The following is a 72,089-nucleotide window of genomic DNA, read 5'->3' as shown; positions in this document are numbered from 1 at the left end:
TTGTTAAAAGCAGTTTGTGTACTAATAAATTCTTTAAGCATGGCTTCAAGACCAGGGGGTACACTCCTATTATTGTTGTAAGAATTACCATAAGAATTACCATAACCATTACCATTATTAGAAGGATATGGCCTATAGTTGTTACCAAAATTATTCCTATAAGCATTGTTGTTGAAATTATTATTTTTAATGAAGTTCACATCAACATGCTCTTCTTGAGCAACCAATGAAGCTAAAGGAACATTATTAGGATCAACATTAGATCTACCATTCACAAGCATAGACATAATAACATCGATCATATCACTCAAGGAGGAGGTTTCTTCAACAGAATTTACCTTCTTACCTTGTGGAGCCCTTTCAGTGTGCCATTCAGAGTAATTGATCATCATATCATCAAGAAGCTTTGTTTCCGCACCTAAGGTGATGGACATAAAAGTACCTCCAGCAGCTGAATCCAATAGGTTCCGCGAAGAAAAATTCAATCCTACATAAAAGGTTTGGATGATCATCCAAATGGTCAGTCCATGGGTAGGGCAATTCTTTACCAAAGATTTCATTCTTTCCCATGCTTGAGCAACATGTTCATTATCCAATTGCTTAAAATTCATTATGCTACTTCTCAAAGATATAATTTTAGCAGGAGGATAATATCTACCAATGAAAGCATCTTTACATTTAGTCCATGAATCAATACTATTCTTAGGCAAAGATAGCAACCAATCTTTAGCTCTTCCTCTTAAGGAGAAAGGAAACAATTTCAGTTTTATAATGTCCCCATCTACATCCTTATACTTTTGCATTTCACAAAGTTCAACAAAATTATTAAGATGGGCAACAGCATCATCAGAACTAACACCAGAAAATTGCTCTCTCATAACAAGATTTAGTAAAGCAGGTTTAATTTCATAAAATTCTGCTGTAGTAGCAGGTGGAGCAATAGGTGTGCATAGGAAATCATTATTATTTGTGCTAGTGAAGTCACACAACTTAGTGTTCTCAGGAGTATTCATTTTAGCAGTAGTAAATAAAGCAAACTAAATAAAGTAAATGCAAGTAACTAATTTTTTTGTGTTTTTAATATAGAGAACGCAAACAAGACAACAAATAAAGTAAAGCTAGTAACTAATTTTTTTGTGTTTTTGATATAAAGAAAGCAAACAAAGCAGTAAATAAAATAAAGTAAAGCAAGACAAAAACAAAGTAAAGAGATTGGGTGTGGGAGACTCCCCTTGCAGCGTGTCTTGATCTCCCCGGCATCGGCGCTAGAAAATATGCTTGATGGCGCGTGAAGCACACGTCCGTTGGGAACCCCAAGAGGAAGGTGTGATGCGTACAGCAGCAAGTTTTCCCTCAGTAAGAAACCAAGGTTATCGAACCAGTAGGAGTCAAGGGCTACGTGAAGGTTGTTGGTGACGGAGTGTAGTGCGGCGCAACACCAGGGATTCCGGCGCCAACGTGGAACCTGCACAACACAATCAAAATACTTTGCCCCAATGTAACAGTGAGGTTGTTTATCTCACCGGCTTGCTGTAAACAAAGGATTAAACGTATGGTGTGGAAAATGATGTTTGTTTGCGAAGAACAACAGAGAACAGAGTTTGCAGTAGATTGTATTTCAGATGTAAAAGAATGGACCGGGGTCCACAGTTCACTAGTGGTGTCTCTCCAATAAGAAATAGCATGTTGGGTGAACAAATTACAGTTGGGCAATTGATAAATAGAGAGGGCATAACAATGCACATACATATCATGATGACTACTATGAGATTTAATCAGGGCATTACGACAAAGTACATAGACCGCTATCCAGCATGCATCTATGCCTAAAAAGTCCACCTTCGGGTTAGCATCCGCACCCCTTCCAGTATTAAGTCGCAAGCAACAGACAATTGCATTAAGTATGGTGCGTAATGTAATCAACACAAATATCCTTAGACAAAGCATTGATGTTTTATCCCTAGTGGCAACAACACATCCACAACCTTAGAACTTTCTGTCACTGTCCTGCATTCAATGGAGGCATGAACCCACTATCGAGCATAAATACTCCCTCTTGGAGTTACAAGTATCAACTTGGCCAGAGCCTGTACTAGCAACGGAGAGCATGCAAGAACATAAACAACACATATATGATAGATTGATAACCAACTTGACATAGTATTCCATATTCATCGGATCCCAACAAACACAACATGTAACATTACAAATAGATGATCTTGATCATGATAGGCAGCTCACAAGATCTAAACATGATAGCACAAGAGGAGAAGACAACCATCTAGCTACTGCTATGGACCCATAGTCCAAGGATGAACTACTCACACATCAGTCCGGAGGCGATCATGGTGATGTAGAGTCCTCGGGGAGATGATTCCCCTCTCCGGCAGGGTGCCGGAGGCGATCTCCGAATCCCCGAGATGGGATTGGCGGCGGCGGCGTCTCTGGAACTTTTTCCGTATCGTGGCTCTCGGTAATAGGGTTTTCGCGACGGAGAGTATAAGTAGGCGGAAGGGCAGAGTTGGAGAGCTGACGAGGGGCCCACACCATAGGGCGGCGCGGGCCCCTCCTTGGCCGCGCCGCCTTGTGGTCTGGCCACCTCGTGGCCCCACTTCGTATGCTCTTCGGTCTTCTGGAAGCTCTGTGGAAAAATAAGACCCTGGGCGTTGATTTCGTCCAATTCCGAGAATATTTCCTTTGTAGGATTTCTGAAACCAAAAAACAGCAGAAAACAGGAACTGGCGCTTTGGCATCTTGTCAATAGGTTAGTGCCGGAAAATGCATAATAATGATGTAAAGTGTGTATAAAACATGTGAGTATTGTCATAAAAGTAGCATGGAACATAAGAAATTATAGATACGTTTGAGACGTATCATCATCGCCGGAGGCGGCCGGTGATGGAGATGGACGAGGGAGGATCCTGGCATGGCGGCGCCGTCAGCATGATGTGGGGCTCCCGACAGCGAGGTAGCAGGCGGAGAGGAAGCAGGGACACACAACGTCTGTCGCGAGGAGGTTCTGATCGAGCATGACCTGGACGAAGGAGGGCACCGGGGAACAGGGATCAAACCTACGCGACGCGCCTAGATGCGGGAGTCGGCGTGCTCGAAGAGAAAGACCAAGGGGAGTCAGGAGCGAGCGGTTTTGGAGGTCAACATGGGGAAGCAGACCAAAGTGGAAGGAGGAGAAGGGAAAGGGACACAGAGATGGGCCATATCACCTGGAGCGCGAGGATGGGCTCGGAGAGGCTGGGGAAGGCGTGTGGCGACGGGGGAAGGCGACAGCGTGCCCGGGGATGGAGCGAGGAATTGACCGTGGCGGCAGATTGGGGAAGCCCCCAGCTTGATTTCTTGCACGTGGAGAACCGCGGCGTCGAGGCGGAGCTTCTGGTGTCCTTGGATGTGGGCGAGGGGCAGCCGAGAACGATGGGCCATGGCGGGGAAGGTGCGGTGGCACTCAGTGGTTTTCGATGGGGTTTTGCCCCTCTCCCGCTTGGCTTGCAGAAGAAGATGAGAGGAGGCGAGAAAGGCGTGAGGAAGGAGGATGGTTGGTTGCAGTGGTCTAGGGAAAAAGGTGGAGAGATGCGGAGGATCACATGGGGGAGGACGGGGTGTTGTTGTCGTGGATGGAGGAGTAGCAGAGCACGCCCCTCTCGTGCTCGTGCAAAGGAAAGGAGTAGACGAAACTTGTCTTCGGTCGAAGAGGTACGGGCCGGGGGAGAGGAAAAATAAATGGGCCAGAGAGAGGAGGAAGAGGGAGAGCCCAGGGTTAGCTCTTAGGGTTTTGTTAAATGAAAAGACGTAGAGGAGGTTTATTTTATAAACCATATAAGAGGGGGGAACCAAAAAATAGTTTTTATTCAAAATAATGCTATTTGATAAAATATGGTGGATGATATGATGCATAAAAGAAAACAAACAAACAATATCTAATAGGGGTATTACCCGGGGTCGTTACACGCGGCCAAGGCCTGGCCCGCGCCAAGGGTAGGTGTGGGCCCCTCGTGCCCCCATCCGTCTCGTGTTCTGGCTCTGGGAGTCTTCAGGTGAAATATGAGTTTTTCTATATTTTTCGGGAATTTTCCTAAAAGTTGGATTTCTGCACAAAAATGAGACACCAGAGCAATTATGGTGAAAACAGCGTTAGTCCGCATTAGGTATATTCAAAACACACAAAATAGAGGGCAAACAACAGCAAAAGTGTTCGGGAAAGTAGATATGTTTTGGATGTATCAATGATCTTTTTCTTTAAAGAAGGGAGTTGATGGTATTATTAGACGTTGTGTGCCTAGTTTGAACCGCAGAGCATTAGAAAAGACTGCCATGATAGTCCTTATGGAGGTCACCCCGCAGACCGCACATCAGCAAAGGTATTGCAATCTAGTTTTTATTGGCCTACTTTATTTAAAGATTGTGCTACTTATGTTAAAGCTTGTGATAAATTGGTAAGAGAAATGAAATGCCTATGAATTATACATTAGCTCTTGAACCATTTGATGTGTGGGGATTTGACTTTATGGGGCCATTTCCTGCATCCAAAATGTAGCATACTCAAATTTTGGTTGCAGTGGATTATGTTACTAAGTGGGTGGAAACAATTCCGACAAAGAGTGCTGACCATGCTACTACAATGAAGATGTTGAAGGACATTATTCTTCCCAGGTTTGGAGTACCTAAATTTTTTAACTACTGATGGTGGTTCTCATTTTATTCATCTGGTTTTTAGAAAAACCTTGGCTAAATATGGTGTTAATTATAGAGTAGCATCTCCATATCACCCACAAACTAGTGGTCAAGTTGAATTGAGCAATAGGGAATTAAAGCTTATATTGGAAAAGATAGTTAATAAGTCTCGGTCTGATTGGCCAACTAAAATTAATGAAGCGTTATGGGCTAATAGAACAACTTTTAAAAATCCTATGGGAATGTCTCCTTATAGAATGGTCTATGGAAACGCTTGTCATTTACTTGTAGAATTACACACTAAGCTAGGTGGGCCATTAAGGAACTTAACTTTGATTTTAAAACAGCGGGAGAAAAGAGAATCCTAGACATAAATTTATTAGATGAATGGAGAAATGAAGCTTATGAAAGTGCGAGGTTGTTTAAAGAAAAGTTCAAATTTGGCATGATAGAAGAATAAAGAGAAAGGAATTCAAATTAGGAGACCAATTGTTATTGTTCAACTCTTGTTTCAAGTTCTTTGCAGGTAAAGCAGGAGATGTATCGCTCCGGAGCCATACGTCTCCATGGAGATTACAAGGGTAAGCCTCATGTTATTAATGGAAAACATCTTAAACATTATATTCCAGGAGAACATTTCATTGGAAACATGGAGGAGTTACATCTCCGGGCTTCGGAAGATATCATCGCCGAAAATTTCCTTCTGCTAGACACCGGAAACAAACAAAAGTCAAAATCTGGTACGTAGTGGCCTGAAAATCATGTTTTAGGATAGTTACTTTTTTGCAAAATAAGGAAGATTCGCGGAAGATTTGGGCGTAATGGAGTCACGAGGAGCGAAAGAGGCTAGGTGGCGCGAACCTTCTGGCCGCGCCACCCGTGCTCGTTCGCACCTCGGACTTCCTTCGTTTTCGACTCAGAGTCTTCATTTTTACCTAAAACTCGTCAATATATACCCCCTTTGCCGATTTAATCTCGCATCGAGTCTTTTTCGAGCGAACATTGTTTTCTACCCTGTCTTTCAGATTTGTCTCCCCCAAAAACCTTAACTATTTCTTCGGAAGACTCCTCCGAGCACTCCTCCATGGGAAGGAGAAGGAGGAGGGAACCCGTTGAAGATGAAGATGAGGAGGAAAATGAGGAGCAGAAGGAAGAAGAAGATGATGATGATGATGAAGAAGGAGAAGAGGACCACAAGTACATCAGCAACGCTGAGTTTAAGCGGAAGCTTCGCCCCCGCCTATACCTCTTGATGTAGTGAGGGTGGTGTCGCCTCCTAAGAACTTGAGGCGCTCTGCTCGCATGAGTACTGGTGGGAAATCTCCTAGGAACTCCATAGCCTACAGAAATCTTGCTGCTAATTTCCATCGCAGGTACAAAGCAAGGGAAGAAGTATCAACCGCAGATTGGAAGCCAAGCAAAGAGAGAGTAGAAGAGAAGAATTGAGAGGACCTTGGCAAGAGTACTCGGGAGTTCAAGGAATCCTACAACCACATGATGACTTTGCTTCACGATCTTAAAGAACATCGTGATCCGAAGCATCCGGAGAAGAAGGAGAAGAAATAAGAGCTACGTCAACAATCAAGCTTGGGGAGTTATATCAAGTCTTTTATGCTTTTTTTAGTTTATCATATCGTTTTAGTTCATCATCTTAGTTTGATATTTGCTTTCATCTAGTAGTATCAAGTCTCTTATAGTTTGGAGAGCTCTTAGACCATTATGATCTATCTTTCGTCAAGTGGTTTTTAATGAAATGGGAAGTATGGCCATCCATGATTCTTTTCTATGGATATTTATGGGTAACACTCATGCATATGTGTTCCTCATATTTAGAAATTTTAGTCACATCTTATCTTGAACTTAATTAACTTGAACATGTTGGACAAGCATTGAATTTTGTAAGTATGGCTTGCAACAAAGGAAATATCCATGCAAGCAATACTAAGTATTATAAGAAAAATAAAAAATACCTTGAAGTTGTGTTGGAAATGTGGTCTTGGAGAATAAATAGTTAGGAAGAGGAGATTACAAGGAAGTATGAGATATTCTTGTGCTACTTGGTAATCAACGGGTAAATTGATGTCATGGATATTTCAATAAATATGCTCCAACAACTTGTGAATGAAAAGGTCGGCACCCGAGGATTCGGTTAGCCATGGAAAGTAAAAGACAAAGGTGGATGTAAAACAAATGACATGATTGAAAGATCCATGAATAAGGTTTATGCTGGTTACTAAGGGGAAAAACTATTAAATGATCATAAAAATGAAAAAAAAACAAAGTGTTTGATGAACATCAAACTTCATGCTCTTCTTGTCATTTAGCAATTCCTCTTCTTGTAACTAGTTGATCTATGAGAGTTTATCTTCGGTGCAAAGGCAGAGTAAAGAAGAGCAAGCTGGTAAAAGGCCAAGCAAAGAAGTGATCTATATTTATAGACACACGTGAATTATTGTTCAATTGTCCAACATGCAATGGTTGATCTTGTTCAAACGATAAGAGGTAATTGCTAGAGTTTCTATTTATGAAGTTCCTATTTATATGATTGTTGGTCCAGAAATTTTCTTTACAACTGAATATGCATAAGTTGATGACACAATGCTCGTATTTATTTTATCAACCATAAGCTCATTGATGCATGATATGATCTACTAGCTTATTTGCTCGAGGAGGAGCAAAGGTTTAAGCTTTGGGGAGTTGATACTTGCATTTTGCGTCATCATTATTGCTACCTATAGGGTTTCATTGTTATTTGCCTTCATACATTGTTATTTATGCATTTTTAGATCATTTCCAGGACTTTCCTACAAATTCCCCTTCAAGGAAAAAAAATACCTGATCAGTTTTTCACCTGAAGAAAGGTCGTGAGCGAAAGAATCACGTGAGAGGGGCCACGAGGTGCGAACGGCACTAGGTGGCGCGGCCAGACTGGGAGGCCGCTCCACCCGTGCGTGTTCTCTCCTCGAGCATCGCCTCGGGGCTCCTTTTATTCCAGAAGCTCCGTTTCGCCCAAAAACCAAAGCCATATTTTCCCCGAGATTTATTGAGGCGGCGGCGGAGGCGAAAGTCCTCTCCTACTCCGTGAGAGGGCAGATCCTGCTGCACCGGTGCCTCCGGTGAAGGGGAAATCGACCCCATCGACATCCCCACTCCTCCTAGGCTAGGGAGGAGGCATCTCCATCAACATCACCACCAGCACCATCATCACCACCATCACCATCTATGAGATCGACATCATCCCCTCATAGTTTGTGTTGAATCGAACCCCGAATATTGTTTTTAGTGTTACTGCATGTTCGTGATTGGTACTTTGTCATTATTTGGTGGGGAGATTAGATATTCAGATTGTGTTGGAACCATTATGCCTCTGGACTATATCATGTTTGACACTTGTGAGTAGTTCCCCACGTTCATGAGGACATAGGATGATCTGGCTATGATTCTATATGATGTCCAATGAGTATTTGATCAAGTTTCCTATCTTTTATGTTGTTCTATGATGGTTATGTGAACTTCGACTGCATATTACTTCACCTATATGGGCTCATAGGGTTGCACTTTGATGCAATGCATTAGTGTTGGAGGGGTCGGAATGATAGAAACCGTCTTCCAACACTATGGGTTGCATTAGAGGGGTTTATGCCAGTGACCCTAAATCTTATGGCTATGATGGGATATTTATGTCGAAATGATTCCTATACTTGCACATGAAAATGGCTCTAGGACCCATCATAAGGGGTGTATTTGCACATGCTTATGGCTGCACCTAACTAAGGCTCCGCCCCTAATTGAATAAAACTTGACAAGATATTTACCATGTTGTTTAAAACTCAGATGCTAGTGAATTCATGCCGCCCTCGGAAACTTTAGTCTCATATACGCACACACACCTGAGCTTGTCCTCTTGCTGCATAGAGAATTGGGATTTTCAATCATCGAGATCATTTACTTATTTGCTATTTAGTTTCTGCACCTTTTTATCGCAAACTATATACCCAAAACACCAAAACTATTACTTTATTATTACCGCTTTCTTGTTATTTCTGCTAACCAATACCTTCAGCTCCTCGTGGGTTCGACAAACTTTCTATTTGAAAAGTACTACAATTGATATCCTGCACTTGGGAGCCATCAAGTGATTGGAAAAGTAGATACATTTGAGATGTATCAGTGCTACACCTCCTGTACAACTAATGGACCTTGCCATTTTGATGCTAACATTCCTACATAAAATTTGAAATGACAGTTGAACAATAATACTTGATCTCCTACTTTAATTCATTTCTCTTCATTATTCTATATGGCAAATCTTTACTTTCTCTTTAAATAGCCTAGCACTTTTATAAGCTTCATTCCTCCATTCATCTAACAAGTTTCAGTCTAGGATTCTTTTCTCTCCAGCTATTTTGAAATCAAAGACGACTTGTTTAACAACCCATCTAGCTTTATATTCTAATTCTACTGGGAGGTGACATGCTTTACCATAAACCATTTTATAAGGACACATACCCATGGGATTTTTAAAAGTAGTTCTATAAGCCCACAAAGCTTCATTAATTTGGCCTGATGATGATTCCTAGAGCCATTATCATGAGCAAGTATAGAAATCATTAAGACATAAAAGTCCCACCATGGCAATTAGTGTATTGATCCCGACATAAACCCCTCTAATGCAACTCAAAGTATTAGGAAACGGTTTCCGTCTGTCTGTCCCTTCTAGCAACCCTCATCATTACATTAAAGCGCAACCCTATGAGCCTATATAGGTGAAGTAATATGCAGTCGACATTCACATAAACCATCATATAACAACATAAAAGATAAAAAATTGACGAAATACTCATTGCATATCATATGAAAATCATAGCCAATTCATCTTATGCCCTCAGAAACGTGGGGAACTACTCATAAGTACCAAACATGGTGTAGTTCAGAGGCATATGGATTACAACACAGTCTAAAAATATAATCTCTGCACCAAATAAAGACAAGTTGCCAATCACAATCATGTAAATACCACTTTAAACAATATCCAGGGTTCAATCAATCACAAACTATGAGGGGGATGAAGTTGATCTCGGAGACGGTGATGGCGGTGATGACGGTGCTCATGGAGATGTTGATAGAGAAACCTGCCCCCTACGCCAAGGAGGAGTAGTGATGACGATGGCATCGATTTCACTGGAGGCTCTACTGCGGCAGTATCTGCCCTCTCCCGGAGTAGGAGAGGACTTTCGCTTCCGCCGCCGCTTCTGTAAAAAGGGGGAACCGAGGCGATGCTCGAGGCCCAAACTAGCATGGGTGGTGCGCCCAGAAGAGGAGGGCGCGCCAGCTTGGAAAATTTGGCCCTCGTGGCTCCCTCTCGTACTTCATTGGCCCACGGTCCTTCTCCCGATGAAAAACTGATCATGTATTTTTTTTCTTCGATTTTTAGGTGTCTAGAAGGTTCCTGAAATGGAAAAATATGAAAAGGGAGGTTTTCTGCCTCCTAAAAATTAAGGGGCGCGCTGAGCGTCCCCCGGGAGATCAAATCCCCGATCCCCCGGGTCGCGAGCCGTCCGATAGACAAATCTAATCCATCCGTGCAGCGTTAACGCTTACGCAACAACTAAAAAAAGGGAAGAAAACAAAACCCACGATCTGCCTGGTCGCGTCATGCAGCTCCCGCACATCGCTTTGCCGTACAGCCTGTCTCTTCCCCATCCCCGCTCCTGCCGTCAGTAACTGTCGTCGCTGGAGCACTTGCCACAGGTGTCGCCGGAGAACCCCGTCGCGGGCGGCGCTGCAAAACCCATCAAGGGCTCGACTGAGAAGCAGCAACTTCTCCCCGCGCCGCGCATCTTCTCCGTCGGACACACGGTCGTGGAGAAAATCGACACCACATCGTCGGTGAAGTAGCTTCGCCGGCCAACGAAACAGCAACAGCGTTAGCTAGCCCCTGTAGAACCACCGCCTCCCTCCTATTGAAGCAACGCCGCCACGCCAAGGTAGCATCGCGGGTCGCCCCTTGCAGCAAGGTTGGTCGACCCTTGTAGCAAGGTCATCCGCCATTTGTAGCAGCGCCGCCACGCCATAGTAGCATCGGAGACTGCCTTTTGTAGCGACGCCCAGTTGCCAATGGTAGCAAGGCCGGCCGTCGATTGTAGCATTGGCCGGCGGCCGGCCACCGCTACCCACAGCCTTCACCGCTGCTGCGAACGGCCGCCGCCACTACTACCCACGGCCACCGCAGCTGCTACGAACGGCCGCCGCCGTTGCTACCCACGACCACCGCCGCTGCTGCGAACGGCCGCCTCGGCTGGTACTCATGGCCGCCGCCGCTGCTGCGAACAGCCGCCGCCGCTGCTACCCACGGCCGCCGCTGTTGCTGCGAACGGCAGCCTCCGCTGCTACCTACTGCTGCTACCCACCGCGCCGCCACAACCACAAGAGTAGCAGCCCGCCTAGTGCCCTCGACGGAATCCGCCGCGGCCGATGGGGAGGCGGAGTCGGCGTCGAGGCCTTCGCGTGTACGACGGCCAGAAGCTCGACGGGTGGTGGCTGGAGGGGAGGAGGTCAGGGGAGCAAGGCGGCCACGCACAGGGGAGCAGGAGCTCGGCGTCGTGGCGGACGTGGGGGCGGACGAAAGTGCGGCGGCTATGAGAAGCATGAAGTCAGGGGAGGCGGCAGCCCTGCGCATGAGAGACGAGCGAGAGCTTGGAGGCCACTACATCAGCCATGAAGATGGAGCTGTCTGTGAAGGGGAACGACGATTGACGGAGCTAGACGATAGATAAGGTGGAGAATTTTCTACTGCAAGTTTAATGGGTCCCAGTCCCACCCATGTGCGTGCGCGGAGGACCCACGTTGCATCTCGCGTGGCAGGAGCCGGGCGTGGAACGCGTTGGTTCCACCCATGTGCCGCTCGTTTCTTTCTTCCCGCGGGACGCGTGGCGTGCGCAGGAGGCGGGGGATCGCGAGGACGCGATCGTCCGGGGGTTCGCTAGCGTTTTCCAAAAATTAAATATCAATGAAAGAGACTTTGTAGAAAAGTTCCTTAAATCAACCAAAAATACATAAATAATGATGGATCATGGCAAATATCATGCAAAACTAATCATATGATTCACTATACTAATCATGTAAAATGCACGTACCAGCCATCGATCAGCCAGTGCCGTTAGCACAGCTACCACCGGAAGCGGTGCCTGATCTACAAGTGCTTTTACCAGAAGAAGCACTGGAGGTCCATGAGAGAAGGGTCAAAGATTTCATCATCGTCTTCCTGATAGTGAGAATCTTGTGCTTCTGAATAGTGTGTGATCGGATGTAATATGATATGACATGACATTCTCTTCCAATTTAAACTGTGGTAAGACTATGAAACTGTCATATATGGAAGGAAAGTGATGGGCGCCCCCCGGGGGATCTGATTCCCCAGCCCCCGGATCCCCAGCCGTCGGATCAACATCATATACGGTCAGATTTGCATGTAGCAAAAAAACATCTCCGGCAGCAAAAATAACACCCCGACAACAATTGTATGTAGCAAAAAACGGTTCATCCATGAATCAAAAGAAAAAGTCTAAGCTCGCCGGAGTCTCGCCGGAGACCTCGTCGGAGACCCCGTAACAAACATCTTACGCAGATGTAGCAAAATCGCAAATAAATTGTAGCAATTTTTTTATTCATATGTTGCAAATCCTCTAAGACATCAACGGAAACCTCGCCCTGCAGCTGGCAATAGCGCCGTTCGAGGTTGTAGCAACTCCGTCCGTTTAGGACAGCAACGCCAGAAGCCGCTAGTAGCAACACCCTGTGCCTATGGTAGCAAAAAATCCACCCTCCACCGATAGCATTGCCGGACACCTTAAGTAGCAAAATCGGCCTTCGCAGGTAGCAATGCCGCAGGCCTAAGGCAGCAAACCTCCTAATGAAGCAGAGGAGTGCGAGATGGAGGCGACACTGGTAGCATCGGCGGTGACCGCCTGTAGCATTGACGCCCTTGGCTGGTAGCACCAGTGAAAGCCACTAGTAGCATCCCAAATTGGGTTACACAGCAGCATCGTCGACCGCCGGTAGCAAGGGCGCCCACGGCAGGCAGCACCTCCGCCGACGGGAGGCAGCAACGACGCCCTCAGTAGGCAACACCTACGCCCATGGCGCGCATCAACGACGGCCATTAGTAGTGGCTGCAGGGGAGGAGGTCGGCGAGGAGGGCGGCCGCAGAGGAGGCGGAGCTTGACGTAGCGATGGAGCAGGCCATGGGGGCGGACGAGGGCGCATAGGACCCATCGGTGGTCGTCGGGGTCGGAGGTAGTGGGTCCGGCCGGAACTCCGCGATGAGGTCGATTTCCCTTGATGGCATCAAAGCGGAGAAGCGCGACGAGCTGATACGTCCCAAACGTATCTATAATTTCTTATGTTCCATGCTACTTTATTGATGATACTCACATGTTTTATACACATTATATGTCATATTTATGCATTTTACGGCACTAACCTATTGACGAGATGCCGAAGAGCCGTTCTTGTTTTACTGCTGTTTTTGGTTTCAGAAATCCTAGTAAGGAAATATTCTCGGAATTGGACGAAATCAAGGCCCAGGGGCCTATTTTTCCACGAAGCTTCCAGAAGACGTGAGGACTTACGAAGTGGGGCCACGAGGTGGCCAGACACTAGGGCGGCGCGGCCTGGGCCTTGGCCGCGCCGGCCTGTTGTGTGGGGCCCCCGTGGCGCCTCTTGACCTGCCCTTCCGCCTACTTAAAGCCTCCGTCGCGAAACCCCCAGTACCGAGAGCCACGATACGGAAAACCACTCAGAGACGCCGCCGCCGCCAATCCCATCTCGGGGGATTCAGGAGATCGCCTCCGGCACCCTGCCGGAGAGGGGAATCATCTCCCGGAGGTCTCTTCATCGCCATGATCGCCTCCGGATCGATGTGTGAGTAGTTCACCCCTGGACTATGGGTCCATAGCAGTAGCTAGATGGTCGTCTTCTCCCCATTGTGTTATCATGTTAGATCTTGTGAGCTGCCTATCATGATCAAGATCATCTATTTGTAATCCTTCATGTTGTGTTTGTTGGGATCCGATGAATATTGAATACTATGTCAAGTTGATTATCAATCTATCATATATGTTATTTATGTTCTTGCATGCTCTCCGTTGCTAGTAGAGGCTCGGCCAAGTTGATACTTGTGACTCCAAGAGGGAGTATTTATGCTCGATAGTGGGTTCATGCCTCCATTAAATCTGGGACAAGTGACGAGAAAGTTCTAAGGTTGTGGATGTGCTGTTGCCACTAGGGATAAAACATCGATGCTTTGTCTAAGGATATTTGTGTTGATTACATTACACACCATACTTAATGCAATTGTCTCGTTGTTTACAACTTAATACCGGAGGGGGTTCGGATGATAACCTCGAAGGTGGACTTTTTAGGCATAGATGCATGCTCGGATAGCGGTCTATGTACTTTGTCGTAATGCCCCGATTAAATCTCATAGTACTCATCATGATATATTTATGTGCATTGTTATGCCTTCTTTATTTGTCAATTGCCCAATCGTAATTTGTTCACCCAACATCTGCTATCTTATGGGAGAGACACCGCTAGTGAACTGTGGACCCCGGTCCTATTCTTTACATCTGAAATACAAACTGCTGCAATTGTTCTTTACTGTTCTTCGCAAACAACCATCATCATCCACACTATACATCTAATCCTTTGTTTACAGCAGGCCGGTGAGATTGACAACCTCGCTATTACGTTGGGGCAAAGTTCTGTGATTGTGTTGTGCAGGTTCCACGTTGGCGCCGAAATCCCTGGTGTTGCGCCGCACTACACTCCTCCACCATCAACCTTCAACGTGCTTCTTGACTCCTACTGGTTCGATAAACCTTGGTTTCTTACTGAGGGAAACTTGCTGTTGTACGCATCACACCTTCCACTTGGGGTTCCCAACGGGCGTGTGCTTTACGCGTCATCAAGCTAAATTTCTGGCGCCGTTGCCGGGGAGATCAAGACACGCTGCAAGGGGAGTCTCCACTTCCAGTCTCTTTACTTTCTTTTTGTCTTGCTTTACTTTATTTTATTTACTGCTTTGTTTGCTGCATTATATCAAAACACAAAAAAATTAGTTGCTAGCTTTACTTTATTTACTGTCTTGTTCTCTATATATCAAAAACACAAAAAAAATAGTTACTTGCATTTACTTTATTTATCTTTAGTTTATTTCATCATGTTTCCTCCTAAGTTCACCCTGAAAGACATACCGGTAGGACGAGGGTCTATAATTGGGAGAGATAATATAGAAGCATTTTTCACTCATGTTAGTACCGTTGAAGATTTTGAAGATAGACACTTGGTAGAACTTGCTCCTACTTATGAAACTGCTGCTTCTTTAGTTCGCATGTTGGAAACTAAATTTGTTAATCTCAATCCTATAATCCAACACATGTTTCTTACACTCGGTGATATGGAAGAGGGAGAAAAGAAAGATTTTGTTTTAGAAACTCTTCTTAAAGAATTTGGTGGTGTAGCAAGAGAGGCTAGAAAGGTCTTTATTAAATACAATATGCTTGGCTCTTATACCAATTTTGTTAGTATCCTTGAAAAGATGGACATGGAGAGAGTAAGGTACACTAATAATATTAATGATGGTGGGGAGATTAAGACAACAATACCTTGTAAGCTCCTAGGAATGAGCGATGCTCTAGAAAATAACTATGGTTGGCTTGTCCCTGAAAATTTGTTTGATGAGGATAGCAAACCTAAGAATAATGGAAAATGAGCCTCTGAAATTTACATAGATAGGATACAATTCATGGTTGAGAAAGCTCCAAACCCCGCTGCCAATGATTCATCTCTTGATGTTACTTGATATACACTTTCTGCGCCTAGCTGAAAGGCGTTAAAGAAAAGCGCTTATGGGAGACAACCCATTATTTTACTTCTGCACTTTATTTTATATTTGAGTCTTGGAAGTTGTTTACTACTGTACCAACCTCTCCTTATCTTTATTTTATTGCATTGTTGTGCCAAGTAAAGTCTTTGATAGTAAAGCCAATACTAGATTTGGATTACTCGCAGCAGAACGTATTTCTTGCTGTCACGAATTTGGGCAGTAGTCCCCGCAGGAAAATCAAAAAATCTGCCAATTTACGTGCGTGATCCTCGGATATGTACGCAACTTTCATTCAATTTGGGAATTTTCATCCGAGGAAGTCTGGTGCCACTTTAAAATTCGTCTTTACGAACTCGTTCGTTTTGACAGATTCTCGCCTTTTATTTCGCATTGCCTGTTTTGCTATGTTAGATGGATTTCTTTGTTCCATTAACTTTCAGTAGCTTTGTGCAATGTCCGAAGTGTTAAGAATGATTTTGTCACCTTTAAATATATGAATTATGCACTCGACCCTCTAATGAGTTTGTTTCGAGTTTGGTGTGGAGGAAGTTTTCAAGGGTCAAGAGAGGAGGATGATACAATATGATCAAGAAGAGTGAAAAGTCAAAGCTTGGGGATGCCCCCGTGGTTCATCCCTGCATATTTTAAGAAGACTCAAGCTGCTAAGCTTGGGGATGGCCAAGGCATCCCTTCTTCATCGACAACTTATCAGGTTCCTCTAGTGAAACTATATTTTTATTCCGTCACATCTTATGTGCTTTACTTGGAGCGTCTGTTTGTTTTTATTTTCGTTTTTGTTTGAATAAATCGGATCCTAGCATTCTTTGTTTGGGAGAGAGACACGCTCCGCTGTTTCGTATGAACACATGTGTTCTTAGCTTTATCTTTAATGTTCATTGCGAAATCTGAACTATTTCATTCATTGTTATATGGTTGGAAACGGAAAATGCCGCATGTGGTAAATGGTAAAATGTCTTGAATAATGTGATACTTGGCAATTGTTGTGCTCATATAGATCTTGTTTAAGCTCTTGCATCATGTACCTTGTACTCATTAATGAATAACTACATAGAGCTTGTTAAAATTTGGTTTGCATGATTGATCTCTAGAGTCTAGATATTTTATGGTTGAGGTGTTTGAACAACAAGGAGACAATGTAAAGTCTTATAATAGTTACAATATGTTCATATGTGAGCTTTGCTGCACCTTTTATACTTGAGTTTGCTTCAAACAACCTTGCTAGCCTAGCCTTGTATTGAGAGGAATTCTTCTCGTGCATCCAAATCCTTGAGCCAATAACCATGCCATTTGTGTCCACCATACCTACCTACTACATGGTATTTCTCCGCCATTCCAAAGTAAATTACTTGAGTGGTACCTTTAAAATTTCTGTTCTTTACCTTTGCAATATATAGCTCATGGGATAAAATAGCTTAAAAATTATCGTGGTGAAGAATATGTACTTATGTGTCTTATTTCTTAATAAGTTGCTTGTTGAGCGGTAACCATGTTTTCTGGGGATGCCATCAACTTTTATCTTTGTTGAATATCATGTGAGTTGCTATGCATGTTCGTCTTGTCTGAAGTAAGGGCGGTTCTCACAATCAAATGGTTTGAGTATGCATACTGTTAGAGAAGAACATTGGGCCGCTAACTAAAGCCATGATTCATGGTGGAAGTTTCGAGTGTGGACAGCTAATCCTCAATCTCTTATGAGAATATAATCTGTTGTTGAATGCTTATGCATTAAAGAGGAGTCCATTATCTGTTGTCTATGTTGTCCCGGTATGGATGTCTAAGTTGAGAATAATCAAAAGCGAGAAATCCAATGCGAGCTTTCTCCTTAGACCTTTGTACAGGCGGCATAGAGGTACCCCTTTGTGACACTTGGTTGAAACATATGCTATGCAATGATAATCAGTGTTAACCCAAGCTAATTAGGACAAGGTGCGAGCACTATTAGTATACTATGCATGAGGCTTGCAACTTATAAGATGTCTTATACATAACTCATATGCTTTATTACTACCGTTGACAAAATTGTTTCTTGTTTTCAAAATGAAAAGCTCTAGCACAAATATAGTAATCAATGCTTCCTCTCGCGAAGGGCCTATCTTTTACTTTATTGTTGAGTCAGTTTGCCTATTCTTTCTATCTTAGAAGCAAACACTTGTATCAACTGTGTGCATTGATTCTTACATGTTTACTTATTGCATTTGTTATATTGCTTTTTGTTGACAATTATCCATGAGATATACATGTTGAAGTTGAAAGCAACCGCTGAAACTTTATCTTCCTTTGTGTTGCTTCAATGCTTTTACTTTGAATTTATTGCTTTATGAGTAACTCTTATGCAAGTCTTATTGATGCTTGTCTTGAAAGTATTATTCATGTAAAGTCTTTGCTATATGATTCATTTGTTTACTCATTATCTTCATCACTAGTCGCCAACCCGTGCGCCTGCCCGGGCTAGCGAATTTAGAAACATTGAAAATGAATATTTTAAATAAACTTATTGTACATGGAAGTTAGTAGGATTAGAAATACTTAAGAATATAGAAACACTTTCTATTTTTTTATCATGACCATTGTTTTCCCTCTTTTACTCAATGGGAAATAATTATTTATTCCTACTCGTATTTAATGTTTAAGGTCGTATGCAATTCAAATTGTTACAACTATCTCTTCATTTTCAGTTGTATTGTGCTATGTTAATTATACTTATCAAAATATGTTACTACTTTTCATGAGATTTCAGTCATATAATTCGGTATACATATAACGGATATCTATCAGTTCTATGTTCCAAAATGTTTCGCAGATTGACTTTGCAGCGGTCCATATCTATGTTTGTCCCAGTGGAATGGAAGATGTTATTTTAGCAATATGTACACATGTAAAAACTTAATTACAGCATGTGTAAGCACTAAGCGCGCATGCTTGCAACATATTTTTAGAATAGAATGCTCGCTACTTTTGTGAAACCCATAAATTTTGTCAAACATATAGAATTACAAAAAAAATAGAAATTTACGTTTACATTATATATAAACATACAATAAGCACTTAAACTAATGGAATAGTTACTGGTAAAGAAAAATGAATTGTACAGTGAAAGGCTGATGAAAATTTACTACATGAAGAAACATGAGAGTATTGCCCGTTGTAAGCACCATCCAATAGTCTAAGATTGCATAGGTTCCTTAGCTATTCTTTCTGGGAGTATCTGAGTATTTATTCAGGATGCCTCCATTCATCGGCAAAGATGTAAAAAATGCATTCCATGTGAGAGGAGTGTATGGAATTGGCAGCTCATAAATATGACGAAATGACTACTTGCTCCGATGCAACTTTGGTACTAAGTTCCCGAGCTTATTATGGATCAGAGGTACTACATATTCACCAAAATATAGAAAGGTTTACATATAAGTCATGTTGTCTAATTGACTACAATTGTTGGCCAGTCTCTAGTTAAGATCCACATAATGTAAATCATACACAAATATAGACCTATACTGCTAAATTCCATTTGCCACTTTCGATGTCTGACAATGTAAATTCCCGAAAGTTTAATCTAAACAGCTGCATGCTACCAGCATGGATGTCAGTAAATTAGCGGCGCAAAGCTTTAGAAAACCAACAAACCTTACAAAAATCACTGAGTAAAACCATTTTGACCAATAGAATGTAGAGATTTATACATCTTGATAATAATTTATACGGAACAGTCTGGCCATGATACAGCATATACAACCTGATAAGAATTTATACGGAGCAGTCTGGCAAAGAAGAACCATATACAACATAATACAGGCAAGTATTTCCAAGAAGATGCAGGTACATTTGTACCTCTTATATGCCGACAACTATAGACAATTCAGCGTGGCTCCAACCTCACCTTTTGCATGTACCTGCCAAGCTCGAGATTTAACATGGACATGAGGAAAACAAATAATAAGAGATTATCCATGAGAATAATATCAGCTAGAATACTGCTCCAAAGAGCAGTACTTCTTGCATGAAGCTAGAAAAATACAGTGTTTTCCTATAAACAGAAAAAAATAACACATGGCAATATGGTTAATATTTTGATGGAACCACAGTTTCTAGCATTATCTGTACATGCTATTTTCTTTAGTAGATAATTGTCGCCTTCTCGGAGTGATGCAATTATTTAGAGCCCTTTGTAATATGCCGTAATATAATTTGAGAAGTAGATATGACATACATGTAGAAATGTCTCGCGCACTGACCCACAGTAAACATTGGGAATAGCTCTACTTCCAACTCAGCTCACTGAACTTCTAAAAAAAAAACTAAACACACCAAACAACACTATTTATTAAAACCTTCATAAACTCTGTAGGTATATCCTGTGTTCCTAGAAGGATTTTGCTTTTTTTTTCCGAGACCAGAGAAGTGTAAATGCAAATCTGCAATTTAATATATGATGAAGTACCCAGAGGAAACAAACCATTCAGAATTAATGGTGTGTGGTTGTGGCTACGGCCTGCGCATCCTCTGTCTGGAGGATTTACATGAGTGCCGCCACGAACGCTGGTTATAGGACCCTGTCAACGTTGTCCGTCCGCGACAGATTCCTGTTTGGTTTGATGATCAATTGCCTTCGTCAATCTCTCCGGGTGCCTCTCCGTATTCCCAATCTAGCTTGCTGTGATGTCCAGGTTACGGTTGCTATTATTGTACTGCTTCAGAGAAAACACTTATCAGATCATCTCCCGTTAGCGATGCTAAGAATAGTGATTTGAGAACAGTGCCTCGAGAATTGAGATCGATAGAATGATAGATACTGCCGGAAAGATGATTTATTGACACACCACGCATATTGCGTCACACTCTTTCTTCTGATAATTTGAAACGTTGATTAATATTAACACCATGTCGTCAGTTGCCTCCTATTTTGGGAGGAAATATCTGTTAGTTGATGTCGTCGTAATTCCTTCGTTCGTGGCCTCACGGATGGCGGCGGCCGAATCAGCATCAAACTTCAGTCGTACCATCGTCGGAGAGATTCATCTGTTGTATTGCAGCCAGGTCGGAACATGGAAGCTGGGAAAATTCAGAAGTAAGAGACGAAGAGGATTAGGGAGACCTGGAGATACCGGACTGGATTCTCTGTGCTTACTGAAGGTAATGAAGGCGAGACACGCGGCGAGCCGGCGAGGCACACCATGAGCAAGATCGGCGGTACTGGTCGCCCGACGATGGGGAAGATATTTTGCTCGGCATACTGTTTCCGCGGTGAATTTTTTTCCCTAATATTGTGGGACAGTTCAGCTAGGAGGCGTGCAACTTTTCTCTAGCCTTGCATGAGATTGATCGAGGAGGCGTGCGCTAGGAAAAGAGCGATGACATCGCCGTACATTGATCCAATGGCTACAGATCGCTAATAATCAGATCGGACGTATAATAATCTCAGTTTTTGAGGATTAACGTGGAGGCTTATTGGGAGTCTCCAATTAGTAAATATAAGATTGCTTCGAATCGTTGCATTCATCTCATATGCTTTACAACAGTATGATCAAGATTATGATAGCATGTCACTTCAAAAATTATCTTTGTTATCGTTTACCTACTTGAGGGCGAGTAGGAACTAAGCTTGGGGATGCTTGATATGTCCCAAACGTATCTATAATTTCTTATGTTCCATGCTACTTTATTGATGATACTCACATGTTTTATACACATTATATGTCATATTTATGCATTTTCCGGCACTAACCTATTGACGAGATGCCGAAGAGCCAGTTGCTGTTTTCTGCTGTTTTTGGTTTCAGAAATCCTAGTAAGGAAATATTCTCGGAATTGGACGAAATCAACGCCCAGGGGCCTATTTTTCCACGAAGCTTCCAGAGGACCTGAGAACTTACGAAGTGGGGCCACGAGGTGGCCAGACACTAGGGCGGCGCGGCCTGGGCCTTGGCCGCGCCGGCCTGTTGTGTGGGGCCCCCGTGGCGCCTCTTGACCTGCCCTTCCGCCTACTTAAAGCCTCCGTCACGAAACCCCCAGTACCGAGAGCCACGATACGGAAAACCTTCCAGAGATGCCGCCGCCGCCAATCCCATCTCGGGGGATTCAGGAGATCGCCTCCGGCACCCTGCCGGAGAGGGGAATCATCTCCCGGAGGTCTCTTCATCGCCATGATCGCCTCCGGATCGATGTGTGAGTAGTTCACCCCTGGACTATGGGTCCATAGCAGTAGCTAGATGGTCGTCTTCTCCCCATTGTGCTATCATGTTAGATCTTGTGAGCTGCCTATCATGATCAAGATCATCTATTTGTAATCCTTCATGTTGTGTTTGTTGGGATCCGATGAATATTGAATACTATGTCAAGTTGATTATCAATCTATCATATATGTTATTTATGTTCTTGCATGCTCTCCGTTGCTAGTAGAGGCTCTGGCCAAGTTGATACTTGTGACTCCAAGAGGGAGTATTTATGCTCGATAGTGGGTTCATGCCTCCATTAAATGCTGGGAACAGTGACATAAAGTTCTAAGGTTGTGGATGTGCTGTTGCCACTAGGGATAAAACATCGATGCTTTGTCTAAGGATATTTGTGTTGATTACATTACGCACCATACTTAATGCAATTGTCTGTTGTTTACAACTTAATACTGGAGGGGGTTGGATGATAACCTCGAAGGTGGACTTTTTAGGCATAGATGCATGCTCGGATAGCGGTCTATGTACTTTGTCGTAATGCCCCGATTAAATCTCATAGTACTCATCATGATATATGTATGTGCATTGTTATGCCTTCTTTATTTGTCAATTGCCCAACTGTAATTTGTTCACCCAACATCTGATATCTTATGGGAGAGACACCGCTAGTGAACCGTGGACCCCGGTCCTATTCTTTACATCTGAAATACAAACTGCTGCAATTGTTCTTTACTGTTCTTCGCAAACAACCATCATCATCCACACTATACATCTAATCCTTTGTTTACAGCAAGCCGGTGAGATTGACAACCTCGCTGTTACGTTGGGGCAAAGTTATGTGATTGTGTTGTGCGGGTTCCACGTTGGCGCCGGAATCCCTGGTGTTGCGCCGCACTACACTCCTCCGCCATCAACCTTCAACGTGCTTCTTGACTCCTACTGGTTCGATAAACCTTGGTTTCTTACTGAGGGAAACTTGCTGCTGTACGCATCACACCTTCCACTTGGGGTTCCCAACGGGCGTGTGCTTTACGCGTCATCAAGCTAAATTTCTGGCGCCTTTGCCGGGGAGATCAAGACACGCTGCAAGGGTAGTCTCCACTTCCAATCTCTTTACTTTGTTTTTGTCTTGCTTAACTTTATTTTATTTACTGCTTTGTTTGCTGCATTATGTCAAAACACAAAAAAATTAGTTGCTAGCTTTACTTTATTTACTGTCTTGTTCTCTATATATCAAAAACACAAAAAAAATAGTTACTTGCATTTACTTTATTTATCTTTAGTTTATTTCATCATGTTTCCTCCTAAGTTCACTCTGAAAGACATACCGGTAGGACGAGGGTCTATAATTGGGAGAGATAATATAGAAGCATTTTTCACTCATGTTAGTACCGTTGAAGATTTTGAAGATAGACACTTGGTAGAACTTGCTCCTACTTATGAAACTGCTGCTGCTTCTTTAGTTCGCATGTTGGAAACTAAATTTGTTAATCTCAATCCTATAATCCAACACATGTTTCTTACACTCAGTGATATGGAAGAGGGAGAAAAGAAATATTTTGTTTTAGAAACTCTTCTTAAAGAATTTGGTGGTGTAGCAAGAGAGGCTAGAAAGGTCTTTATTGAATACAATATGCTTGGCTCTTATACCAATTTTGTTAGTATCCTTGAAAAGATGGACATGGAGAGAGTAAGGTACACTAATAATATTAATGATGGTGGGGAGATTAAGACAACAATACCTTGTAAGCTCCTAGGAATGAGCGATGCTCTAGAAAATAACTATGGTTGGCTTGTCCCTGAAAATTTGTTTGATGAGGATAGCAAACCTAAGAATAATGGAAAAGGAGCCTCTGAAATTTACATAGATAGGATACAATTCATGGTTGAGAAAGCTCCAAACCCCGCTGCCAATGATTCATCTCTTGATGTTACTTGATATACACTTTATGCGCCTAGCTGAAAGGCGTTAAAGAAAAGCGCTTATGGGAGACAACCCATTATTTTACTTCTGCACTTTATTTTATATTTGAGTCTTGGAAGTTGTTTACTACTGTACCAACCTCTCCTTATCTTTATTTTATTGCATTGTTGTGCCAAGTAAAGTCTTTGATAGTAAAGCCAATACTAGATTTGGATTACTGCGCAGGAACATATTTCTTGCTGTCACGAATTTGGGCAGTAGTCCCTGCAGAAAAATCAAAAAATCTTCCAATTTACGTGCGTGATCCTCAGATATGTACGCAACTTTCATTCAATTTGGGTATTTTCATCTGAGGAAGTCTGGTGCCACTTTAAAATTCGTCTTTACGAACTGTTCTGTTTTGACAGATTCTGCCTTTTATTTCGCATTGCCTCGTTTTGCTATGTTAGATGGATTTCTTTGTTCCATTAACTTTCGGTAGCTTTGTGCAATGTCCGAAGTGTTAAGAATGATTATGTCACCTTTGAATATATGAATTATGCACTGACCCTCTAATGAGTTTGTTTCGAGTTTGGTGTGGAGGAAGTTTTCAAGGGTCAAGAGAGGAGGATGATACAATATGATCAAAAAGAGTGAAAAGTCAAAGCTTGGGGATGCCCCTGTGGTTCATCCCTGCATATTTTAAGAAGACTCAAGTGTAGCGACCCAGGAAAATACCCCTATTAGTATTGTTTGTTCTTTTTATTTTATGCATCATGGCATCATGCATATATTTTCAACCTCATAAATATTTCATTAAACCCTATTTTATTTGTATTATAATCCCTTCTCTTACTTCAAATTATACATCTCCTTTCTTCCATTTATTTTCATTGCTAAAATCTATTTAGAAATGAGTTTAAAACAAACAGCAAAAGAATAAAAGAAACTGTTTTATACAAAAAAGGGGGGAGAAGCTTTCCAACCGGCCAGGCCCAAACGGCCCAGCCGGCAGCCTCCACCAAGCCCACCTAAGCCACTAGGGTAAACCCTAACTTCCCCACCGGCCAACTTCCCCCTCCCCTGGCAATCTTGCAGCCGCCCCCCTCTCTTTCTTTTCCTAAACGCGATCCGGTCCCTCCACCTCTCCTCTCATCCTCTTGCTCGCACCACACGGAGGGCGATCCCGACGCGACCCGCGCCCCGCTCGCCCCGAGCCGCTCCCGTCCTCTCTCCCTTCCCACCGAACGCAACCGCCGCCTCCTCCTCTCTCCTGAGCACCGCCGCGCGCCTCCTCCCTGCTCTGCGCCGCCGCCACGAGCTCTGCAAGCAGCGCCGCGCGTGAGCCAACGCCTCTCCCCTCGCAACTCTCTCTGCACGAACGGCGCGCCACCCCGGCCGGCCTCTGCTGCGTCCCCGCACCGCCAAGTCCTACACCAGCGACCGACGCGGAACCCTGCAGCTGCGCGCCGCCCTTCCTCCGTCGTGGCCTTCCCGTGCTCGAGCCAGCCCTTCCCCAAGCGCCGGCCGCTCTGCTCCTCTCGGTCCCGCGCGTGTCGGCACCGTCCTTGCCCAGCGGGACCCCAACGCGGCCGACGCCCCCAAGTTCTTCTAGCCTGCACCGCGGCAAGCTCATACCCCTGGGCGCTGTCCTCTGTTTTTTTCGTTTTGGTCTCGCTGCTCGATGTGGTTGCCCGGACGTGAGACGTCAAGTGGTGGTGCTGTCTTGTTGAAGTTGAGTGTGTGGTGTTGGTGATGCTGTGGTGGTTTGGTACTGCAACGGGAGCTACTGCATGAAGATGCTACGAGTTCACCCTGGACACAGCGAACGCAAGGAACTCGTGGTGCCGCCAAGTTCGTCATTTCATCTCCGATCGGAAGATCCCGATGCCATCCCCACGACCCCGGTGTCGATTCAAGTCCGCCATCAGCCAATGGAGCCGCAACCTCATGTTGTTCTTCACGGATGCAAAGACCGTTCCCGTACCCGAAGGCTGTCTTCTTCCACTCCGAAACCGAATCCGGCCACCATCCTTGTTCCGATACCGTGAGACCTCGACCTTAACAAACTCTATTTTATAAATGTGTCATCTATATTTTGGTGCATCAAATCACCATGCTTGCATTGCATATGTGGTTCGGGTAATAGCGATTCACCTAATACTTAAATATGGAATTATGCGGGATTACTATTCTTGTCCCGGTTCCATTTAAATTTGTGTAGCGCACCTATGCCATGTGTTGCCATGCTAATCAACATTTTAATATGCGGGGTAGATAAATAACGCGAACCTAATAATTGTTTGTTCGGGGTTCCGACTCCGATTAATTTGGATATGATGCATTGAACCATCACTGCCATGTCATGCATATCATCTTGCTCATGCTGATTCTTCTTTATCCGTAGTAGTAAGACTTGCACACGTTGTTTGTTGTAGCATTTGCTTCTTCCCGGATAGGATCACGAAGTGATGCGGTGAGATACTGTTGACGTCAGAAACCCCTGGCGGGCAGAGACGGGCAACACCATAGAGCCGGGAACAACTAGGGCTGCGGCTGGCCCCAATCCCTCTGAGCGACGGCCCGCAAAGCCTCCTGGTCGCACGCGCCGATGTTTATCACAAGGGCGTGCCACCTGACCTATACCTGGTCAGGAAGGTGTGGATGATGCCTCACTTAGTTTCCTGCAGGGCACACACGTAAACGTTAAATACGAGCCTCGATCGGCTCTCGAGTTATCCTCTCGAATCGGCTCAAAGAGCCGATCCACCCATGATTCAGACGGGGTGTCCGAATATATGGTGGTCCTGCTTGATCAAGGTAAAGCTGATTAGATCTACGACGATCTGGGGTTTTCACCGCATAATCGGATCATCCTACTCACGATTGGGCCTCGCGCTCACGCACGGTGACCGTAAGCTGATCCTAGACAGGGCCTAAAAACCAACACGAGGTTGATCCCCGGAACATCCGTTCTAGGACTAGCAAACGCCACCCTACACGCCACTGGATCCTCCAACCCTTTGTAAGGCCTAACTATTGCAGATATTAAACTAATCCTTGTAGAACAAGGAGCAATCGTAACGGATCGGATCTACTAAACTATGATCAAGCGGGTGCCGCCCCTACACCTAAGATAGGTGTAAGGGCGGCTAGACATGCAAGGGTTGCACTACGAAAGCATGAAGCATGAAGAACAATGCTAACCCTAACATGTCTAAGATAACTACGTTGCTCGCCATCAAAAAGGCTTCAGTACGAGCAACGCTTGAACAACGTAGGCAGGCTTGTGCTGCCTAGATCGCAAGATGCGATCTAGGCAGCATGATGCTTACCGGTAGAAACCCTCGAGACGAAGGAGTTGGCGATGCGCCGAGATTTGTTTGTGGTTGAACGTTGGTTGTTGTTTATTCCATAAACCCTAGGTACATATTTATAGTCCAGCGGACTTTCTAATGTGGGCGTGTACTAAACCGTACACGAGATAAACTCTAACTTCTAGACTAAGATGCGATCTAATATGTTACAGATACACGGGCAATTAAGCCCAACTTGGTAAAAGGCCGATTCACGTATTTCTCCTATATATATATTCTTCACGTCCATCTTGATCGCGGCCCACCTCTGACTCGGTTAAATTCCGGTGATAACACATGCTCCCCTGGTTTTGGAAATGACATTTCCAAAATCATTATGCCTTTCTTTCATCGGGTCATGTCGTGGCGTAACCGTCGCAGATATCCGTCATCATGATGACTTGCCTTCTCAACTTCTCCGCGTGACTTGGCAGTCTTTTCTCTTTCTTTCAAGCACCACTTCCTCGGAAACTGCTGTGGCATTGAATTCCCACTATATCCCCTTTTATTTAACCGTTCCGCACAGTTCAATCCTGCATCTCCTTCGCATTAGCATTCCAAAAGCCGTCCCGCGCCACCATGTCTTCTTCCTCCTCCGCTTCATCGGCTCTTTCCACCCAGTCCTCTTCGTCTCGCGCGCCGACGCCGGAGCCAAACCCGGCGGAGATCCATGCGGCCAACATCCGCCGCGCCATCGAGGCCGGGGAGGAGTCTAGCCATGACTTCTCCCTCTGGTCGGAGGACGACAAATCCTCGACAGATGGGGAGAGCGACCTCCGCTTCCTCGCCGACGGGGAATCGGAGGAGGAGAGCGATGACGATCGCTTCTCCTGGGACGACTTCACCACCTCCGAGGAGGTGAAGGAGGAGGAAGAGGAGGACGACGACGACGAAAGCTCTCCCGACGAACCACCGGCCAAGCGCCATTGCCCCTGGCCGGGGAATCTGAGTGACTTCGACAGCGATGATGACGACGACGACGAGGAAGATGAGGACAATGAAGGTCCTGCCGGCGGCCGCTGGAGCAGCGATGACGAGCCGGCCGGGAGCAGCGCCGACACCGGCGATGACGGCGACGATGAGGGCAGCGACGGCCCGTAGATAGGACATCTAGCATAGGACCAGTAGCAGTAGATGGGGCCATGTATCCCCTAGTACTTCCTTTTGAGGGCTATCAGCTTCTTATGTAAGAAATCTATCAATGAAGAACTTTTCCCAATCTGATTTGCCGATTCCTTTAGCTTATCTTAGCCGATTTCTCCTCATACTGGTCTTGCCGATTCGTCCTCTTTTGCTAATGCATAACGAGCCGATAGCAACGCATCGGTTCCTTGATATTTACCCTTACATTCTTCACCTGATGATTCTCTTTCCGGTGGATACTGTGGGATTTCCAAGAGAGCCCTTAAATTCCTCCCACCGGTTTCAGAGATCCTTTTTAGCGAGCGCTCATCATTTTGTGAAGAAGGTTGCAACGAAGATCAGCCGATGGTACCCCGATCGGTTCCTCGAAGAGCATCCACCGGGCCTGTTGCCCCCGAGTCTCAGCCAAGGCAAGACAGAGACGAGGATACGCCAAGTAGCTGTATGGACCTGGGCTTGATCATGTCTGAGGGAACTTCTTATGCAAAGCCAGCCGATCTGAACATGAATCGGCTTCTCAAAGCAGTGAGAAACCCCCTGGCGGGCAGAGACGGGCAACACCGTAGAGCCGGGAACAACTAGGGCTGCGGCTGGCCCCAGTCCCTCTGAGCGACGGCCCGCAAAGCCTCCTGGTCGCACGCGCCGATGTTTATCACAAGGGCGTGCGACCTGACCTATACCTGGTCAGGAAGGTGTGGATGATGCCTCACTTAGTTTCCTGCAGGGCACACACGTAAACGTTAAATACGAGCCTCGATCGGCCCTCGGGTTATCCCGTGAATCGGCTCAAAGAGCCGATCCACCCATGATTCAGACGGGGTGTCCGAATATATGGTGGTCCTGCTTGATCAAGGTAAAGCTGATTAGATCTACGACGATCTGGGGTTTTCACCGCATAATCGGATCATCCTACTCACGATTGGGCCTCGCGCTCGCGCACGGTGACCGTAAGCTGATCCTAGACAGGGCCTAAAAACCAACACGAGGTTGATCCCCGGAACATCCGTTCTAGGACTAGCAAACGCCACCCTACACGCCGCTGGATCCTCCAACCCTTTGTAAGGCCTAACTATTGCGAGATATTAAACTAATCCTTGTAAAACAAGGAGCAATCGTAACGGATCAGATCTACTAAACTATGATCAAGCGGGTGCCGCCCCTACACCTAAGATAGGTGTAAGGGCGGCTAGACATGCAAGGGTTGCACTACGAAAGCATGCAGCATGAAGAACAATGCTAACCCTAACATGTCTAAGATAACTACGTTGCTCGCCATCAAAAAGGCTTCGATGACGAGCAACGCTTGAACAACGTAGGCAGGCTTGTCTGCCTAGATCGCAAGATGCGATCTAGGCAGCATGATGCTTACCGGTAGAAACCCTCGAGACGAAGGAGTTGGCGATGCGCCGAGATTTGTTTGTGGTTGAACGTTGGTTGTTGTTTATTCCATAAACCCTAGGTACATATTTATAGTCCAGCGGACTTTCTAATGTGGGCGTGTACTAAACCGTACACGAGATAAACTCTAACTTCTAGACTAAGATGCGATCTAATATGTTACAGATACACGGGCAATTAAGCCCAACTTGGTAAAAGGCCGATTCACGTATTTCTCCTATATATATATTCTTCACGTCCATCTTGATCGCGGCCCACCTCTGACTCGGTTAAATTCTGGTGATAACACATGCCCCCCTGGTTTTGGAAATGACATTTCCAAAATCATTATGCCTTTCTTTCATCGGGTCATGTCGTGGCAGAACCGTCGCAGTATCCGTCATCATGATGACTTGCCTTCTCAACTTCTCCGCGTGACTTGGCAGTCTTTTCTCTTTCTTTCAAGCACCACTTCCTCGGAACCGCTCGTGGCATTGAATTCCCACTATATCCCTTTTTATTTAACCGTTCCGCACAGTTCAATCCTGCATCTCCTTCGCATTAGCATTCCAAAAGCCGTCCCGCGCCACCATGTCTTCTTCCTCCTCCGCTTCATCGGCTCTTTCCACCCGAGTCCTCTTCGTCTCGCGCGCCGACGCCGGAGCCAAACCCGGCGGAGATCCATGCGGCCAACATCCGCCGCGCCATCGAGGCCGGGAGGAGTCTAGCCATGACTTCTCCCTCCGGTCGGAGGACGACAAATCCTCGACGGACGGGGAGAGCGACCTCCGCTTCCTCGCCGACGGGGAATCGGAGGAGGAGAGCGATGACGATCGCTTCTCCTGGGACGACTTCACCACCTCCGAGGAGGTGAAGGAGGAGGAAGAGGAGGACGACGACGACGAAAGCTCTCCCGACGAACCACCGGCCAAGCGCCATTGCCCCTGGCCGGGGAATCTGAGTGACTTCGACAGCCGATGATGACGACGACGACGAGGAAGATGAGGACAATGAAGGTCCCGCCGGCGGCCGCTGGAGCAGCGATGACGAGCCGGCCGGGAGCAGCGCCGACACCGGCGATGACGGCGACGATGAGGGCAGCGACGGCCCGTAGATAGGACATCTAGCATAGGACCGATAGCGAGTAGATGGGGCCATGTATCCCCTAGTACTTCCTTTTGAGGGCTATCGGCTTCTTATGTAAGAAATCTATCAATGAAGAACTTTTCCCAATCTGATTTGCCGATTCCTTTAGCTTATCTTAGCCGATTTCTCCTCATACTCGGTCTTGCCGATTCGTCCTCTTTTGCTAATGCATAACGAGCCGATAGCAACGCATCGGTCCCTTGATATTTACCCTTACATTCTTCACCCGATGATTCTCTTTCCGGTGGATACTTGTGGGATTTCCAAGAGAGCCCTTAAATTCCTCCCACCGGTTTCAGAGATCCTTTTTAGCGAGCGCTCATCATTTTGTGAAGAAGGTTGCAACGAAGATCAGCCGATGGTACCCCGATCGGTTCCTCAGAAGAGCATCCACCAGGCCTGTTGCCCCCCGAGTCTCAGCCAAGGCAAGACAGAGACGAGGATACGCCAAGTAGCTGTATGGACCTGGGCTTGATCATGTCTGAGGGAACTTCTTATGCAAAGCCAGCCGATCTGAACATGAATCGGCTTCTCAAAGCAGTGAGCTGCCCCCCGAGCTTATTCAGTTCTTGCCGGCCAGATCGGCTCCTTTCCTTTGGTGGATCTAATGCAATCCATCCTTGACCTGATCCTTAAATCGATGTTCAGATCCTTAAGTCGATGTCTGCTGCATCGGCTGTGCTCGAAAATCTTCGAATTTTCAGAATTTTATTTTTTACGGCCGACTAGTGCATCGGCACCCATATTCCAATACCCATCACCAAAAGATGAGATGCTTCCGTTGCATATCCTCGTATTTTATCCACCTGGGTGCCCCCCCGAGCCGATTCTGTCAAGAGAATTGATGGTATCGGCTCTGTTGGATAACATGTTGAACCCAAGCAGAATGGTGGGTGAGGATAATTTTGGCCGATTGCTGGAATCGGCCTCCATGTTGCTTGCTCGGCGAAGGTTTTGTCATGTCCCTTCATAAATTTTTTGGGGCCGATCACAAGGATCAGCCTCGCCATGTTTGCTCATTGACGTGTTCTTGCTACTCGTCCAGGCCGGTAGACAGAACCAGCCCAATCTCTGATTTCACCATGTTGGTGCTCTTGCTGTCGCCCACTTTGAGTGCATCGTGTGATCGTGGAGCGCTAAGCTTTGTCGGAAGAACGAGCACCATGTTTGTGCCAGCCGATGTTTCATTATCGGCTTTCCTTTGCTTGGGGCGCCACTCCATTTTTTGTGGACGACCCTCTTCATCCAGGGTTCGCTGAACCTTTGCAGCCAGATCAGGCCTTGCTTTCCTCAATGTATGCAAGTATAACCTCTCGGCTTCTTCCAGGCCGCGCAATCGTTGAACCTCGCGTTTTTGGGAACAGTGCGAGTCCATCAGGGCACCACCTTGGCCGGTGATACCTGTCTTCTTCTTCTCCCTCGTCTTCTGAATCTTCGAGATCCTTCAAGCGAGGGGACTCAGCTCGTTTGCTCTGCGGCGGGAGAGGCCCTAAGCGCTCGAACACGGACACGTTGGCTGCCTCCTTCTTCTTCCGGTTGCATTCTGGGCAATTGCCGATTGTTGGCAATCGGCTCATTCCTGAATCCCAGCGAGTGCTCGAAGAAAGGACAATCCCAGTGCCTGTCCTCGTCGTCTTGCTCCCTTGCCTTTCCCTTGGCACAACGCTCGTGCTCCTCCTCATCGCGATTCTGCCGACGATGTCTTCTGGCTCATCTGGCCAGACGAACTCTTTCATCATCAGCGCTGGACCGTCGGCGTTGGTCGTACTGACCCACATACTTGTTGAGGAGGTGATCAGAGAGAGGTCGCTGATATCTTATGTTCTTCACTTCTCCCTCTGTGACGTAGCGCTTGCCGTCTTGGCGGAGCCGATCGCGTGGAGCGGCTTCCTCTGTATCTTTGCTATGAGAGCAGCTGCCCTCATCTCCATCCTTGCCAGCGTGGTGTCCACGATCTACCATGTTGATATTGCACAGGAAACCCGGTCGGCACCTGCGTGGCAAGCATACTCCACCATGTTTACGGCGGGGAAGGGCTGGGTATCGACCTTCATGGCGTCATCGGTTGAAAATTAGACGCCCGTTCTCTATCGCCGCTTGGATGTGCCGACGCCACACCCTGCAGTCGTTGGTGGCATGGGAGAGCGAGTTATGCCATTTGCAGTATGGCTTTCCATTCAGCTCTTGCGCCGTGGGGAATTTGAGACCTTCAGGTATCTTCAACTGCTTTTCCTTGAGTAGGAGGTCGAAGATTTTCTCAGTCTTGGTCACGTCAAAATCAAATCCCCTGGCGGGCCTGGTGGCTTTACCCATTTGCAGGACACGGGGGTTCCTCCCCGAGTCCACTCAGCCACTGCTACTTCTTGGTCTCCCGCAGGAACTTCGTCTTCCTCCGCATCGACCGGGGCTCATCGCACGCTTGAACTTGTCTTGGTACGAGGTCCGGGTGGCGCTGTTCATATGCTGAAAGTTTCGAACCACGTGCGCCGGCGGGGATAATCTGCTTGGGAGGCCATGTCCTTGAGCTGTGTTGCAAGGCCTGCTACGCCAACTCGATCGCTTCCTTTTCGGTTATACGAACCGAATAGCATCGGTTCCTAAGATTCCTGAAGCGCCGGATGTGATTCTCGTCACGGTTTCTCCGCGCTTCGACGTAGCTGTGCTAGATCGGCAATGCTAGACTCGGAAGCTTCGAATGATATCGCTCATGGAACTCGCTCTTCCAACTGCTTCCAAGTTTGGATGGAGTTCGGTGGTAGCGATGTGTACCACCCGAAAGCCGATCCTGTGAGGGACCGTGAGAAGAACCTCACGCGCAACTCATCCGACGCCGAGATCGTGCCCAGCTGTGCCAAATATCGGCTCACATGCTCGATGGAGCTGGACCCTCTCGACCCATCGAACTTTGTGAAGTCCGGGAGCCGATATTTGGGTGGCAGCGGGATCGGTTCGTAGCTGTTGGGGTACGGCTTGGTGTAGCCGAACGCTTTCCTTTTCGGCATCATACCGAACTGATCTTTCGGAATTGTACAAATCTGATCCGCCGTGATGGCTGAAGGTGTCGAACCCCGAAGATTCGCCGGGGTGGCATACTTAACCAGCCATGCTTGCTTTTCCGGTTCTAAGCCAACTGCAGGAGCTGGGCCTTGGAGGTTCGTCGGGGTGGCGTACTTAGCCAGCCCACGATTGCTTCTCGAGATCGGCTCCCGACGTTCCTCCTGCCGTTCCGAGAGGCCGCCGATATTGCAGCCTGGTTCGAGAGTGCCCAGGCGTTGCGGTGCCAGTACGTATGCGCACGTGTATCCGTGCGGGATCTCCTTAGGCGGCTCGGGTAGGAATTGGTAGTCACTAGGATCACCACCAACCTTGTAGACGACATATGCCGCTGAGTTCGGCGGTTCCGGTGCTGCCCATGCGAGCGGCCGGGGCTGGAGCGGCATCTCTCCCTCGAAAGTCCCCGCAGCTGGTCCCGATGGAGAATATCGGTGGCTCATGATTTCTGGACGACGCGCGAGCGACACGCTCCAAGGTGTTCACCGAGGCTCTCGAGTGGCGGTGCAGCGAATGAGCCACCATGTAGTTGATCTCTCGCCGCAGCGACTCGGTGCGTTCTTCCGACGGGGCGGACAAGTCCACTCCATCGAGTGCGCCTTCAGGTGTGAAACCTTTCCACCTGACGCCATGGGAGCGGGTTCGGTGGAAGGAGCCGATGAGTTCGGCTTCGAGGGTTGCCTTGATCTCGTCATGCTTCTTCTTGAGTTCATCAGGCAGATCCGCGTACGTGACCGGAGTGTCTTCCGCCATCTCGGATGTAGATGGCGATGTCGTGGATGTCGAAGACTGTCCCACCGGGCGTGCCAGAATGTGTTGACGTCAGAAACCCCCTGGCGGGCAGAGACGGGCAACACCGTAGAGCCGGGAACAACTAGGGCTGCGGCTAGCCCCAGTCCCTCTGAGCGACGGCCCGCAAAGCCTCCTGGTCGCACGCGCCGATGTTTATCACAAGGGCGTGCCACCCGACCTATACCTGGTCGGGGAAGGTGTGGATGATGCCTCACTTAGTTTCCTGCGGGGCACACACGTAAACGTTAAATACGAGCCTCGATCGGCTCTCGGGTTATCTCGTGAATCGGCTCAAAGAGCCGATCCACCCATGATCCGGACGGGGTGTCCGAATATATGGTGGTCCTGCTTGATCAAGGTAAAGCTGATTAGATCTACGACGATCTGGGGTTTTCACCGCATAATCGGATCATCCTACTCACGATTGGGCCTCGCGCTCGCGCACGGTGACCGTAAGCCGATCCTAGACAGGGCCTAAAAACCAACACGAGGTTGATCCCCGGAACATCCGTTCTAGGACTAGCAAACGCCACCCTACACGCCACTGGATCCTCCAACCCTTTGTAAGGCCTAACTATTGCAGATATTAAACTAATCCTTGTAGAACAAGGAGCAATCGTAACGGATCAGATCTACTAAACTATGATCAAGCGGGTGCGCCCCTACACCTAAGATAGGTGTAAGGGCGGCTAGACATGCAAGGGTTGCACTACGAAAGCATGCAGCATGAAGAACAATGCTAACCCTAACATGTCTAAGATAACTACGTTGCTCGCCATCAAAAAGGCTTCGGTACGAGCAACGCTTGAACAACGTAGGCGAGGCTTGTCTTGCCTAGATCGCAAGATGCGATCTAGGCAGCATGATGCTTACCGGTAGAAACCCTCGAGACGAAGGAGTTGGCGATGCGCCGAGATTTGTTTGTGGTTGAACGTTGGTTGTTGTTTATTCCATAAACCCTAGGTACATATTTATAGTCCAAGCGGACTTTCTAATGTGGGCGTGTACTAAACCGTACACGAGATAAACTCTAACTTCTAGACTAAGATGCGATCTAATATGTTACAGATACACGGGCAATTAAGCCCAACTTGGTAAAAGGCCGATTCACGTATTTCTCCTATATATATATTCTTCACGTCCATCTTGATCGCGGCCCACCTCTCGGTTAAATTCTGGTGATAACAGATACGACAAGTTCTCCGGATGTTCCTCGGCAAGTTTTAACAGGCAAGCATTTTCCCTATACTTTTGCCTCTGCAGAAGTCACTCACCTATTTTATTTTGCCTTCTCCCTCATGCTATCCTTAAGTTGCGTTCTTGTCACGTGTCCCTTCCACTTGTTACCTCAAGCAGCCTATATTGCCTCCACCAACCACCTACAACTATTGTTTGGTTATCGGGTCTGCCTTGCGAGTCGTACTAGTGCTTTTTATATCTCGTTACAGTTACCGTTATCTTATCGGGTTATCTGTTGGAAGTTCATGACACATGGTTTATGGATATATCTGTTGAGGGTATCATGGTTACTTGTTAATAGTTGTTAGCGGAGACATCGGTGGGTCAGTTGCTCGTTTTGTGACGGCTCACTTGTGTTTCTTTAAAATCTAGGACCCCGAGTTCTTGTTATCTGTTCCGAGACTGAGCGCTCTAACCACACGTGGGTATGCTTATGGGTCTCCCCTTGACCACTGCCGGAATCTACAGCTTTGTCCAGTGGCCACAACTAGTTTGCAATGTTTTACCATTTGTTGTTTGCGTGCATGCCAGCCTGTTACTTCTTTACTTTGGGAAGCCCTAGGGTGCCTTGTATCCCATGTTTCTGGTATGCACGTATAGGTCGCGGAGCCGCTGCGAAGTGGTTTATCACCCCAGTGTGTGTTTAAACCACCTAGTACACTGGCGCAACAGCTAAGTCCGCTTCGGAGATACGGCCGGACTTCGATACGGGTTCAACTTGGTTAGGTGGCTTCCTGGACATTGTTGTCGTGAAGGAGAGTGCGAGCCGTGATATCCACCTGTCGTAAGTGGATCGAGCGGTGCGTGTGGGTACATTTGGGCAACCCCTGCAGGGTGTACATCTTATCGATAAGCCGTGTCCGCGGTTATGGACGACTTGGAGCTGTATGACTCGACCATAGACAACTTACACCCGTTGCTTCAATCATAATTACTTGTGTAGTAAGTTAGCACAACTTAAACAATAACTGGTTAAAACTTGTCAATCGTGTGAGTGCCCTTGTAAGTACCTCCTTGCGAGGGGGGAACACATCGGCTGTGTTATGTTTGCAGAGTATAGAACGGTTAGTTACGCTCTCTCACCTTCTCTGGTAGACGACTGTTGTAGAGTGTCTCTATAGGTTTTTTAGTGTTTACGCGCTGCCGCTTAACCCCACCATATTGCCTATGACGTTCCTCTTGCGTCCTCTAAGTCCCCTGCGTGCCTCAAGTACAAAGGACGACTGGTTGACGAATGCTTATACGTCTTGAAGTCTTGTTAAGTACGAACCCGTACTTATTGCTGCTTCTACGGGACATAACCGGGCAGGTATGAAGATATGTTCGATGAAGACGACGTTAGCAAGGTTACCCTTCCGGTTTGGCCTGGGCAGGGTATGGACGCCATCGTTTATCTTCAGGACTCTTAGTCCAATTTGTATCTTGTCCGTACTCGGATGTATTTGATCTTTTGTATGATTTGGATCTTGAGTTGTATATTTGTATCTTGACTCGTTGGAGTCGTTGTTGTAATATATCTGTTTCTTGTGGGCGCTATTGTAATCCTGTTGTAATGTTACCACTCGTGATTGATTCCACCCGCATCGCGTGCATGCTTCGGCGTGTACGAGGCGCTTGGTGGTGCATCTCCTAAAATCGATATCGTGCGGATTTCGGCGGATTCGCTGGGATCCTCATGGTACCGATTTTGGGGCGTCACATCAAGCGTCTAAGCTTGGGGATGCCCAAGGCATCCCTTCTTCATCGACAACTTATCAGGTTCCTCTAGTGAAACTATATTTTTATTCCGTCACATCTTATGTGCTTTACTTGGAGCGTCTGTTTGTTTTTATTTTCGTTTTTGTTTGAATAAATCGGATCCTAGCATTCTTTGTTTGGGAGAGAGACACGCTCCGTTGTTTCGTATGAACACATGTGTTCTTAGCTTTATCTTTAATGTTCATTGCGAAATCTGAACTATTTCATTCATTGTTATATGGTTGGAAACGGAAAATGCCGCATGTGGTAAATGGTAAAATGTCTTGAATAATGTGATACTTGGCAATTGTTGTGCTCATATAGATCTTGTTTAAGCTCTTGCATCATGTACCTTGTACTCATTAATGAATAACTACATAGAGCTTGTTAAAATTTGGTTTGCATGATTGATCTCTAGAGTATAGATATTTTCTGGTTGAGGTGTTTGAACAACAAGGAGACAATGTAAAGTCTTATAATAGTTACAATATGTTCATATGTGTGCTTTGCTGCACCTTTTATACTTGAGTTTGCTTCAAACAACCTTGCTAGCCTAGCCTTGTATTGAGAGGAATTCTTCTCGTGCATCCAAATCCTTGAGCCAATAACCATGCCATTTGTGTCCACCATACCTACCTACTACATGGTATTTCTCCGCCATTCCAAAGTAAATTACTTGAGTGGTACCTTTAAAATTTCTATTCTTTACCTTTGCAATATATAGCTCATGGGATAAAATAGCTTAAAAACTATCGTGGTGAAGAATATGTACTTATGTGTCTTATTTCTTAATAAGTTGCTTGTTGAGCGGTAACCATGTTTTCACGGGGACGCCATCAACTTTTATCTTTGTTGAATATCATGTGAGTTGCTATGCATGTTCGTCTTGTCCGAAGTAAGGGCGGTTCTCACAATCAAATGGTTTGAGTATGCATATCGTTAGAGAAGAACATTGGGCTGCTAACTAAAGCCATGATTCATGGTGGAAGTTTCGGTGTGGACAGCTAATCCTCAATCTCTTATGAGAATATTAAGCTGTTGTTGAATGCTTATGCATTAAAGAGGAGTCCATTATACTGTTGTCTATGTTGTCCCGGTATGGATGTCTAAGTTGAGAATAATCAAAAGCGAGAAATCCAATGCGAGCTTTCTCCTTAGACCTTTGTACAGAGCGGCATAGAGGTACCCCTTTGTGACACTTGGTTGAAACATATGCTATGCAATGATAATTAGTGTTAACCCAAGCTAATTAGGACAAGGTGCGAGCACTATTAGTATACTATGCATGAGGCTTGCAACTTATAAGATGTCTTATACATAACTCATATGCTTTATTACTACCGTTGACAAAATTGTTTCTTGTTTTCAAAATGAAAAGCTCTAGCACAAATATAGTAATCAATGCTTCCCTCTGCGAAGGGCCTATCTTTTACTTTATTGTTGAGTCAGTTTGCCTATTCTTTCTATCTTAGAAGCAAACACTTGTATCAAGCTTGTGTGCATTGATTCTTACATGTTTACTTATTGCATTTGTTATATTGCTTTTTGTTGACAATTATCCATGAGATATACATGTTGAAGTTGAAAGCAACCGCTGAAACTTTATCTTCCTTTGTGTTGCTTCAATGCTTTTACTTTGAATTTATTGCTTTATGAGTAACTCTTATGCAAGTCTTATTGATGCTTGTCTTGAAAGTATTATTCATGTAAAGTCTTTACTATATGATTCATTTGTTTACTCATTATCTTCATCATTGCTTCGAATCGTTGCATTCATCTCATATGCTTTACTATAGTATGATCAAGATTATGATAGCATGTCACTTCAGAAATTATCTTTGTTATCGTTTACCTACTCGAGGGCGAGTAGGAACTAAGCTTGGGGATGCTTGATACGTCCCAAACGTATCTATAATTTCTTATGTTCCATGCTACTTTATTGATGATACTCACATGTTTTATACACATTATATGTCATATTTATGCATTTTCAGGCACTAACCTATTGACGAGATGCCGAAGAGCCAGTTGCTGTTTTCTGCTGTTTTTGGTTTCAGAAATCCTAGTAAGGAAATATTCTCGGAATTGGACGAAATCAACGCCCAGGGCCTATTTTTCCACGAAGCTTCCGAGAGGACCCGAGAACTTACGAAGTGGGGCCACGAGGTGGCCGGACACTAGGGCGGCGCGGCCCGGGCCTTGGCCGCGCCGGCCTCGTTGTGTGGGGCCCCGTGGCGCCTCTTGACCTGCCCTTCCGCCTACTTAAAGCCTCCGTCGCGAAACCCCCGGTACCGAGAGCCACGATACGGAAAACCTTCCGGAGACGCCGCCGCCAATCCCATCTCGGGGGATTCGGGAGATCGCCTCCGGCACCCTGCCGGAGAGGGGAATCATCTCCCGGAGGTCTCTTCATCGCCATGATCGCCTCCAGATCGATGTGTGAGTAGTTCACCCCCGGACTATGGGTCCATAGCAGTAGCTAGATGGTCGTCTTCTCCCCATTGTGCTATCATGTTAGATCTTGTGAGCTGCCTATCATGATCAAGATCATCTATTTGTAATCCTTCATGTTGTGTTTGTTGGGATCCGATGAATATTGAACTATGTCAAGTTGATTATCAATCTATCACATATGTTATTTATGTTCTTGCATGCTCTCCGTTGCTAGTAGAGGCTCTGGCCAAGTTGATACTTGTGACTCCAAGAGGGAGTATTTATGCTCGATAGTGGGTTCATGCCTCCATTAAATGCGGGACAGGTGACGAAAGTTCTAAGGTTGTGGATGTCTTGTTGCCACTAGGGATAAAACATCGATGCTTTGTCTAAGGATATTTGTGTTGATTACATTACGCACCATACTTAATGCAATTATCCATTGTTTACAACTTAATGCTTGGAGGGGTTCGGATGATAACTTCGAAGGTGGACTTTTTAGGCATAGATGCATCTTTGGATAGCGGTCTATGTACTTTGTCGTAATGCCCTGATTAAATCTCATAGTACTCATCATGATATATGTATGTGCATTGTTATGCCTTCTTTATTTGTCAATTGCCCAAGCGTAATTTGTTCACCCAACATACTGCTATCTTATGGGAGAGACACCGCTAGTGAACTGTGGACCCCGGTCCTATTCTTTACATCCGAAATACAAACTGCTGCAATTGTTCTTTCATTGTTCTTCGCAAACAACCATCATCATCCACACTATACATCTAATCCTTTGTTTACAGCAAGCCGGTGAGATTGACAAACTCGGCTATTACGTTGGGGCAAAGTTACGTGATTGTGTTGTGCGGGTTCCACGTTGGCGCCGGAATCCCCGGTGTTGCGCCGCACTACACTCCTCCGCCATCAACCTTCAACGTGCTTCTTGACTCCTACTGGTTCGATAAACCTTGGTTTCTTACTGAGGGAAACTTGCTGCTGTACGCATCACACCTTCCACTTGGGGTTCCCAACGGGCGTGTGCTTTACACGTCATCACGAGCTCAAAAGCGGCAAGGTGGGCGAGCTCCTTGCGGCAGGTGGCGGCCAGCTACCCCACCTCACCCTCCCGCTCGACCACTTTGCTCTGCGCCCGCCGCCGGCCCAGCCCGACGTCGTCGCGCCGCCGGCCTAGCCCGTCATCGTCGCGCCGCCAAACCTCCTCCAACTCCCGCGAGGCAGAGATCCTTATGCTCGCTGCCGGCGTGCCGCAGTACAACCGGCTGCGCGCCATGCGCCCCTCCCCGGCGGCGGAGGAGCCACCCGCGCTGGCGCCTAAGCTCGTGCTGGGAGGCTCCTTCGCTGGCCTTCTGCTTCGTCGCTCCATGGTGAAAAAGGTGAGAGGATGGGGAAAGCAACGAGTGGACAGGAAGGAGAAAGGATAACGTGTGGTGCGGTGGGTCCCATGGACACACGTCACGCGCGGAAGGAGGAGGGTGCAGGCGTGCCATCCTCCGGGGGATTACAATCATTTTCCTATATGGAACCAAACAACCGATATGTTTCGGTGCGTTTAAATTAGATTGTAAGTAGGCAACCAAACAATGAAGCTCGTCTTGGCTCCGGTGTAGAAAATAACTTCGCGAACAAGGAAATAACCTAACTTTTTATGGCTTGTGGGTCGTGGCATGTTTGCAACGCGCAGGCCTTATTCCTGGAGCAGTCATCTCCGAAACGGGCCCTATACGGCGACAGCGCCGGCCCGCATCTCTGCACGCCGTCGAATCTAGCTAGGCCGTGCCGTCCAGCAACGGAATCCGAGGCGGCGACGACCAATCTTGGATGCTGCTTTTGCCTCATGCTCCTTTGCAAGTTCATAAATCGGGTTGCTATTTTCCGTTCTTGCTCTTCTACTTCACAGATTTTTTTTGTTGCTAAATCCATTTCCAACGGATCGCCACAAACGGACACAATGTTGGCATGGTCTAAAAGCGAGGTCCGGCGGATGCGCCCCCTGGACCCGTGAGGTCGCGCGAACAGCCTACACGTACGAACCCTTCGATAGATTTTTTGCGCAAATTTTTTAGAGAAAAAAGGCAACGCCCCGGTTTCAAATTATATTGAAACCAGCCACAGTCCAAACACATACAGCATAGCAAGTTCAGAACTCACGCTCCCGCGCACACACACATTTTAACAGACATATATGGTCTAAAAACATAAACAGCCTAAGACACCAAAACATCATAAGTTTTTTAGCCAGCCCTGGAGCATGACCCAACACAGGAAGCCAAGGCACAGCAAACTTTTCTCTATGGCTCAAGGACGCCTGCAAACTTGGAAACCGGCACCATCTCCCACCAGAATTAGATCATTAGCCATGAGGGTCCTTTCCAAGTCCTCAGCGGTGATCAACAAAGGACCAAAGCCTCGAGTGTTGTTCATCTCGCAGACCTCCAGCGTCGATCTGGCTTTCTTATGCGGCGTCAACCAGGCTCCGGTCACAATAGCAGCAGCGGCAGACGAGCTACCTCCTCCACCTTGCTCAGCATTGTCGTCAGCTCTCCACTTCCTTCTTCTTTCAATAGGACTCTCCACTGCTGTAAACCAATCGATTCCACATCTCCTGCATACCAAGCCATTGTGAACGGTTGAAGACAAAATCATTTTTGGTAATCCAGATGGTTCTCAACACAGCAGCAAAGATCATATTGAGATTATTATTCTTTTTGAAGTCATTCCAAAGGGAAGAAATGTCATGCATGCTAGAAATCTTAAAGTTAAGACCCAAAGCTATGACAATATCTCTCCAGATTTTTGAGGCCACCACACAATCAAAAAAAAAGAGATGCTGACAAGACTTCACATCCATAAAATAAGTAATTAGGTTGCTACATCCATAAAATAAGCAGAAATTAGACTAAACTAAACTACATCCGGCATGTTCAACACCTGGCCTTGACGCTCGTTGGCCTCCGGGCCGCCAGTCTCGTCGTCGGAGCTCCCTTGGTCCTCCTAGCCTCTAGACTGCCACGGGCGTATGGCTTTGTTGGTGCGGCACGTCCTCTCGCAAGTGGCCCGCCTCCTTGTGGTTCGGCCGTAGGTTATGGCCTGCCGCTAATCCGCTTACTTCTACGCGGCCGCATGGGTGGCCGCCTGCTCCGCCGCCGCGAGGGCTCGCAGTCGCGTGGTCTGGAAGGACTCGTTCTTCGTCGAGATCGGTGCGCGTAGGTCATCCTTGCCGACGTCGTCCTCGCCCTTGTCCTCCCCGCTCGCCGTGGGGCTCGGAGGGTACTGCACCAGCGTGGCCTCGCTGATCTGGATCCAAGCGGTGGGTGGGGTGCGGTCAGACATGGTTGTGTATGTTGGCCGGCCGAAGTCCTCGGTGCCCCCAATTTCATAGGAAGGGAGGCGGGAGCAGGAAACAACGGGGCCGAGCGGTAGATAGGAACGGCGAAACGGGGCACGCGGTGGAAAATTGTGTGCGCAAGTGTGGCGCTCGGCGGGAAACAACGAGCATGAGTAGAAAAGAGCGGTCACAGGCGGGAAACGATGACGCTGCCATTAGTTGGCGGTTAGGAGCATTGGCGGCTATTAACTTATGCTAACGCTGCTGCTCGGACAACTGACCCCACAATTATGGTTCGCCGTTGGGGCCGCTGACTAGCGCAAACGGACACACACCGCTTATCTATCTGCAGGCCACCGCAAACAGATCGAAACGGACAGCTTAGACGTCCTAAATGATGTGGCCTAAATGTCCATACCGAGAAATGCATTGATTGATAGGACTTTTCGATCTTTGCTAGTAAATGGTCCAGATGTTGGAAATATGTACACTATACATACCAACTATACAGTGAGGGAAGCCAACAATATATATAAATGTTGCTGGTAAATAGGAATTTTCCTCTCTGAGTCGCAACATAATGATGGTCAATGTCGTTTCTATGGCATGAAACAGATATGTGTTCGACTGTCAGTGTGTGTGGACGCACATTGTACTTTGAGAGTAACTCCTTTCCAAAAAAGATTTTTTTTACATATGCTAGTATTTGAGATGCTACATCTCTTCAGAGATGGGAAGGGGAATGGGAAGGGGTTAATAGCCCTTTTGCATCATCTACGCCGGATTGGGGTGCATAGCCACCTTGAGTTTCCCACTATTTTGCATATAATAAATGCGCGAATTTACAAAAAAAATGCAATAACTTCTAGTCTTAATTATTGATAATTACATAAATATTTTAACGGAAATCCTAGACATACGGAATTTGACTTACGGACTCACCTTACGGACATACGTGGAAAAGTTTGGTTAGTGCAAATCTTTGGCCCTCCTTGATTTCCGGGTTGTAACCCCTCCGGCTGCTCTCCACGTGAGTCCGTAAGTTAAATTCTGTAACAATGATTCCGTACGTGTAGTGTTACTCATATTTTAATTTGGCAAAGGGACAAACTAATAAAAAAAATTGTGGAAAATATTTTCATAATAGTAAGATCTCGCAACTATATAACCCCCTTCCTTTTCTTCTCCGTCCTCTCCTGCTTTGTCCTCTCTTCCCGTTCCTCTTCTTCCTGTTCTTCGTCTTACAACGACCAAGACGCCGCAATCAAGAACAAGTAGAACTCGAGAATTGGTGTGAGGATGAGTGGCAACCTAAGCGAGGATAAATTGGTGGTGGACTCCTCCGTCGACTACCTCCGGCGTCCTCCCCTCCGCGCCACGACGGGGACCTGGAAGGCTGCAATGTTCATCATACGTAAGAGAGAGTTGCTAGCTATTCCCCAATCTTGTGTTGATGTGCAATCAGTAATTCTTTCCTTGATTTGGTTTTTAATGATTAGTGATAGAATTCAGTGAGCGATTGAGCTACTTCGGGATTGCCACCAACTTGATGATCTACATGACCAAGGTGCTTCACCAGGACATGAAGGTAGCGGCCGAAAACGTGACCTATTGGGTGGGTGTATCTACAGTTATGCCCCTCTTCGGTGGCTTGGTCGCCGATGCTTTCATGGGCCGCTTTGCCACTGTCATATTATCAACTGGCATCTATCTCATGGTATTTAATATTTCTCTCTATGTCTCTCATCTACTGTTTGTCCCTCATCTCCTGGATCCACTCTCACATGGAAATCGATGGCGATGCAGGGTTTGGTCCTGCTGGCAATGACACAATTGCTACCGGGCCTGAAGCCAACGAGTGCATCACCACAGCTCCACGAGACACTTTTCTTCGTGGGGATCTATTTACTATCAGTTGGCACCGGCGGCCACAAGCCTGCTCTCGAGAGCTTCGGAGCGGACCAGTTTGATGACGGCCACGCCGGGGAGCGGCTGCAAAAAATGTCGTTTTTCAACTATTGGAATTGTGCCCTATGCTCAGGAGTCATCCTTGGCGTCACCGTCGTTGTCTACCTACAGGAGCGCGCTGGTTGGGGCGCTGCAACTGTCTTGCTCACCAGTGTCATGGGTGTCTCCCTCATCGTCTTCCTTGCTGGTTGGAAGAAATACCGGTACAGGCCGGTGCGCGGAAGCCCGCTCACACCGCTCGTGCGGGTCATGGTGGCCGCTGCTAGGAAACACCACCTCAAGCTCCCAGCAGACGCAAACGAGTTGTACCAGGACGACGAGGGCAAGATGAGGATGGTGCTCTGCCACACAGACAAGCTCAGGTTCCTCGACAAGGCAGCAATCATGGAGCGCGGGGTTGAGGGGGCGTGGCGGTTGGCGACGGTATCAGAGGTGGAAGGGACAAAGCTCGTAGTGTCTATGGTTCCCATCTGGGTGGCGACACTCGCGTTCGGCATCACCGCGACGCAGGTTTCCACGTTCTTCATCAAGCAGGGCACCACCATGGACCGTCGCCTCGGCATCCACTTCATCCTCCCGCCAGCATCCATCTTCTCTCTCGCTGCCGTCGCAATGATCGCCACCGTGGCCGTCTACGACTGGGTTCTTGAGCCTTGCCTGCGCAAGCGCCGCAAGAACGCAGAGCGTGGGATCAGCATCCTCCAACGCATCGGCATCGGCATGGCCTTCACAGTGGCAGCTATGGTTGTGGCCTCTATCGTCGAGCGTCGCCGCCTACACATGACATCACCGACAATGATGTCTGTATTTTGGTTGGCGCCTCAGTTCGCGCTCATGGGCATCGGCGACGGGTTCGCTCTGGTGGGGCTACAAGAGTTCTTCTATGAACAAGTACCAGACACCATGCGCAGTCTCGGCATCGGGCTCTACCTCAGTGTCATCGGTGCTGGGAGCTTCCTCAGTAACCTGGTGATCAAGGCGGCGGACCGAGTTAGCTCGCGTGGCGGCCATACCGGGTGGTTTGGCAAGGATCTGAACAGGAGCAGGCTTGACCTATTCTATTGCCTGCTCGCTGGCATCGGCGGTGCCAACCTCTGCTTCTACATCCTTGTCGCCTCACGGTATTCCTATAAGCAGACCATCAAGACTGTCAACGACAAGTTCGACGAAGATGTCGAGGTCTCCACCGCAACGGCTGCTTAATTTGGTAAAATATCCAAGTGCCAGAAAACCGATATCAGAATTGGCATTACCTTCCGTTTAAATCCATCTTTATTAATTGTAAGAACTAAGGATCGATGGATCTTTGAACTGCAATAAGGATTAAGGGACTATAACCTATCTATATTTTCATATGGAGTGATTTTCGATAAGGGGCGCTTTATTACTCAAAAAGTTTTAAGTATTACACTCAGCTTCTGCATAACCAGGATGCACACAGCCATTCCGAAGTCTAGGAGCCAAAAATATGCGATAAAAAAGATAAAAGTCAACTACTATGACACTCCGTTGGCTTCAATTCTCATACTATGCAGTCACCCATGTTGGGAAATAAACTCCGTGCCCGTGTTCTCCAACCGTGTAGACACCTCCATAATGAGGTCGCGATCCTCCAAATGCTGAAGTGGCGACCATGAACGGAGCAAAGCTGTACACCGGTAGATGACCTGCATAAGAGAAGAATTTTTATCATTAAACCTTGTCATTCCTACATAGCCAAAGCGACCATGCTACCGCAATCGCTCCCACTCTGATGGAGTGATGGTCAATCATGTGTTGGGGATTGTTCTTGACTGATGAATGTTCATACACACGCTACCTCTTAGATCTTTGACAACAAATGATCCACATGCAGTATTCCCCCTATTTATAGACTCAAAATGAAGCAATCTGGTGGTACATTTGAAACGCCCCTTGGTTTCAGAATTATGATGTTCAATATGGGGGGCTTCATGCATGCGAAGGTGAGTGCAAAACATGTGTGAATCATGTGTGTGCAAGGTTAGAGCCAGCTATTATATTGTGTGTCTTGGATTAATTATGCTTCCCAAATGATAAATCCATAGGTTTATATTCGAGACTCGGTCCGCATATATTGATTGAGAGGGACTATTGAAAAATATTTTTGGCTTTTTATAGGGGATACTAGGAAGGCATGTATAGAGCGAAAACCCGTTTCTGATCTCAGGTGTAGATGCTCCTGTTTTGTTGGCCAATCACATTGAGCGTCCTGGGCGTATTTAGCTATGTACTTCCTCTGTGTCCCCCTTTTCCAATAGTGCTTAGGCCTACTCGCACAGAACAATCAATGCATGCTGCTCCCTTTCGACCCAATAGTACATGAAGGATGGAAATTTCATGTACCCTCATCTTACGAACATGTACCGCTTGTAGGCCTAGGTTATTAATTTCCTGTTGAGAAACTTTACTAAACAGCTGCTATGTCCTTCGCTAAGAGAAAAGGTTTGCCATCTTCCACAGGATACCTTACAAACACACCAAACGATAAACCATGCGAATAGGAGTGTTATGCAGGATCAGCTCAATCAGTCAACCTGCACAACAATCGACTATTGAGCACTGACACGTCATCGCATTGCCAAATTTTCAGTCTTCTCATGCAATTAGAAGAATGAGAACAACACGGTCGAACAAGCATCTAATATAACTTCAGGTAACCAGTCAAGGAGAATAAATAAATGTTTTCAATTTTCTCAGTTTCTGGACAACAAATGGCACATCACATACACCATAGGCATTTGGTTTGCTCGGCCGGACTCCTGCAAAAAAGGCATCTCGGGAGACACTATGTGCTAGGTTTCAGATCATAGAAACTAACATCTCGTACCATCACAAAAGAAATTATTGATCCTTCTCTTCAAAACAGACATTGTACCATCAGATAAAGGGAAAGGAAATTTATACTGACAATTTATGGAAGACATGAAGAATTACAAAGTGTACGCTGCCTGAAAAGAGCATGTTATGTGATCCAAAGTTCTGAACTTGGCAGCAAACCCGTGTAAACAAAAACTGATTAGAGGAAAATTGTGTTAAGTTCACATAATGCAGAATCTTACATACTGCATCTGGTCCTATTAATTTTCAAACAAAAAATTACCACGCTAACAAAGGAAAAGTTGAGAGAAGATGATGCTCAGAGACAAACCTCAATCAGGCTACAGAAAAGGCTGAAAAAGCGCCACCACCTGGACTTCAGAACAGCAGGCCTCAGGTCGAGAAAGGGTGAGGGGAAAACGAATCGGGAACACACACTCAACCAGCTTCGAGCATGGCAGCGGCCATCACGCAGATCCGGTGGCCGTACGACGGAGCAGGCAAAGGGACGGCGACAACATCGCTCCTGGGGGCGCCACCATATATGTGTCTCCTTTCTGCTGCTAGCTGGAGGAGGCGGCGGCGGAGGGATTTCGGCAGCTGGTTGTGTACCACGGGCACAGGACTGCTGGCTATCAGCTATCAGTACCAACCGCACAGAAGTTATCCGTCGTCGCGTCGCGGGAGAGCGCGCACGGCCGTCACATGCTGGCCCACTGTAGTCCGTCGGCGCATACATGTATCGCTCTGTTTAAGATGACCAAACCAAAACACCTTGGTGGACTTGGGTTCAGACTCTTGGAGCTGTTTAATCTATGTCTCCTTGCACGCCAGTCTTGGAGGCTCTTGCAGGTTCCTACCTCTCTTAGTGCCCGTATTCTAAAGGCGGCTTACTACCCCAATGGGACAATTTTGGATGCAGAACTTGGAGCGCATCCGTCTCAGATTTGGAGATCAATTCTCGATGGTAGAGATATCCTGGTACAAGGATTAATAAAGCGTATTGGAGATGGCAATGCCACGAATATATGGACGGATAATTGACTTCCTCGGGAGAATGTTCTAAGGCCGGTGGTGTCACTGTTGGCAGACCCGCCACAGATGGTTTCTCAGCTTATTGATGATACATCGGCGTCTTGGAAGGAAGACTTGATCAGATCTTGTTTTCTCCCAATGGACGCTAATACTATCCTTGGTATACCTTTATGTACCAGGCGCCAGATTTTTGGGTCTGGAATTCTGATCCAAAGGGCATTTTCTCTGTTCGATCGGCGTATAGAATGATGATAAATACGAAGATCAATAGGGAGAATTATTATGAAGAAAATCCGGGCTCCTCAAACTCAGATTCAGTGATGAAGGGATGGTGCACGCTATGGAAAACAAAGGTTCCATCAAAGATTAGAGTTTTTCTTTGGCGTTTGGCTCAACAATCCTTGCCAACAGCTGATACCCTGGAGCATCGAAATATGTCGACGACGGGAGCATGTACTCTGTGTGGTGCTGGTGATTCCTGGAGACATTCTCTCATTGAATGTAACATGGCTAATAGCGTCTGGATGTTGTCGGATGAACTTATGGTGGAGCACATGCAATCATGCCATGAACCGAATGCGAGGAATTGGTTATTTCATATGATGGAGACAGTTCCACATGCTGAGTTCACCAGAATGTCTGTCACACTCTGGGCTATTTGGACGGCGCGAAGGAAGGCCATTCATGAAGATATATTCCAGAGTCCTTTATCCACTCATGGTTTTATAACATCCTTTCTGGATGAACTCAAAACGATAACGAAATCACAGCCATCAACCAGAGTTCAAGTGCAACCTCGGGGAGCCCAGCAGAGATGGATTCCACTGGTCTCAGCTATGCCAAAGATTAATGTTGACGCTGCGGTGTCGAAGTCTAGTGCGAAGGGTGTTGCTGCTGCTTTCTGTCGTAGTAGTGATGGGTTGTATATGGGTGCATCGGCTGTAGTGTTCAAGGGAATCACTGATCCGGCAATTCTTGAAACACTGGCATGCCGGGAAGCGCTGGCCTTAGCAGATGATCTCATTCTTAACCGGCTACAGGTTGCTTCTGATTGCAAACAGGTGATAACTGATGTGAAGGAAGGAAGTTTAGGCAAGTATGGGGCTGTTATTTCTGAGATTCAAGCCCGGTCTACACAGTTTACTCATTGTACTTTTGCCTATGAAGGAAGAGCTTATAATTATGAAGCTCACAATCTAGCTAGACATGCCCTTACTCTTGAAACTGGCCGCCACCTGTGGCTGGTCACGCCGTATTTTGATTGATGAATAAAGGTCTAGCTGGTTTGGCTAAAAAAACATGTATCACTCTGTTTTGCGATTTTTGATTTTTTGTCAAAAAGGACCACCTGCCCCACTGAAATGTCAAAAAAGACCACCTCTCAGTGAAAATGGCAAAACTGCTGTGGCGGCACGTTCGCCAGCCGACACGTGGCGGGTGCTGCCGGCGGCTGTGGCGGCATGCCCTGCCGCCGTGAGCTATGGCGGCACGTTTGCCTCACCGGCCTTCCGTCGACGTCGCCGTTAGCTAGTGGGCCCTGCCGCCACCGCCCGCGGCGGCATGCTGGCGTGGCAGGGTGCCGCCACCGGCCACGGCGGCACGTCTCCTGTTGGCCGACAGTCTTCGCGTGTAAGTTTGCGCGCGTGAAAGTGCGTGCTGCTGGATTTCTCTGTTTTGGCTGAGTGTGTGATCATTTTCCATGCTTTTGGCTGTGGCGCGTGAATGGAGGGATTGCAGCTGATTTCGATGATGTATGGGTGTAACTCGCCTTCGCATGCATTTGATGCAGACATGAAACGACTGATACATGAAATAGACCACCAAAAGTGTTTCAGCAGTCTGACTCCGCATGCTTTAAAAGTAGCAGCTGCTCACTCCTCACAAGGCATTGTTCTCACTCACGTGCAGCTACTCTCCTTCTCTCGCTTCTCTCGTACAAGCAGGCGAAAAATTAGCATAGCTAGTGATTAAGTCCGTGATTAAGTGCATGCATCAGTAGAAGGAATAATTCGTACATGCACAAATTTTGTTACCATTTGTTATTTAGTGCAGTGTATCTTACTTTAGTAATTAGACATGCAACATTGAATTGGCGTAGTCTAGTGTAGTATTATTGTACTATGTAAGAGTGAAATTTTAACATCTGAGCAAATGGACGAATTTAGGTGGATTGGAGCATATACCTGCTCTAGTGTAGTATTATAGTACGTATGAGTAAAATTTGAACATATGAGGAACTGAACTAATTTACTGAAGAAGTGAGTTACGTTAGCTGCATCTTATGAAGTCATGATCTTGTATGTTTCGTGGATTACGTAATGAAATTTTAACTATGTTTATGAATTTATATTTTAGGTGGATTCGAGCATACAACTGCTCTCTGATCGTTGGTATATAAGTGGGGCGTTTATGTTGTTGTTGAATGATATTAGTTGGTAATATCGTGAGGCGTAATTTTTTCTTCGAAGAACACCCATCTGTGAAAAAGAATTGAGGTATAAATGGTGTCATAATATTTTGACAGTATTATTTAAAAATTCTTGTGTTGTTTATTTTTGTTAAAAAAGATTAATTATTTTCATAAAGCCATAACGCCATGTTAAAATATGTGTTGTAACGAATTCTTATTGTTAAAATAATCTATTTTAACAATAAATGAGTAATTATTTTGAAAAAGTCATAATGGCATGTTAAAATATCTGATGTAACGAAATTATTAAAACATGAATATGATTTAAGGTAGGATGTTACTAATATTATTTTAAAAATCTGGTTGTGCGGTAGGTACGATGGAAAATTTGGTACTGTTCTATGGGGAAGTCGTACGTGATCAATTTGGAGGGGTGGATTTCTCGAACTGTGACTCGATGGAAGTTGCAGGGATAGATATGGTTAATAGAGCATTTGTGGATATAAGAAAATGCATCCGAGTCCCATTTGGTCAGGGGATGTGTGGCATGAGGATGATGGTTGAGGTTCTTATCTGTGTAGAAGAGAATGATAGGACAGGACCTCCCCGTTGGGGTTTGCGGGAGGTTAAAAGTGATACAAATTGGCGTACGTCGTTGCCTATTCGACGGTACCTCGGAGGAGGGATCCTCACTAAGGGGAGAAGAAGTAGGGGTCATAGGGCGGAGTGTCCTCGGGACGGTGGTACGCGATTTACCCAGCTTCAGAACATCTGCACGATGACAGGGCCTACTGCTGCTTGTCTGGAATTATCTGGGCGACAATGAGTTGTCGTTGTGCCTCTAGGGCTCCCAGGATCCATCTTACAAAGACGCACGGATCTAGGGTTTACACGGAGAGTCCTAGCCGTAATACAAGTTGCCTAACTACGGTACGATGTCTTGCCGTGTACGCCAAGGATCCGCCTTCACCTACATGTCGTACCAGATCCGGCTACCCCTAATGGGCCAGGACGGATCCGTCTTCCAGAGTTGGTCGGTGGATCCGGCTCCTTGTTCCTGGGATGGTCTTCATCCATCTTGATCTTCATCAACTGGGCCGCCCGATGGGCCACATGCCACCATCACCGTCTTGGGCCACCCGGGCTTGCCGGATCTAGGCACTGTCGATGGTACACCCATGAAGTATGCCCACAACAGTAGCCCCCAGAGTTCTCCGAAATTCACCTCTTGTTTCCGCCTTGCCAAACCATCGTTGCTTCCGACGATCCTCGCGGTAACTCGTGGAAACTTGAAGAACTCCAACTTCATGATCTTTTCCTTTCCAGCTCGTATGCCGGAAAAGTCCTTCATCCCGCGGGACTTCATCCATCGACGTCGTTTCTACAACGCGCTTCCGGGTTACTCCCCTGCAGAGATAACGGTCGGTCGTTTTTTAAATTACCACCCGGAACCTCAAAAGGTTCAAACAGTTCCGCCAATCTTGGCGCCATTTTCGGGTGATTCGAGCGGTAACTTATCATTTGCCATTTTTACCGCTAGGGTTTTCGACACGTGTCGCTCATCCAACGGCGCGACCGGTTGCGTTCCGACCACAGGATATGGAGTACGAATCTCATCCCCAGCCTATAAAGATCTCACCGCTCACCCCTAATCACCCATTCGCCCCCTTTTCACCTCTCCGCACAGCGCCCGCCTCCGAGCTTCCTTTCTCTGCCGCACCGGAGTGCGCCGGAAGATCACCGGAGTCTAGCGTCGTCGCGTGGTGTTCATAGAGTTCATCGTGTTCTTAAGTCCGACGAGCCACCACGACAAAAATTTCACCGCCGGCGACTCCGACCACCGCGGTAACCATTCCGGTAAGTTCTTCGAGCTTCAGTCCTTTCGCCGAGGTTGCTAGGGATGACTAGGGTATAGAAACGGCTCCGACTAAGGCTAGTTACTCCACATTTGTTTGTAGATGTCTTCTTCGACTCCGCCTCTCTCGCAGGCAGAGCCCATTGTGGCAACCCCAATCTCCTACGCCCCTCCCCGTTACCGTTCAGCTGGATCCTTCAAAGGATTCCGGCAAGAACATTCAAGGGGCATCGGCCAACCCGGAAGAAACTGCCGGATCCGAACAGATTCAGAAGAAGGTTGAGGAGGCAGTTGCCAAAAAATCAAAGGCCCGGTCCTGCGACAACGAGTCCAAAGGGAAGTGGTGGCCCTATACGACCACAGAGACCGAGCTCCGCAAGCTCGAGGCGGAGGGCTTCCTGCAACCCGGGTCCTGGCGAACGACCCCAGGTGCCCTGACTCCTGCTCCCGAAGCCGGAGAATGGGTGGTGACCAAGGCATTGATCGAGCGGGGATTCTCGCTACCGCCGAGCGATTTCTTCACGGAAATCCTCGAGGCGTATCAGGTGCAACCCCACAACATTTCTCCCAACAACATCTTGGCCATCAGCAACCATGTCACCCTCTGCGAGGGCCACCTCCGGGTAACCCCAGATCTTCAATTGTTTCAATATTATTTCTCTGTCAAGAAGGAGAAAGTTTTGCAAACCTCCTCGCTAGCTACCTGCGGGAGTATCACGTTCAAGCTCCGCACCGGCCGCGTCTACCCGCCTACAGACCGCCCTGAGTCTGTCCGATATTGGTCTGGGGGCTTCTTTTATTTGAAGGATGTTTCTGATCCGACAAGCCCGAGGGTGTTGCCGGATTTCAAGAACGGACCCGCCAGCGAGACCCCCGCTTGGTCCCAATGCCCATCTTTCCGAGTCTCCTCATCTGACAAGGGCGGTTCGGCGGATCTGCAAGCTGACGGAAGAAGACTTGTCGGGCAAGGACCTGACCATGTCGTGGTTCACCAAGCGGATCCAACCACTTCAGCATCGGGACCGCTTGATGTTCCACTATACAGGGCGCGACGACCCCATGCGCGCTTCCAAGGACAACCTTTCCGCCGACGCCTTGGATAAGCGGATCCGGGTGCTGCTCAAAGTTCCGCGTGATCTTCATGTTCACGTGTGCAACATCGACATCCACATCAACGAATCCGAGACCGCGGTAAGTCTTTTTACTTACCAGCCAATTCTTCATTTGCTTATTCTATTTTGTCTAAGGACTTTTACTTTGCTTGCTCAGCTCGAAGCCCTCGAGGAGAAGGATCTCGGAACTTTGACCAGAGTTCCTCACACCGGATCCACTGATCCCGAGGCCGCGTCTGACGCAGAAGCTCCCGAGGCTCCGGCCCCCGCCAAGCGTAAGAGAGCTGCACCCTCCGGCCCAGCCCCGAAGCGTGCCCGCGAAACGCCAAGCGCCACGGCTACCCGGAAGCTAGAGAAGGAGAAGCAACACCTCAAACTCATTGACACCAGCAAACAGTCACAACCAAACATCGCTCAGTTTTTCGCTCCAGTTGCGTATGTGCTTGCTTTCCGGCTTCATGAACCTTTGGTACTTGAATTTGCATGCGCTAAGTATTGTACTTTCTTATGATGTGCAGACAAAGTTCCGGAAGCAAGCCCCCCCAAGAATCCGAAGAAAAAAGCAAAGCCTTCCCCTGCCACAATGCTAGTTACTCCGGAGGTGGAAGTTCCGCCCAAAGCCACCACCGCTACCGTTCCTGACCCTAAAGACGTCATCAATGTTGATGACCTTCCTGAAGAACCAGTAGTGGAATCCGGCAAGGGTGCCTCCTCATCCCAACCTCCGCCAGTGGAACCTGATGTTACTTCGACTGAAGCTCCAGCTAATGATGCCGAAAATAAGTTGCTGCTGAGCGGTGCGACTGGTATGCCCCAGACGCACCCGCATCATTTTCCAGCTCTCAAGAAGATTCCCCTATCACAATGTCACGTCGAAATGACAAATCTTATGAATGAAGTGTGGGGGAACCCGGAGACGGAGCAGCAAGACCTCGCTGACCTCGAAGGTGAACTCCGGGTCTTCTTCGCCAAGCACAAGCATGTGCGCCAGGTAATACCAGCCCCCAAGCATTGGGTTAGACTTTTCCGAGTAAAATGTGTGAACTGATGCTTTAAATGTATCAACTTTGATATATCTTAGCGGAAACTTTAAAGTTTCCCTAGCACAAGATTTTTAAACTTCGTGTCCAGCCCCCAGATTTGAAATTTCCGGCTAACCTTTTTTGTTTGCTTCACAGAACACTCGCAAACTGCATGAAGATCTGCGCGTGCTAGTGCTGGAGCAGAAAGCGGAGATTGAGGCACTACACAAGAGGGATGCGGAGAGCCAGAAGGCGATCCTTCACCTTGAAACTCGTTTGAAAAATAGTGAGGGTAAGGATTCCGGCTAAACTTCCAACTCCTCAACACATTCTTCATATGAATAAATTGTAGGGATACGTTGCATAGAAAACAAAAAATTTCCTACCGCGAGAACGCAAACAAAGCCAAGATGCAATCTAGAAGATGGGAGCAACGAGGAGATGATCGAGACTCACCCTTGAAGATTTCCAAAGCCTACAAGATGAGGCTCTTGTTGCTGCGGTAGACGATCACTTGCCGCTTGCAAAAGCGCGTAGAAGATCTTGATCACGGTGCCACGATCGGGCAGCACCTCCGTACTCGGTCACACGTTCGGTGTTGATGAAGACAACGTCCTTCTCCCCGTTCCAGCGGGCAGCGGAAGTAGTAGCTCCTCCTTGAATCCGGCAGCACGACGGCGTGGTGGCGGTGGCGATGGAGAACTCCGGCGGAGCTTCGCTAAGCGTTGCGGGAGAGGTGGAGGAGGTGGGGCGGCTAGGGTTTGGGAGAGGGGGGCGCCGGCCACTATGGGGTGCGGCCACCTTGTGGTGTTGGGGGTGGTCGGCCCCCTTCCCTTGTCCCTCATTATATAGGTGGAACACCCAAGAGTTGGTCTACAAGTCTTCGAATAAGACCCCAAACCAAAACCTTCCATATGACATGAAACCTACCCAAGGTGGGATTCCCACTTGAGGTGGGACTCCCACCTTTCCTTGGAGGGGGTGGCCGGCCACCTTAGGTGGAGTCCACCTGGGACTCCACCCCCTAGGGTTGGCCGGCCATGGTGGTGGAGTCCCTTCGGGACTCCGCCTTCCAAAGTGATTTCTTCCGGACTTTTCTAGAACCTTCTAGAACCTTCCATAAATGCACCGGATTATTTCCAAACTTGGAATATGACTTCCTATATATGAATCTTATTCTCCAGACCATTCCGGAACTCCTCGTGATGTCCGGGATCCCATCCGAGACTCCGAACAAAACTTAGAACTCCATTCCATATTCAAGTTCTACTATTACAACATCAAACCTTAAGTGTGTCACCCTACGGTTCGCGAACTATGTGGACATGGGTGAGAACTCTCTCCGACCAATAACCAATAGCGGGATCCGGAGATCCATAATGGCTCCCACACATTCAACGATGACTTAGTGATCGAATGAACCATTCACATACGATACCAATTCCATTTGTCACGCGATATTTTACTTGTCCGAGGTTTGATCATCGGTATCACTCTATACCTTGTTCAACCTCGTCTCCTGACAAGTACTCTTTACTCGTACCGTGGTATGTGGTCTCTTATGAACTTATTCATATGCTTGCAATACATTAGACGAAATTCCACCGAGAGGGCCCAGAGTATATCTATCCGTCATCGGGATGGACAAATCCCACTGTTGATCCATATGCCTCAACTCATACTTTCCGGATACTTAATCCCACCTTTATAACCACCCATTTACGCAGTGGCGTTTGATGTAATCAAAGTACCTTTCCAATATAAGTGATTTACATGATCTCATGGTCATAAGGACTAGGTAACTATGTATCGAAAGCTTATAGCAAATAACTTAATGACGTGATCTTATGCTACGCTTAATTGGGTGTGTCCATTACATCATTCATATAATGATATAACCTTGTTATTAATAACATCCAATGTTCATGATTATGAAACTAATCATCTATTAATCAACAAGCTAGTTAAGAGGCATACTAGGGACTCTTTGTTGTTTACATATCACACATGCATCAATGTTTCGGTTAATACAATTTTAGCATGGTATATAAACATTTATCATAGACATAAAGATATATAATAACCACTTTTATTATTGCCTCTTGGGCATATCTCCAACAGTCTCCCACTTGCACTAGAGTCAATAATCCAGATTACATTGTAAGGTACCTAACACCCATGGCATTATGGTGTTGGTCATGCTTTGCCCTAGGGAGAGCTTTAGTCAACAGATCTGCTACATTCAGATCAGTGTGTACTTTGCAAATCTTTACTTCTCCATCTTCGATGTACTCGCGAATCGAATGATAACGCAGCTTGATATGCTTCAGCCTCTTGTGTGACCTTGGTTCTTGTGCATTGGCGATGGCACCCATGTTGTCACAAGTAGATGACTAGTGGGTCCAATGCACTAGGAACCACACCGAGCTCTACAATGAACCTCTTCATCCATACCGCTTCGATGAAGCCTCCGAAGCCGCTATATACTCCGATTCTCGTTGAAGACTTCGCCACCGTGCACTCGCTTCGAGCTTGCCCAGCATCACTGCAGCACCATTCAATATAAACACGTACCCGCATTGTGACTTAGAGTCATCAGGATCGTTGTTCCAACTTGCATCGGTGTAACTGGTTACAACGAGCTCTTGGTCACCTCCATAACAAAGAAACATATCCTTAGTTCTTTTCAAGTACTTCAGGATATTCTTGGCCGCTGTCCAGTGTTCCATTCCTGGATCACTTTGATATCTGCTAGTTAGACTAACAGCATGTGCTATATCCGGTCTAGTACATAGCATGGCATACATAATAGAGCCTACTGCCGAGGCATAGGGGATCTGACTCATCCTTTCTCTTTCTTCTGCCGTAGCCGGTCCTTGAGTCTTACTCAAGACCTTGCCTGGTAACGTAGGTAAGAATCCTTTCTTACTTTCGTCCATTCTAAACTTCTTTAGAATCTTGTCCAGGTATGTACTTTGTGATAGCCCTATTAGACGTCTTGATCTATCTCTATAAATCTTGATGCCTAATATATACGATGCTTCACCAAGGTCTTTCATTGAAAAACTATTATTCAAATAACCTTTTACACTCGCTTAATAGTTCTATATCATTCCCAATCAGTAATATGTCATCTACATATAATATCGGGAATGCTATAGAGCTCCCACTCACTTTCTTGTAAATACGAGCCTCTCCATGACATCGTATAAACCCGAAGTCTTTGATCACCTTATCAAAGCGTCGGTTCCAACTTCTCGATGCTTGCTTCAGTCCATAAATTGAACGCTCGAAGTTTGCATACTTTGTCGACATTTTTAGGATCGACACAACCTTTGGGTTGTACCATATACAACTATTCCTCAATGTCTCCATTAAGGAACGCTCGTTTTGACATCCATCTGTCAAATCTCATAATCGAAAAATGCAGCTATTGCTAACAAAATCCTCACAGATTTTAGCTTCGCTACAGGTGAGAAAGTCTCATCGTAGTCAACACCTTAAATTTGTCGGAAACCCTTTGCGACAAGTCGAGCTTTATAGACAAGTAATATTACCATCAAGCATCTGTTTTTCTCTTGAAGATCCATTTATTCTCGACAGCCTTGCGGCTATCGTGTAAGTCTACCAAAGTCCACACTTTGTTATCATACATGGATCCCATTTCGGATTTCATGGCTTCTTGCCATTTGTTGGAATCTAGGCTCATCATCGCTTCTTCATACGTCGCAGTGGTCTTCATCATTGTTGTCCACAATCATGACATTTAGACAAGGATCATACCAATCAGGAGTGGCACGTTCCCTTGTCGATCCGCGAGGTTCAGCAGCTATCTCATTTGAAGTTTCATGATCATTATCATTAGCTTCCTCTCGTTGCCGGTGTAGGCGGCACAGAACAACTTCCGATGATCGCGCTACTATGATCAACAAGTGAAGATTCATCAATCTCATCGAGTTCTACTTTTCTTCCGAGTCACTTCTTTAGTGAGAAATTCTTTCTCAAGAAAGGTTCCGTTCTTAGCAACAAAGATTTTGCCTTCGGATTTGTGATAGAAAGTGTACCCTATAGTTTCCTTAGGGTATCCTATGAAGATGCATTTCTCCGCTTTGGGTTCTAGCTTGTCCGGTTGTAACTTTTTACATAGGCTTCGCAACCCCAAACTTTAAGGAACGACGACTTAGGTTTCTTATTAAACCATAATTCATACGGTGTCGTTTCAACGGATTTTGATGGTGCTCTATTTAAAGTGAATGCGGCTGTCTCTAATGCATAACTCCAAAATGATAAAGGTAAATCAGCAAGAGACATCATAGAACGAACCATATCTAAGAGAGTTCGATTACGACGTTCGTACACACCGTTTCGTTGAGGTGTTCCCGGCGGTGTCAATTGTGAAAGTATTCCGCATTTCTTTAAATGCATGCCAAACTCATAACTCAGATATTCACCTCCGCGATCAGATCGTAGAAATTTAATCTTCTTGTTACGTTGATTTTCTACTTCACTTTGGAATTCCTTAAACTTCTCGAAAGTTTCGGATTTATGTTTCATGAAATAGATATACCCATATCTACTCGGATCATCTCGTGAAGGTTAGAACATAACGATAACCACCACGCGATGCTACACTCATTGGTCCGCACACATCGGTATGTATGATTTCCAACAAGTCTGTAGCTCGCTCCATAATACCAGAGAATGGAGTCTTAGTCATTTTTCCCATTAGACATGCTTCGCATCTATCAAGTGACTCAAAGTCAAGTGATTCAAGTAATCCATCGGTATGGAGTTTCTTCATGCGTTTCACTCCAATATGACCAAGACGACGAGTGCCACATATAAGTAGAATTATCATTTAATTTAATTCGCTTAGCATCAATGTTATGTATATGTGTATCACTACTATCGAGATCTAACGAAATAAGCCATTCTTTTCAGGTGCTCGACCATAAAAGATATTATTCATAAAAATAGAACAACCATTATTCTCAGACTTGAATGAATAACCGTCTTGCATTAAACAAGATCAAAATATAATGTTCATGCTCAACGCGGGTACAAAATAACAATTATTGAGGCTTAAAACTAATCCCGAAGGTAGATGTAGAGGAAGTGTGCCGACATCGATCACATCGACTTTGGATCCATTTCCAACGCGCATCGTCACTTCATCCTTTAGTAGTCTTCGTTTATTCTTTAGTTCCTGTTTCGAGTTACAAATATGAGCAACCGAACCAGTATCAAATACCCAGGTACTAGTACGAGAACCGAGTAAGATAAACATCTATAACATGTATATCGGATATACCTTCTTTCTTCTTCTTGACAAGGCCGCTCTTCAGATCCGCCAAATACTTGGAGCAATTACGCTTCCAGTGTCCCTTCTCCTTGCAGTAATAGCACTCAACATCAGGCTTAGGGCCAGTCTTAGGTTTCACAGGAGGCGTGGCAACTTTCTTGCCACCCTTCTTGAATTTTCCCTTAGACTTGCCCTGTTTCTTGAAACTGGTGGTCTTGTTGACCATCAACACTTGGTGCTCTTTCTTGATCTCAATCTCAGCAGATTTCAGCATGGCGAAGAGTTCAGGTAACTCTTTGTTCATGTTCTGCATATTGTAGTTCATCACAAAGTTCTTGTAACTAGGTGGCAGTGATTGAAGGACACAATTAATCCCCAATCTGTTAGGAATCACTATTCCCAGATCACTGAGTTTCTTCGCATGCCCGGTCATGGCGAGCATGTGCTCACTAACGGAGCTGCCTTCTTCCATCATGCAGCTGAAGAAGTGTTTCGATGCTTCATAGCATTCCACGGCCGCATAAGTTTCAAAGATAGCTTTCAGATCATTGACCAACTCATGAGGATCGTGGTGCTCGAAACGTTTTTGAAGATCGGCTTCCAGACTGCATAGGATGGCACACTGAACTTGAGAGTACCGAGTTTTCCGAGTCTCGTAAACATTCTTTACTTCATCGGTTTCAGTTTCTGCAGGAGGGTCACCTAGCGGTGCATCAAGCACATATTGCAGATTTCCGCCAGCGAGGATGATCCTCACATGACAGAACCAGTCGGTGAAGTTGCTACCGTTGCTCTTAAGCTTTTCTTTCTCTAGGAACTGGTTAAAATTGATTGAGGACGCCATATCTACAACATATATTTGCAATAGTTTAGACTAATGTTTATGAAAAATTGAGTTCAAATTTTAATTCAACAAAATTAAAAATCTAGGTGAACTCCCACTCAAAACAATATCCCTCGCATTGTCTTAGTGATCACACGAACCAAATCCACTACATCAAGTCCGATCATCACGAGACAAGATGTAATTTCAATGGCGAACACTCAAAGTGTTCATCATATCAATCATATGATTCATGCTCTACCTTTCGGTATCACGTGTTCCGAGACCATGTCTGTACATGCTAGGCTCGTCAAGGCCACCTTAGTATCCGCATGTGCAAAACTGGCTTGCACCCGTTGTATGCACTTGTTGATTCTATCACACCCGATCATCACGAGATGCTTCGAAACGACAAGTCTTGGCAACGGTGCTACTAAGGATGAACACTTTATTATCTTGATATTTTAGTGAGAGGGATCATCTTATAATGCTACCGTCGCGATCTAAGCAAAATAAGATGCATAAAGGATTAACATCACATGCAGTTCATATGTGATATGATATGGCCCTTTTGTCTTTGCGCCTTTGATCTTCATCTCCAAAGCACGGACATGATCTCCATCATCAACGGGCATGATCTCCATCATTGTCGGCGTAGCGTCAAGGTCAATGGTGCCGTCTTCATGATTGTTCTCCCATGTAGCAACTATTACAACTTCTTTGAAATACTACTCAACATGAAATTTAAAGACAACCATAAGGCTCCTGCCGGTTGCCAAAATACAATAATGATCATCTCATACATATTCATCACCACATTATGGCCATATCACATCACCAAACCCTGCAAAAACAAGTTAGACGTCTCTAATTTGGTTTGCATATTTTACGTGGTTTAGGGTTTTCGAGTAAGATCTAATCTACCTACGAACATGAACCACAACGGTGATACTAGTGTTGTCAATAGAAGAGTAAATTTAATCTTCACTATAGTAGGAGAGACAGACACCCGCAAAGCCACTTATGCAATACAAGTTGCATGTCGAGCGTGGAGCAAATATCATGAACGCGGTCATGTAAAGTTAGCCCGAGCCGCTTCATCCCACTATGCCACAAAGATGCAAAGTACTCAAACTAAAGACAACATAAGCATCAATGCCCACAAAACCATTGTGTTCTACTCGTGCAACCATCTATGCATAGACACGGCTCTGATACCACTGTAGGGATACGTTGCATAGAAAAAAAAAATTTCCTACCGCGAGAACGCAAACCAAGCCAAGATGCAATCTAGAAGATGGGAGCAACAAGGAGATGATCGAGACTCACCCTTGAAGATTTCCAAAGCCTACAAGATGAGGCTCTTGTTGCTGCGGTAGACGATCACTTGCCGCTTGCAAAAGCGCGTAGAAGATCTTGATCACGGTGCCACGATCGGGCAACACCTCCGTACTCGGTCACACGTTCGGTGTTGATGAAGACGATGTCCTTCTCCCCGTTCCAGCGGGCAGCGGAAGTAGTAGCTCCTCCTTGAATCCGGCAGCACGACGGCGTGGTGGCGGTGGCGATGGAGAACTCCGGCGGAGCTTCGCTAAGCGTTGCGGGAGAGGTGGAGGAGGTGGGGCGGCTAGGGTTTGGGAGAGGGGGGCGCCGGCAACTATGGGGTGCGGCCACCTTGTGGTGTTGGGGGTGGTCGGCCCCCTCCCCTTGTCCCTCATTATATAGGTGGAACACCCAAGAGTTGGTCTACAAGTCTTCGAATAAGACCCCAAACCAAAACCTTCCATATGACATGAAACCTACCCAAGGTGGGATTCCCACTTGAGGTGGGACTCCCACCTTTCCTTGGGAGGGGGTGGCCGGCCACCTTAGGTGGAGTCCACCTGGGACTCCACCCCCTAGGGTTGGCCGGCCATGGTGGTGGAGTCCCTTCGGGACTCCGCCTTCCAAAGTGATTTCTTCCGGACTTTTCTAGAACCTTCTAGAACCTTCCATAAATGCACCGGATTATTTCCAAACTTGGAATATGACTTCCTATATATGAATCTTATTCTCCGGACCATTCCGGAACTCCTCGTGATGTCCGGGATCCCATCCGAGATTCCGAACAAAACTTCGAACTCCATTCCATATTCAAGTTCTACTATTACAACATCAAACCTTAGGTGTGTCACTCTACGGTTCGCGAACTATGTGGACATGGGTGAGAACTCTCTCCGACCAATAACCAATAGCGGGATCTGGAGATCCATAATGGATCCCACACATTCAACGATGACTTAGTGATCGAATGAACCATTCACATATGATACCAATTCCCTTTGTCACGCGATATTTTACTTGTCCGAGGTTTGATCATCGGTATCACTCTATACCTTGTTCAACCTCATCTCCTGACAAGTACTCTTTACTCGTACCGTGGTATGTGGTCTCTTATGAACTTATTCATATGCTTGCAAGGCATTAGACGACATTCCACCGAGAGGGCCCAGAGTATATCTATCCGTCATCGGGATGGACAAATCCCACCGTTGATCCATATGCCTCAACTCATACTTTCCGGATACTTAATCCCACCTTTATAACCACCCATTTACGCGAGTGGCGTTTGATGTAATCAAAGTACCTTTCCAATATAAGTGATTTACATGATCTCATGGTCATAAGGACTAGGTAACTATGTATCGAAAGCTTATAGCAAATAACTTAATGACGTGATCTTATGCTACGCTTAATTGGGTGTGTCCATTACATCATTCATATAATGATATAACCTTGTTATTAATAACATCCAATGTTCATGATTATGAAACTAATCATCTATTAATCAACAAGCTAGTTAAGAGGCATACTAGGGACTCTTTGTTGTTTACATATCACACATGTATCAATGTTTCGGTTAATACAATTATAGCATGGTATATAAACATTTATCATAAACATAAAGATATATAATAACCACTTTTATTATTGCCTCTTGGGCATATCTCCAACATAAATACTCTGTATAATCACTTGCTTCGACTTGCTTTCTGCCTTACAGAATTACTTGCCAAGCGCACATCCATCGACGACCTCTCCGCGGAACTTGAAGTGCTAAAAGCTGAGCATTCCTCCCTCAAGAATTTTCTTAAGGAATCTTCGGAGAAGGAAACCAAAGAGAAAAAGGAACGCGAAGCAAAGCACGCCAAGGACATGTCGGATCTTGCTGAGAAGCTAAGGACGAGCAACCAGAGGATCAAAACTATGGTGGCAAAGTCAAAAGCTTATGAGTCGGAGGCGGCGAACATTGAAAAAATGATCTTCCGTAAGGACTTCATATTCTTCCGCCTTCTTTACTGCATTCATCCCGGCCGATACCCGTAAAACTGATCATGTGAATCGTTCATATGAAACAGCGTGTCTCGGATTTGAATGGATGCCGGAGTCTCCCCTCAGCAGGACTGAAGCGTATAAAGAAGCGCGGGATTCCATCGATGACCTCTTTGAGGCTTGTCGTGGCATTGCCGAATCTTTGTCTCTGAAGAGAGCCCGCACCACCCTCATCGACCGAATTACGAAGCTTATGCGGGTGGTGCCGGAGCTGATCAGGGACTGGCAGGAGTCTTCATCACACGGAGTTGCTTCCATTGCTTTAGCAATGTGCAAGGCGCACTTACCTACCATGAGCTTCGCGAAGGTTGCGCGCGGAGTTACCAAGGGCACCAATGTCAAGTTAGCTCTCGTGGAAACCAAGGGATTCGATACGCTGTTTGCCAGGTGAGTGGATCACTCGAATTGGTACCCGAAGCACGCTCCCCCTCATGGTTTCTCCGATGATGAAGATGATGAAGAAGATGAGGAAGGTTCCACCTCCAGCGCGAACCACACAGATGAAGACTCTGGTGAAGGCTCCGGTGAAGACTCCGGTGAAGGATCCGGTGAAGACTCCGGTGAAGGCTCCGGCAAGGATGATACTTACAACGCCTCGGAGGAAGATGAACAGTTCTCCGAGTGATTCCGGAAAAACAATGAAATGCATCATTTTTGCCCTGAGTGGGTTTGTAATAAAACTTAATCATTCGAAGTAGCTAGGACGAAACATGAGTATGTGGGCGGAAAAACTTATCCTGCAATCCGTTTAACTTTATGAATGGATGTTTCGTTTATTATGAAAGCAAGTGCTAGTTTCTAAGTTTTCCGGCTTGCTTATTTGACCTTCCACGAGCCGGAAAACCTTTAGCCGGAAACGCTCACCTGTGGCGACGAAGCCTAGTGCGGAAACAAGCGGAAAAAAGCCCCCAGCCAAGGTGCCGGAAGTCGCTACCAGGAATCCATAAGTTCGCAACAGTAAACTCATCTACCATAAAACTTAAGCTTACGTCCTAAAGGACGATTTTGAAAAATCACAACTTTTATACATGCCTAGGCGGAAACATCCAGCTCTGCGGTTTTAATCGGAAAAAACATACACGATCCAAAAATGAACAATTAAAGGAGATAAAAGACTCTAAGAGTGAACCATATGCTTTATTTCATTGATCATGTACAACTATTACGAAGTATGTAATGTAAAAATTTGCTAAGTGTGGAAAGGATGTAGTTGTGCTATATTCCAGGGACGATCTGTCTCATCATAGATGTCATCCGGATCCTCTCGCTTTCATTTCTGGTACCAATTGGCAGGTCTATCTTTTAATTCACGGAAATCAACGAGGTAGTAAGATCCGTTGTGCAGCACTTTACTGATGACGAAGGGTCCTTCCCATGGAGATTGCAACTTATGCTAATTCACCTGTCGAAGGCGGAGAACCAGGTCACCTACTTTAAACGAGCGATTCCGAACTCGACGACTGTGGTAGCGTTGGAGTTTCTGCTAGTATATGGTGGAGCGCTGGCCAGCTAGGTTCCGAGCTTCTTCGATCAGGTCCACAGATAGCTGTCTAGCCTCGTTAGCTGTATCTTCGTTGTAGGCGGAAACTCGCGGGGAGTCGTGGATGATGTCGGAGGGAAGCACAACTTCAGATCCATATACTAGGAAGAAAGGGGTAAACCCTGTTGATCTGTTAGGGGTAGTTCGTAAGCTCCACAAAACAGAATCTAATTCCTCAGCCCAGGCTCCGGCTGCACGACGCAGCGGTTCTTCAAGGTGAGGCTTGACTCCGGCTAGTATGAGGCCATTGGCTCGCTCGACCTACCCATTGGTCAGTGGATGTGCCATAGATGCTAGGTCAAGCCGGATCCCTACGTCATTACAATAATCCTTCAATTCTCCTTGAGCAAAGTTCGTGCCATTATCTATGATTATACTGTGTGGGATGCCGTATCTCACTACGAGGCTGCAAACGAATTTTAGTGTCGTAGCACCATCGGCTTTTCTCACTGGCTTTGCCTCGATCCACTTACTAATGTCAATAGCGACCAAAAGGTACTCAAAACTGCCAGGAGATGATTTTTTCAATTTTCCGACCATATCTAGCCCCAGACCGCAAACGGCCAAGTGATAGGTATGGTCTTCAGCTCCTGAGCTGGAGCGTTTGGTTGAGTAGCGTAGTACTGGCAACTGTAGCAGGTTTTCACTATTTTCTCAGCGTCTTCTTTAGCTGTGAGGCAGTAAAATCCTTGCCAAAAAGCTTTTGCAACGAGGGACCTGGGAGCAGCGTGATGCCCGCAATCACCTGCGTGGATCTCTCTGAGGATTTCAATGCCATCTTGATTTGAGACGCATTTCAGAAATACCCGTTTTGCGCTTCGTTTGTAGAGCTGTCCATCAACTACTGTGTAGGATCTTGCTCGTCTGACGACCTGTCGTGCGAGGACTTCGTCCTCTGGCAACTTATTACGGTCCATGAGGTAGTCCAGGAAAGGCTTGGTCCAAGCCGGAATGATTATCATCACCTCCTTAGCCGGAGACACTGCCACATCTGGGTTTTCAGGGTTAGCGCCCTTCACCGAGGGTATCTGTAAGTGCTCAAGAAAAATTCCGGGAGGAATGGGTTTCCGGCCGGATCCGAGCTTGGACAACATGTCTGCCGCTGCGTTATCATCTCTCCTAACGTACTTGACTTCATATCCAAGGAAGCACTTGGCGATCTCATCAACTTCGTCTCTGTAAGCCGCCATAACGGAGTTCTGGCGTTCCAGGTTCCGGCTACTTGTTGTGCCACCAGGTCAGAATCTCCACAGCATATGATGTGTTTGATCCCAATTTCCTTAGCGATGCGGAGACCGTGTAGTAGAGCCCCGTATTCCGCCATATTGTTTGTTGCTTCGAAGTGAATCTGCAGAACGTACTGCAGTTCTTCTCCGGTAGGGGACTTCAGGGTGACTCCGGCTCCTGAGCCTTGATGCTGCTTGGATCCGTCGAAGTGCATGACCCAAGATTCAGGTTCCGGCTCCAGTTCGGCATCCGGGGCCTCTGTCCAATCAGCGACGAAATCCGCCAAAATCTAGGACTTGATCGCAGTCCTGGGTTTGTAAGTGATGTCGAAGGCGGATAGTTCTATGCCCCACCTTGCTATGCGTCCTGTTGCGTCAGCGTTGTTAAGAATCGTTGACAATGGATCCTTGCTCACAAATGTCATGGGGTGCTCTTGGAAGTAGTGTCTCATCTTCCGGCTACCTAGGAACACACCGTAGGCTATCTTCTGAAAGTGAGGGTAACGTTGTTTGGATTCCGTCAGTACGTCGCTAATGTAATAGACTGGCCTCTGGACTCCGTGTTCAAGACCTTCTTCCTTTCGCTCCACCACGATAACGAGACTAATGACCTTGTTGGAAGCTGCCAGGTAGAGGAGCATAGGCTCTGACTCTTCCGGAACTGCTAGAATCGGTGGGGAGACGAGTATTTCCTTCAATCCCTGAAGTGTTGTATCTGCTGCGTCGTCCCAGACAAATTTGTCTGTTTTCTTCAGCATCTTGTATAAAGGTAGTGCCTTCTCGCCAACACGGCTAACAAATCTACTAATTGCTGCAACACAACCAGTTAGTCGTTGCACATCTTTGAGACAAGTTGGCCTTTTGATGCACAGGATTGCCTTGATTTTTTCTGGGTTTACTTCAATGCCTCTATGAGAGACGATGAAGCCAAGTATTTTTCCGGCTGGCACGCCAAAGACACACTTCAGCGGATTTAACATCATCTTGTACCATCGGAGATTTTCAAAGGTTTCTGTGAGATCGCTGATCAAGTCGAATCCTTTCCGGGTCATGACCGCGATGTCGTCGACGTAAGCGTGTACGTTCCGGCCAATCTGGTCCTTCAAGCACCGCTGCATCGTACGTTGGTAGGTGGCGCCTGCATTTTTCAAACCAAAAGGCATGGTGATGTAGCAGTAAGTGCCAAAAGGTGTGATGAACGAGGTCGCGTTTTGGTCGGACTTCTTCATACGGATCTGGTGATACCCGGAATATGCGTCAAGAAAGCATAGAAGTTCCGCCCCTGCCGTCGAATCAATGACTTGGTCAATGCGCGGCAAGGGGAACGGATTCTTCGGACAATGCTTATTCAAGCCAGAGTAATCGATGCACATTCTTAGTATTTAAGAATTCTTTTTGGGTACAAGAACGGGGTTTGCACCCCAATCAGTATGGATAACTTCTACTACAAAACCTGCCTCTAGTAACTTTGCTAATTCTATCCCTATGGTGCGGCGCTTCTTGTCTCCAAAGTGTCGCATAGCTTGCTTCACCGGTTTTGCACCCGGATTTATGTTGAGGTAGTACTCGGCGAGTTCCCTTGGTACTCCGGACATGTCAGAAGGTTGCCATGCGAAGATATCCATGTTAGCGCGGAGGAACTCGACGAGCGCATCTTCCTATTTGGGGTCCATGCTGGCTCCGACTGACACCTGCTTAGAGCTGTCTCCTATCTTGAGGTCGACCTTCTTGGTGTCTATCGCGGCCTTGAACGAAGTTTTCTGTTCGGAGATCTGCTTCTTGGTGGTATGCATCTCTTTTGGATCCACCGCGGCTCTGTAGCCTTGCAGCTCCTCTCCAGATATCACATATTGTGCGAAGGCGGCTTCGCCTATCTCGCACTCTCGAGCTTTCTTGTAATCTCCGGATATGGTGATCATACCGTTGGGACCCGGAATCTTGAGCTTATTGTAGATGTATCACGCTCTTGCGTGGAACTTGTGATAGGTGGGCCTGCCGAATATGACGTGGTAGGAGCTCTTGAAGGGCACGACCTCAAACATGATCATCTCTTCGCGGAAATTATTAATATCGCCGAAGGCCACGGGAAGTCTGATGCTGCCCAGAGAGTTTGCTTTTTTACCCGGAACCACCCTGTGGAACTCGGTGGTGCTGTGCTTGAGCTGTTCCCGTGTAAGCTGCATTTTCTCCAGAGTCTCCAGGTACATAATGTTCAAGCTGGCTCCGCCATCCATAAGGCACTTGGAGAAATCATACCCGTCGATGCGGGGACTTACAACCAATGCGTAGCACTCCTTCGGAATGATGGTGGGGTGATCCGCCCTATCAAACGTACACGGAGTTTCCGACCACCTGACATACTGCGGCACAGCCGGAACTGTGGCGTTCAGGATCCAGAGAGCTGATTTGCTTGCACGGACTATTGGTGTTCCGAGGAAGGTGTGATATGCGCCAGCACTCTTTTTGACGAAGGGGTTGGATTTGTTAGCTGTGAAAGTCTCTTTGGGATCCGGCGAAGCATCATCCTCGTCCATCACCTCGGAACTGTCCTCATCCTTTTCCTTGTTCTTGCCCTTGCCTCCTTTGCCGCGTGGGCGGTGCTTTCGGGCTCGCTTGTAGCCTGCTTCCGGGTCGACCTTCAGGTCGTTGACCCACTTGCAGTTGGCGGTTAGTGTGGGAGGATTTGCCGGTAGCCGGATCCATATGGGCCAGGCACGACATGTCTGTACTCTTCGTAAGTTTGGGGAGCGCGGAACCCAGCAGCTGTGACTTCGTCAGCGCGCTGCTGGCTGATGACCCACAAGTATAGGGGATCGCAACAGTCTTCGCGGGAAGTAAAACCCAATTTATTGATTCGACACAAGGGGAGACAAAGAATACTTGAAAGCCTTAACAGCGGAGTTGTCAATTCAGCTGCACACTGGAAACAGATTTGCTCGCAAGAGTTTATCAATAGTAACGAGTTTATAGCGATAGCGATAGTGAAATAACGACGACGGTGTAACAAAGACAGACGAGTAGTGATTATAGTAAACAACGGGATTAAAATACTGTAGGCACATGGATGGATGACGGGCGTTGCATGGATGAGAGAAACTCATGTAACAATCAAAGTAGGGCATTTGCAGATAATAATAAAACGGTATCCAAGTACTAATCAATCAATAGGCATGTGTTCCATATTTAGTCGTACGTGCTCGCAATGAGAAACTTGCACAACATCTTTTGTCTTACCAGCCGGTGGCAGTCGAGCCTCTAGGGAATCTACTGGAAATTAAGGTACTCCTTTTAATAGAGCACCGGAGCAAAGCATTAACACTCCGTGAACACATGTGATCCTCATATCATCGCCTTCCCCTTCGGTTGTCCCAATTTCTGCCACTTTGGGGCCTCGGGTTGCGGACAACAATACGTGTATACAACTTGCAGGTAAGATCATAAAGCAATGAATATCATCATGAATTGATAACACGTTCAGATCTGAGATCATGGCACTCGGGCCCTAGTGACAAGCATTAAGCATAACAAGTTGCAACAATATCATAAAAGTACCAATTACGGACACTAGGCACTATGCCCTAACAATCTTATGCTATTACATGACCAATCTCATCCAATCCCTACCATCCCCTTCAACCTACAGCGGGGGAATTACTCACACATGGATGGGGGAAACATGGCTGCTTTTGGACGTATCAACTCCCCTCCACGTCCGCGGCCTCTTCCGCCTCCTTTACCTCCGCGTTGGAACACCACGATGACCATATCGGATCCGCCGCTCTTCTGGTCGTCGGGGGGATTCTTTCGCTTGTTGATGTAGTCACGCACTGCCATTGTCACAGTTTTTCTTCTGTTGGTGCAGGGGTATGGCTGTAGCAGTGAGTTCTACACTCGCGTCATCATCAGCGGCAGTGTGAGTACATTCAATGCCGATCATGTCATCCAATGTCAAATTGTTTTCGTTGATCAAGCAGGTAAGCTTGTGCCGGAGCAGTCCTCCCCTCTGCAGTCCACCGATGAAGGCGTGCATAGCTGTGCAATTATCCACGTTCTCACACTCGTTCCTGGTTGCTAACCATCGGGTGAGGAAGTTCTGCGATGTTTCGCCTTTCTTCCGGATACACGCTTGCAGGTCGCTTATTGTAGCAGGTCTCTTGTAGGTGCCCCTGAAGTGTTTCTCGAAGGCGATCTTCATGTCAAACCAACAAAAGATGGAATTTCTCGGGAGGTCGCCGAGCCAGGTACGAGCTGGACCAATAAGGTACATGATGGCGTGTATTTCACACGTTCGTTGGGCAACCCCAAGA

General features: G+C 46.5%; 1 protein-coding gene and 1 long non-coding RNA gene across 2 annotated transcripts; one reads left to right on the top strand and one right to left on the bottom strand.

The window, feature by feature from the left end:
* Positions 1-44,578: 44,578 nt before the first annotated feature.
* Positions 44,579-46,450, top strand: LOC124652652 (protein NRT1/ PTR FAMILY 5.6-like). The gene is made up of 3 exons (XM_047191694.1): positions 44,579-44,693; positions 44,779-44,996; positions 45,086-46,450. Exons 1-3 carry the CDS (start codon positions 44,579-44,581, stop codon positions 46,448-46,450), a joined length of 1,698 nt encoding a protein of 565 aa, XP_047047650.1.
* Positions 46,451-46,610: 160 nt separating this feature from the next.
* On the bottom strand, positions 46,611-48,763 carry LOC124682602. Its single transcript, XR_006996343.1, has 2 exons — positions 48,417-48,763; positions 46,611-46,914 (listed from the first exon to the last, which is right to left on the bottom strand). It is a non-coding gene; the product is annotated as an uncharacterized LOC124682602 (long non-coding RNA).
* Between the last annotated feature and the right edge of the window lie 23,326 nt (positions 48,764-72,089).

The sequence above is a fragment of the Lolium rigidum genome, chromosome 1, assembly GCF_022539505.1.
Source record: "Lolium rigidum isolate FL_2022 chromosome 1, APGP_CSIRO_Lrig_0.1, whole genome shotgun sequence".
In the NCBI taxonomy this organism is placed as follows: Eukaryota; Viridiplantae; Streptophyta; class Magnoliopsida; order Poales; family Poaceae; genus Lolium; species Lolium rigidum.
This window is presented reverse-complemented; position numbering and strand designations above follow the sequence as displayed.

Bases quoted from the DNA above. Each gene is read 5' to 3' on its own strand.
- LOC124652652 (XM_047191694.1), top strand. From the start codon at position 44,579: ATGAGTGGCAACCTAAGCGAGGATAAATTGGTGGTGGACTCCTCCGTC. The intron at 44,694-44,778 runs GTAAGAGAGAGT...TTTAATGATTAG, and splicing joins GGCTGCAATGTTCATCATAC to TGATAGAATTCAGTGAGCGA. The intron at 44,997-45,085 runs GTATTTAATATT...ATGGCGATGCAG, and splicing joins CAACTGGCATCTATCTCATG to GGTTTGGTCCTGCTGGCAAT.